The sequence below is a fragment of the Primulina tabacum genome, chromosome 6, assembly GCF_025594145.1.
Source record: "Primulina tabacum isolate GXHZ01 chromosome 6, ASM2559414v2, whole genome shotgun sequence".
NCBI classification, from domain to species: Eukaryota; Viridiplantae; Streptophyta; class Magnoliopsida; order Lamiales; family Gesneriaceae; genus Primulina; species Primulina tabacum.
In genome coordinates, this window is record NC_134555.1 from 42,259,795 (window position 1) to 42,318,314 (window position 58,520).

The 58,520-nt window shown below is 32.7% G+C and overlaps 7 protein-coding genes across 12 annotated transcripts; 5 read left to right on the top strand and 2 right to left on the bottom strand.

The window, feature by feature from the left end:
• Positions 1-3,941: 3,941 nt before the first annotated feature.
• LOC142549686 (pentatricopeptide repeat-containing protein At2g01860) lies at positions 3,942-6,645 on the top strand. Its single transcript, XM_075658763.1, is given in 3 exon segments — positions 3,942-4,038; positions 4,818-5,647; positions 5,649-6,645. Coding segments are annotated over 2 exon segments (1,488 nt in total). The 5' UTR covers positions 3,942-4,038; positions 4,818-5,056; the 3' UTR covers positions 6,546-6,645.
• A 1,950-nt stretch (positions 6,646-8,595) lies between these two features.
• On the bottom strand, positions 8,596-10,481 carry LOC142549687 (cyclin-D3-2-like). The gene is made up of 4 exons (XM_075658765.1): positions 9,785-10,481; positions 9,481-9,682; positions 9,188-9,318; positions 8,596-9,082 (listed from the first exon to the last, which is right to left on the bottom strand). Exons 1-4 carry the CDS (start codon positions 10,283-10,285, stop codon positions 8,819-8,821), a joined length of 1,098 nt encoding a protein of 365 aa, XP_075514880.1. The 5' UTR covers positions 10,286-10,481; the 3' UTR covers positions 8,596-8,818.
• Positions 10,482-19,584: 9,103 nt separating this feature from the next.
• LOC142549688 (F-box protein SKIP2-like) lies at positions 19,585-21,886 on the top strand. Of its 2 annotated transcripts, XR_012821240.1 has the most exons (2): positions 19,585-21,479; positions 21,810-21,886. XR_012821240.1 is itself a non-coding variant. In XM_075658766.1 (1 exon), exon 1 carries the CDS (start codon positions 19,717-19,719, stop codon positions 21,337-21,339), a length of 1,623 nt encoding a protein of 540 aa, XP_075514881.1. In that variant the 5' UTR covers positions 19,585-19,716; the 3' UTR covers positions 21,340-21,547. The 2 variants fall into 2 exon arrangements, 1 of the variants encoding a protein (XP_075514881.1); XM_075658766.1 differs by lacking the exon at positions 21,810-21,886 and having other exon boundaries at positions 19,585-21,547.
• A 6,170-nt stretch (positions 21,887-28,056) lies between these two features.
• Positions 28,057-30,149, top strand: LOC142549689 (uncharacterized protein At4g06744-like). The gene has a single exon (XM_075658767.1). It carries the CDS (start codon positions 28,204-28,206, stop codon positions 30,046-30,048), a length of 1,845 nt encoding a protein of 614 aa, XP_075514882.1. The 5' UTR covers positions 28,057-28,203; the 3' UTR covers positions 30,049-30,149.
• A 10,251-nt stretch (positions 30,150-40,400) lies between these two features.
• Positions 40,401-43,470, top strand: LOC142549690 (SUMO-conjugating enzyme SCE1-like). Of its 3 annotated transcripts, none has more exons than XM_075658768.1 (5): positions 40,401-40,615; positions 40,730-40,813; positions 42,433-42,585; positions 42,694-42,807; positions 43,022-43,470. In XM_075658768.1, exons 1-5 carry the CDS (start codon positions 40,448-40,450, stop codon positions 43,184-43,186), a joined length of 684 nt encoding a protein of 227 aa, XP_075514883.1. In that variant the 5' UTR covers positions 40,401-40,447; the 3' UTR covers positions 43,187-43,470. The 3 variants fall into 3 exon arrangements, with proteins under 3 accessions (XP_075514883.1, XP_075514884.1, XP_075514885.1); XM_075658769.1 differs by having other exon boundaries at positions 43,049-43,466; XM_075658770.1 differs by having other exon boundaries at positions 42,694-42,788; positions 43,049-43,176.
• Positions 43,471-48,473: 5,003 nt separating this feature from the next.
• Positions 48,474-49,491, top strand: LOC142548264 (ethylene-responsive transcription factor ERF011-like). The gene has a single exon (XM_075656585.1). The coding sequence runs from the start codon at positions 48,800-48,802 to the stop codon at positions 49,259-49,261; it is 462 nt and encodes a 153-aa protein (XP_075512700.1). The 5' UTR covers positions 48,474-48,799; the 3' UTR covers positions 49,262-49,491.
• A 2,753-nt stretch (positions 49,492-52,244) lies between these two features.
• On the bottom strand, positions 52,245-55,717 carry LOC142549691 (CBS domain-containing protein CBSX1, chloroplastic-like). 3 transcript variants are annotated; one of them, XM_075658771.1, is made up of 9 exons: positions 55,450-55,717; positions 55,263-55,350; positions 55,064-55,128; positions 54,272-54,320; positions 53,891-53,943; positions 53,426-53,541; positions 53,252-53,309; positions 53,025-53,131; positions 52,245-52,565 (listed from the first exon to the last, which is right to left on the bottom strand). In XM_075658771.1, the coding sequence occupies exons 1-8, from the start codon at positions 55,660-55,662 to the stop codon at positions 53,060-53,062; spliced, it is 714 nt and encodes a 237-aa protein (XP_075514886.1). In that variant the 5' UTR covers positions 55,663-55,717; the 3' UTR covers positions 52,245-52,565; positions 53,025-53,059. The 3 variants fall into 3 exon arrangements, with proteins under 3 accessions (XP_075514886.1, XP_075514887.1, XP_075514889.1); XM_075658772.1 differs by having other exon boundaries at positions 52,245-52,570; XM_075658774.1 differs by having other exon boundaries at positions 55,453-55,716.
• Positions 55,718-58,520: the final 2,803 nt, after the last annotated feature.

Genomic DNA, 58,520 nt, shown 5'->3' on the forward strand with positions numbered 1-58,520 from the left:
AGTCGAGGGATCCCGGTTTCCAGAAGTTGGCATTCCCATATCGACCAACAGTAATAGAAAAGACTCCAGTTCTATCCACGTCGATAGGGTATCGATCACCAGTAATAGAAGAAGCTCTGATTCTATCCACATCGATATAGTATCGATTACCAGTAATAGAAGAAACTCCGATTCTATCCACATCGATATGATATCGATCATCAGTAATAGAAGAGTTACGATTCTATCCACATCGATACAGTACCGACCACCAGTAATAGAAGAAGCCACATTTCTATCCACATCGATAGCCAATCATCCGGTGACAGACTTTGGCACTATCGCCAATGCACTATCTTGTGACATCGTGCAATGTGCCCGTGGCGATCCCACCACTATCAGGCACTTCTGTCACAAGATTACTCGTCTAATACCTGCTGTCTATAAATCAAGAGAACAAGTACATCAATCAAATCAATACAATAAGGTAAAGTATGTGATTTAGGGAAACTCGAGCCAAACCTCACTCGAGTTGTGCAATCTCAACTCAACATTAATTTATACCTTTGTCTTCTCGATCTGACGAAGTTGAAGTCTCGAAGTCAAATCTGTCCATATCAATCTGAAATACAATATCGCATAGACACAATCTCAATATGCAACTCAATTCAAAATCTATTCTGATCAATACTCAAATCACACATAATCTGATTGATATCGAATCAAGATACAATCTAATACATATCGACGATATCACGATATGATCGAAGTCACTACTAAATCTGATCAATATCAATCTACTGAGGTTTCGACGACATAACAATACAGTCTCGATAACCCCGTAAATCCCAACATCTCAGAAATAATACCAGAACTCATAATCAATACCGGTATAACTCATAATTTCAATGATAATACAAATCTGATATCGAATCTCAGTCAAATCGATTCCGAAAATCATAACAATTACAGAAATAGTATGTTCTTTAATCCGACTTCAATTATACGATTTCTACTGTATCAGAAACATCATATATGATTCATATTCAATTCTGACAACATCATAATTTCAAATCGTATCTAAACGTAACAAAACTTACGTCCTGTAAGAGCCTGCGTCGATAGGAACACAGTACTGAAGTCGGATTCAAAATCAGACGGACGGATCGCAATATAAAGGCGTAGGGATTTTCGTAGGATTTTCTCGAGCTTCCTCTTTCTTCGTTTCTGCCAAATTCTGAAGGATATATGTATATATATATCCTAATGCATGTCTAAGCTACGTGTCTTCTTTTCACATATTTCAGGCGGCGCTCGGGCGGTCCAGAATTACCGCACGGGCGCGGGATGTTCTGCCCAAATATTTCCGGATTGCGCATTGGCGCTCGGGCGGTCACAAACTACCGCCCGGGCGCCGCACCTTCTGCCCGAGCACTTAACTTGTTATGCACTGGCGCTCGGGCGCCAGACTCTCTGTCCAAAATCCATTCTTGTGATGCATTGGCGCTCGGGCGGCCCTTTTCTACCGCTCGGGCGCCAACAGTTCTGTACAAAATATGCACCCTTCATATGCTTTGGCCAATCTGGTCTCAGAATAGCCTGTCTATAATCATATCAGTTCATAATCAATAATCTCAGATTAACAGAATCAAAATCTCGGACATTACAATTAGTATTAATATGAATAATAAAATATATAATTTTCATGTAAGATCGATTTTATTTAAGTAAAATACATCAATTTATATTAAACAAATTTAAGTTATGAATACATCTATTATTTATTAATCATCAACTAAAAAATACTTCTTGTTAATGTTATTTTAAAAAGCGCAAAAAGTTTGTTATTTCATAAAAAAATATTATTTATTATGTTAAACATATTGTTCTTCGTTATAATTATAGGTCGAGTTAACTTGTTATGAATACTAACGATGTCCCAGAAAGAGCCCAGGTTATCCTCTGACTCAAGCATAGTAAGAGATCGGGAGCCTAGGGCTACCGACGAGAGAACCAGCCCAGATAAATAAAGTATTTTTATATAAACCATCATTGGGTATGCAATAACTAAGAAAGCTGATTAGACCAGCACATACTCATACAAGCCGGGGCTTCTATCCTAGCCTGAGCTATTTAAGAAGACTAAGATAATAGATCAGGGACCATGTTTGTGCCCTCACATAATGACAACTACTTGAGCATCTCGGGACAAGTATCTAATCTACGCCCACAAGTAAGGATCGTCATGCCTCGTAATCATTAGTATATGAATCAATGCACGTGAAAGCGATGTGACAAAACTAAAAGTAATATGAGTTATCAGTCATAACAGTGTCAAAAAACAGTGTGTGGACAACTATCTGATCATGAAGAGTAGCCGAACACTTAAAACAAGGTCATCATTACTTTTTCTCATACAAATACGCAGGTTTGCTTGATGATTGCACATATTCACTTAACATTTTCACAAGCATCCACTGTATATTCTCTATATAACACTTTTTTTTGCAATGATACTCGACTGACTTAAGCGTTTGAGTGGCTACGCCGAAAACCTTTTCCACGCCCACTAACGTTCTTTGCTCTTCAAGTATATATATTACTAGCCCAAATGAACATAACTCGACCCGGTAAATTGCCCACCAAGTTCATCCAATTTATTCGGGCATCATCATTGGCATCGTTTGTGGGAAGTCATATCTATAGACATAGACATGAATTCCACTCAAAAATCAGTTCAGATATTTGATTTTAGAAAGGACAGCAAAATTTTGTTACCAATCCATGGCAGCTGACCCAGTGGATAACAGCAGATGTCCAAAAAACTACAGGAGAGAAGTTGTTTCCTAGTAGCAGCCACATGCACCGAGGGGAAGAATTTGAGGATGGATATTATGCTTGGGACAAGAACAAATTATGCTTCCTTTTATAATATGTTTCATGATTAGTATTAATTGTTATTGATCTTTTTCTCGATTCCGAACATGTACATAAACAGCAAATCGATGCAAAGATGCTCCTTTCTCCGCAAGAAAAAATTGCTCGTATGAAGTGTTATACGTTGCAGGCAATCGTCCCTAAGATACAATGACTTCAAATCGAGAGATTGCAACACTACAAACTCTCGAAAACAGCGAACAAAATTACGCAGCAATTTTCTAAAAACGAAGTGAAGTATTATGCTGCAAGATGGCAAGAAGAAGTGCAACGAAATTGGCAAGAAGTGCAGCGAAAATGGATGAGAGATTATTTGTAAATGATCATCGGATGCGCAGAAGAGACACAACTTTTCGGACCGAATGTGTAGAAGAGTCACGACTCTCTGCGAGTAGTGAAGGGACACATTGTTTGGTGCAAATAGTAGGCTGGAGTAGACACAACCTTCGAGGAGGGACGCACACATTGTTCCGTGTGCAAAAGAACAGTGTGAGGCGCGCTGGGGCGGTACGCGCCTTGTTATGTTTTTTAGCTCTAAACCAGCAGGAGGCGCGCTGGGGCAACACTCCTTGCGCGCACCAGCGCGCCTGGTTCTGTGCATGTTCTCCGAAAGGCAGCAGGCGCGCTGGGGCGCACATATTGTCGCGCACCAGCGCGAGAGCTTCTGTCCGGATGCATAAGTGTGCACTGTAGCGCGTTTTGGCGTGCACCAGCTTGAGTGCTTCTGTTAAAAAATTTATTTTGTCTAATTTTCTAATGTGAGACAACTCTCACTCCCTTTTTCATTCACCACTCTTCATTCTTCATTTAATTCTTCATTTATCCAACATTAATATAAATAAGAAAATATATAATTTTCAAGTAAGATCGATTTAATTCAAGTAAAATACATCAATTTTATATTAAAAATCTTAATTTATAATTAAATTTTTTATTTATTAATCATCATCGAAAAACATGAATATTTGCAACCTCCTTGTTACAGGCACCAAATCAAGATATCTTTATTTATTAATTGAGGATAACTTGCCGTCGATTTGGAGTGGGCTTTCTCCCACCCACGCTAGCTGCGACGCTGTTGAATACTTTCTTGCTCACAAAGTGTTTGAAGAAAGTCCCCAGGTACACCTGCTATCTCTATAAGTTGCACCTCTCTTTTGTTCTTCCCACCGTTGATACGCGAACCTCTCTCGTTTTTCCCTTTTTTCCATTGTTTAGATCTCCACAATTTTCCTTCCCTCTTTCAATCACAAAACCACTTGGAGAGACCAATGTCGTATTCTCCGTGAGTGTTTCATTTTGTTGATCTGGGCAGTTCTTTTTTGGATTCTCTGTTTTTTTAGCTTGATGTGGGAACGATGTTCTGCTAGGATATCAAGCTTCTGATTTGTGTGTGTTTTTTCCTGTCTAGTTTCATCACCATGTGTGTGTGTTCTGGTAAATATTTCGATTAAGATTGTGTTAGATGACCGGGGAATGAAATTTTTCGCTCTTTGTTTGCCTGGCATGGTTGTTTATCATGACTTCAAGATGCTATTTTTGTTAGATTTGGTAATGTGTATGATTTGTTGCTGAAATAACTTCGTATATGCAAGCAGTTCTGAGTAGTTTCTCAACTTTGTTAAGTTCCTTTAAAGATTTACGTTTTTGGTCCTTTATTTGATACTTTTATCAACGAATTGGCCTAGGTGGAAATCGTCTATTTTATGTTATCATTTATGTTTACAATGCTTATATGCAGTATCATAAATCTTCTACTTTCCTTCTCAAATCTGACTATTAGTTTCCTCGTGTGATGTGTGCTGTCGGTTTTTGTTTGTGACCGAATTTGTGAGTAGTTGATCTGTAATAATATATTTTCTCTTCAATTTTACTGACTTTCTGTCCGAATGATGATGAAGCGCACATGGATAAGTGAGGGAAGAGACGCTGTTACGAATGGTCACGTAAATCTTTCCAAAACTGTTGATTGTTAACCGTCTAATGTTTCATTTTCGAAGATATCATTGTTTGAAGCGGGAGGCTGTTTATCATTTGAGGTTATGAATGTGCTTGGAGGAGTGCTGTTTGACAAAATGTCTATTACAAGCTGCATGTTGATTCGACACAATCCTTGACTATTCGCACATTGCTGATTTGGATGGATATTGTGCTCAGTTGTCGATGTGCATATCCAGTTTCGAACGGTAATTTTATAATATTTTTGAGCAGAAAAGTTTTAGCTGCACATAGTCATAGAAGAAAACATGAGAGTAGAAAGTTAGAACTTCCCAAGAATCTTCGTAACCCACGACGGACAAAGCTTCCGCCTGACTTCTATCCCCTGGTGCTGCATAGTGAAGAACCGGGTCTGAGCAGCGCGCCGTTGACGGATACCACGAGCATAGCCCCTATTGTTGAGAAATATCGTGATGAAACTGATGACATCAACAATGCGGATGAAAATTTAGCGTGGGGATCGGATGAAATCGAAGCCATTTCATCTCTTTTTCAGGGAAGGGTTCCTCAGAAGCCTGGGAATTTAAATAGGAAAAGACCTCTGCCCCTACCTATTCCTCACAAGATTAGACCTTTGGGATTTCCCGCCCCCAAGAAACTTACCAAGAACCATCTTGCTGTTTCTGTGAGACAGCCAATATCTAATCAAATTTACAAGAATCCAACTTTCTTGATTGGATTAGCGAGGGAAATTAGAATCCTTCCTGCTGAGACCAATGTGTCCACTGTTCTTCAGCCAATGGGCTCGGTTTTTGAGGAAAGGGTCTTTGTCATTGACGGTCAGGGAGTTGGGCCATATGGGTCTTCCAGATCGAGCTCTAAATGTTTTTTGTTGGGTTCAAAATCAGCCCCATTTATTCCCAGATGATCGCATCCTTGCTTCCACGGTAGAAGTATTGGCAAGGGCAAATGAGTTACAAATGCCTTTTGACTTGGACAAGTTCGCCGGTTTGGCTAGCCGGAGCGTATACGAGGCTATGGTAAAAGGTTTCATAAAAGGTGGAAACTTGAGAATTGCTTGGAAGCTTCTTTATGCCGCTAAAGAAGGTAAAAGAATGCTAGACTCCTGTATATATGCTAAGCTAATACTAGAACTTGGAAAAAATCCTGATAAAAGGGTGCTCACATTGCCTTTGTTGGAGGAGCTAGCAGCAAGAGATGACCTGAAGTTGACTCAACAGGACTGCACATCTATCATGAAAGTTTGCATAAAGCTGGGGAAATTCGACATCGTAGAGTCACTTTATGATTGGTTCAAAAATTCTGGTGCCACTCCTAGTGTAGTAATGAACACCACTTTGATCCATAGTCGGTATTCTGAGAACAAATATAGAGAGGCAATGGCTGTGGTGTGGGAAATGGAGGCTTCAAATACACTCTTTGATCTCCCAGCCTATCGTACCTTGATAAAGCTTTTCATCGCCTTGAATGATTTTCCGAGGACTTCAAGATATTTCTCCAAACTCAAGGAATCTGGTTTGGCTCCGGCTTTTGATATATACCGTAAGCTAATTAGTTTTTATTTAGCTTCTGGGAGATTAGCCAAATGTAAAGAAATGTGCCAGGAGGCTGAGATGGCTGGATTCGAGGTGGACGATCGAATCAGATCACAGGTGCATCTGCGAAGATAAATCAAGTACATTTTTTAGTTCAAAATTTTTGTGTTGTATGTGTTAGAAATGAGAGCTATTTGGAGCATTATATTTTTTAAAAGCTTTATCATGTGATTCAGTTATCCTTCCATATGAATCAAACAATTGAAATTGTATTGGTATATATTTTAAATGATATTTAAATACCGACCTGTCTTTTATGTAATATTGAAAGATGCAACATGCAAAGCTAGTTAATGCACGCCACTCCGGAAATCTTGTTTGAGATGACCTAACCAAAACTCGATTTTCATTCCACTCTAACTCGAGTCTCCAAATTTTCATTCATCACAACTTGTGGTGTACGAGATTCTAAAGAAGTAGATCGTGTACATATTGAGTACTGAAAAATATAAACGTTCGAACCAGTTACGGGGCAAAACCCTCGATGATCAAGTCGAGAACGGAGGAATGAATGAGATATCGAGTATTGAAAAATATAGCAAACATGGTGTTATTCAACAAACAAACAATGTTAGAGCAGTAAATGACAAACATAGATACAATATTTTTTTTATGTCCTTTATTTATTATTCTTCAAGAAAAAATGAGGATTTTTGCAATAAAAATAATAAAAAATTTCGACATGGAAGCAATAGATCAGATGTAAGTACATTATCGTTTCATAAAATGATTGAATATATCAAATAAAGACAGGCGGGTTTCATCATTTAGAATGCATATGAATCTGGCATGCTGTTAAATAGCAGCAAAAAACTAATTTTTAATAAATGATTAATATAGAGATTAGTTGACTTCAAAAAAATATACAAATCTTTTAACTTTAAATTCTTCATCTTTGAAGTTAATATTTTAATCCCCTCTTTAAATTCTTCATCTTTGACTAATGAAAACACAATAGGTCTCTCTCTCTTAAAAAAAAAAAAAAAAAACACACACACACATGTTTTTGAAATAACGCAAAAACTACTGTGAGACCGTATCACGGGTTGTATTTTGTTGAACGGGTCTCTTATTTGGGTCATCCATGAAAAATATTACTTTTTATGCTAAGAGTATTTCTTTTTATTGTGAATATCGGTAGCGTTTATCCGTCTCACAGATAAATATTCGTAGGACCGTCTAACAAAAAACCTACTCTTGAAATAAATGAACTCTTGGAATAAACATTGTTGTCTTAAAATTTGATCCCATGATATGTTTTTCAGGTGAAAAAAATTAACCTTCATAATTCTATATGATATTTAACATTAAAAAAAACGCTATCATGGAATTAACCCAAGATTTTTCAGCATTGTCTAAATTTTATAAATTGTAGATCCGTTGATTTTTGTACATCGCAACTCGCAACTGTTAAATCGATGTTATGATCATCTAACCAAAAAAAAATCGAATCTGCAGCATCGTTCGTGCCAATAGAAGGTCCAACCACTGAGATCATATCATGTGCGGGATCTCTATTAAGCTACATATATACATACAGAATCTAGTCATCTAAACTACAATCCAAATGGAGTAAAACAAGGCTGATTGTGGGAAAATGTAGCATTTCGTATTAGATTATTCTATTTTTGTCACTTGGCTCAAAACCAAGCAAGAAAATGTCACCTCCATTTTAGATTGTTACTTAAGATTGAATGTTTTTGTTACTTAGCTCATGATCAAGCAAGAAAAAATGTTTGTTATTCTAGATTCTGACTGCCTAAGCAACACCAACTGAATGAATGTTCAACACATATGTTATCTGTATGAAACACATAGCAAGAATCAAGTTTATAGAACACAACACAAAGTGAGACAATAAACATAATAGAAGATTAAGAACGAAATTTTCCGTGTATTCAAAAACTTGGCTCCACGTGCTATAACAAAGATAGTTGTCAAGAACAAAAAAAGTCCATTGCCAACCTGACCAACATTGAAAAACATTCTTTAATTCAAGAATTTCCTCCTTTGAGAAAACAACCAAAGACTTGGGACGCCCATCCCTATCTCTGATTCTTGAACAAAGAGGTACACTATTGTAATGAATTTGATAGTCTAATGATAATATTGCTCAACGGACAAATCTCAAAATTACTCTCCATCCCCAAATCAAAGAGATGACGAGAGACGATTGTTAAATTAATAATTCGATCCATCACTTGGGGTTGGCAAGAATTACAATAACAAATAGTTGAAATGTCGCATAATTGGACAGACTTATGACAGAAAACATAGCAAAATAGTGATTGTGAAGTACCATTGCAACTATCAGATGAGTGAAAAATGAGAGTTCAATGAGACGATGGTTAGCCACGCCAACAGGGACTGCTTAGTGAAGCCAAGCTCATGTGCTGATCTTGAGCTCTGCTTCTCTTTAACATAGGCTTTGGCGATGAGGAAGCAAATGATGCAACGGCCCACGAATCGTTAGAGCTATCAGAGCTAAAATAGGCGTCAACTACACAACTTGGACTGCTTGGTATGGACTCATGCTTGCGTTTGTGGCAAAGCTTATGGACATAACCATCCAATACCTCCTTTACAAGTTTATGGCATTCGTCCAACTTTTCCTGTTTATAAGATTCACAATCAATAGTGTTAATCTTGTTAAATTGGGGTATGGTCTGAGGCGTGATCTCAATAATTAAACACAGAAGCAAATTAATTCAGCAAACCTTGTTCATTTTGAACAAACTCATGAACTGATTTTGGAATTCCAAATCTTTACAAGGATCAATCTCTTTAATAACATTTAGCATTGTCGCAGAAGCAATAACCGAAGGAAGATAGCACATGAACCTACAATCTGCATTTGTGTATATAATTGCATTAGAAGTCAAGTCACTTGAACCATGAAAAGATCACTATAAGATCGACATTATTACAGATCAATGCGCATCAGATCTTAGATAAAAATCTATCCTAATTGCGAAGTAAAATCTTTACTCCAAAACAACAGATATCATACCAGTTACAATAGAGAGAATGAGATTCTGGCACCTCCCCAAAAACTGCCAATGCAGGTTTCCAATCAAACCCAATCTTCTAACAATGTGGTCAATGTATGAGATTGGAGTCACGGGATTCATCTTCCATTTGAGTGTGGAAAGAACCAAAAGTTCCATTCTCTGAATAGTCTGCGCCTCAAATAGATATTCAGACTCTTCCACCTGAGATACACAAAAACAAAAGCCCAAATCAGCTAGATGAATTTACACAAGCACATACATTGCAAACGAACAAATGGTATAAATGGTGACGAAGAAACATACCTGAAAGTTAACAAGAAGAGGCACTTGCGTCTCTTCGACCTTTGCCGCGATGGAAAGACAGGCAACAGCAAGCAACTGACTCATCCATGGCTTATCTTTTTTGAAGAAAACGCTTGCGATGAATCTATCAAAGTAGTTCACAGCTAAAACAGCAGTCATGGCAGTGAATCCAAAGCACGCAGTGCCCTTCAACATCCATTTAACGGCCTCATTTCTCACCATTTTCAGACACCCATCTGAGTTTATCGCATCGCAACTCAAATGAGCTTGTTCTTTCTCCTTGGACAACAGGCTCAGAAGCTCGTCATCCTCCCAGAAAAGGTCGCGGCCACCAAGAAAATCATAGGGCTTTCCACTAATCTCATTAAAATCATCGATTTCCGACACCCTCAAGCCAGACCCACCACTCAAATCGTCCTCAAAACGCTCTTCCTGGCAGTAAAGGTCATCAAAGATCGAATTTTGGAGAAGGGATTCTTGTTCTTGGAAATGAGAAACCATCTTCTTCTGAAAAGAAGATACAGGAGCCTTTGCTCATTATCTAAAAGGTGAGAGGGGAAAGCTCGAAAGATTGAATCTTGAGCTCTTTATCATATCTTCTTGTGCTCGTTTCAGCCCTTTTTTCCTCCCTAGGACACTGGAAAGAGAGGATGGGGAGAGGAGGGCTAGGTAAAGTTTCAGGGAGCGAGGGTTTTAAATCTGTCCGACTCTCCACGCCTGTCCATTTTCCCCTTCTTCTTCTTTTTTTTTTTTTGCTATTTCATTTCATTTTTAAAAAATTGAATAAAAAATTAATACTTCATATAAAATAAACTTTCTACAATAATTTTTACAATACAAAAATTTTATTTATCAAAATCTCATGATAAATATAATATAAACTCTGGTTATAAACTAATAAAATCTCATGATATAGTTATTGTAAATATCATTGTACGATACATTGTTCTTGAAACATACATAGTATCTATTTGTTGTAAAATTCCACTGCCAATTATAAAAAAGTGTGTGTGTCTATATATATATATATACTAATTTAGTTTATTGTATTAGTTATCAAATCAATTTTAATTTGACAACCAAAGCTATCTTATGTTGTCTAAGCATTGACATAGAGCCAAATCTATTACTTGGAATCAATTACCATGTCTCATGATTAATTGTGGTTATTAAAATGCAACCAAGTTAGCTCTGCTAATTTCAACTTTGGAAAAATAACAGAGCTTTATTATTTTATAATTACAGTAAATTAATTCAAAATCTCAAGGATTTATCCGTACATGCACTCCTATAAACTTTAAAACTCGTTTACAGTTAATATAAAAAAATTAAAAAAAAATTCTCCCGATTTTTACTATTTCCTAATATTTTATATTTTTTTAAATTCAATGTAAGTTGTGCACATTAGTAGAAATTTTTAATACTTGAACAAACGAGGCAAAATTAAAATACTAATAGGAGATCCACTCTTTAAGTAAAGAAGCGTGCTTAATGCCATGAACAGTCAAACTGCTCTCGAATTTGACCGTAATATATTAATCCATTTATTTTTTAGAAATCATTATAATAAAAATAAAAATAAATAAGGAATTGAATCCCATGTTGAACTAAAAGACGTAACGTATGTTCCACCGGGGGAGGATTTATGCTCTCGATTATTGCAATGTCTTTAAATGGTGACAACTCACAAAAAATGTTTCCTTGAATTTCTCTTGGAGTTAGTTTGTATTTCATGAAAGAGTAGGTATATTGTGAGACGGTCTCACGAATCTTTATCTGTGAGACGAATCAATCCTATCGATATTCCAATAAAAAGTAATACTTTTAGCATAAAAAGTAATATTTTTTCATAGATGACCCAAATAAGATATTTGTCTTATAAAATACTACCCATGAGACCGTCTCACAAAAATTTTTGTCTTTATGAAATTAAATACTCAAGAGGGTTGCTAAAATATTTAATGAATGTGAAAGATTCAAGGTGAATAGTTGTATTTTTTGACGGGTAAAATCTATAAATAATTTGAATAATAAAAATGAGATTTGTTGATTTCGAATTAAAAACCAATTTTTTTACCCTTAAAGTCTCCATCTAACACTCTTTAAATTCTATATGTACAATAATGAACTCAACACTCGAGGCCATTGTCGCTATTAAAAATCTCTAGAATCAAGGGATTCAGTTCACCTAAAAATATTGCTAATTTAACACAAACATGTCTGGCTGATTCGCGGACTCATTATCGTGTAGAAAATTACAAATAAAATTTATTATTCAAGTTGGTTTCTAGATGAATAAAGTTCATAAATGAAAATCTTTTTTTTATTTGAGACACTAATATTTTGGTGTTATAACTTGCACATTTTTCGTTTTTGGTCATATTATCAGTCAATTCACGACTTTAGAACATTGACTTGCATTTTTTTGTTTCTCATTTTTAGTCATTTTCATCGGAATACTTTACGTGGCGCTGGAAAATAATTATTTGACATCAAAATATGTTAATGTCTCCAATGTCACATCAGTATTCCGGAAAAAAACGACTAGATGAACTAAAATCGTGGATTAACCAATAACATAACTAAAAAAAAAATATGTATGAATCACATAAGCAAAAAAATTGTTTTCCCTTAGGTTTTTGAATAAAAAATTTAAATAACGTTTTGAAATGTTAGGATTTCTCGATGATCTAATTTCTTTCTTCACTAAATAAAGACAAAAACTTGTGTAAGACGGTCTCACGAGTCGTATTTGTGAGACGGATATCTTATTTGGGTCATCCATAAAAAAATATTACTTTTTATGCTAAGAGTATAATTTTTTATTGTGAATATCGGTAGGGTTGATCCGTCTCACAGACAAAGATTCGTGAGACCGTCTTACAAGAGATATACCTCCAAATAAAACGATGAAAAATAAGTGCAAATTATTGTGCATAGGCCAGCCCCTTTCAAATTAATAAAAATTATCATTAAGTTTTGCACGAAGGGTTACTTGATTGTTGTTGCGTATTTTTTGGCTGCATAATATGCGCAAAAAAAAAAAAATAGCTGTCCAAGAATATTGTATATGATGAAAAATTTAATGTGCGCACAAAAAAAAAAAAAAAAACCATACGTTGGACTAATTATCACAATATAGGAATTTATTGTTTTAGTTCAATGTCTGGGGTCTATTGAAATTAGTTTGGGTATATACATTTTATGTGCTAATTATTATAAATAATAGAACCTCATCGAGTAATATTTTCGATAATTCAGCAAACTAAGTAAAAAAAACTTTTAAAAAATCATTGCATTATTATTTAATATTACTATATACCAAAGAAACAAGTTTTTTTGGGCTAAGCTATGGTTTGACATTTTAGTATTTTGGAATGTTGCTATTCCACATGGCTACATGCCAACTTGTTTTAGCCGTGCTTTGAAACGACGGACTTTATTGTATTTACCAATGTGAAATCGTTGTTTGTATTTTGATTATGTCATCGAATGCATAAAATCAAACATAAATTTGAATTTATTAGTTATATGTTTCGATTGATCGAGTAGATGCTTAGAGATCACATAGAGCTGTGACTGGCACGACGGCGTGTATGTATTGTTGTGTATTTAAATTAACACAAGAATTCTTATGAGAACGTCTCCATAATGAGATTTTGTCATGATCACTTCATACAAGTAACAATTGGTAATAAAAGTAAACTACTAAAACTATATAATATCACAAATTATAATATATGTGTGTATATATATATATACATATATACACAGACACAGAAACAACACTATCCTTCAGCCTACAGCTACTTTTATTTATGTCTTCAACACCCATTTTTAGTGGCTCGTTCTACGAGATATATGGAGTACTTAGGGGACCACGGCGAGGTGCAGGTTGAATTTCATTTATTTTCCCAGATATTTTTAAAATTTATGTGAACTACCAATTTTATTTTAATATTATTTTAAATAATCGGGACCATTTGTGGGTAAGACATCAATCACAGCTAGCGATCTAGTGTAAAAAAAAAATTGTTCTAAAAAACAATTGAATAATAATAATATAATAATAAATGTAAACAAACAAGTTTTTGTTTTGGATTTGATAGGAACAAATACAAATGCGACTTTAGTTAGCAGTACTCAAAAGTTGCTATTCTGTAGCCCCAGTAGTCTGATGCTTCGTCTGATAGGCTTTCGTCTTTAGAGGATTACATGTCCTTTTCAGTTCAGACATGTTTGCTTCTCTCAATCAATGCTCTCAATGCCCAAACACTGTGAAAAAAAAGAAAGAAAGAGAGAAAGAGAGAAGGCTTGTAAATTCAATTTCAACCATTCAAATTCACTGCATCTATTATAAATTAAGGTCAAAATCTGTGCCCAATTACTTTTTACTCACAATTACGACTTTGCAGATGCGACTAAAATCGGGACAACGTTTGTTATTCCCCGGTTAGGTGAAGTTCATGCCTCCACGGTGATGGATGGAAATAATTGTCCCCTTTCATCTCTACGTCTATTTTATAGATTAGGTCTCTTATGAGACGGTCTCACGAATCTTTATCTGTGAGACCGGTCAATCCTACCGATATTCGCAATAAAAAAATAATATTCTTAGCAAAAAAATAATATTTTTTTCATGGATGACCCAAATAAGAGATATATCTCACAAAATACGATACATGAAACCGTCTCACACAAGTTTTTGTCATAATTTACTACTACACGTGTCTAGTATTTTTTATTTAATTAAAAATTATAACTGGTGGTGACCAACTCAAATCTTTTAAGCTGTATAACAATTTAAACGTCACGCTTCGATTGTCTTTTTTAACAAAGACAATTATTGCATTATTATAATTTTATTCGAATATGTCACGTTGAATCTATATCAGTTTCATGATCATTCTATATTAGTTTTGAAAAAAGGTCAAATGCATAGCATTGCACATTTTTAAAAATGTGAAAATACTACATTTTAAAAAAAAATCAAAGAACATAAAATTGACCGGATCATTTGTAACCAATCCGATAAATTAGAGATTGGTATAAATAAAAAAGAAGGAAGTCCACAAACCAGCAGAAATAGTCTCTAATTAAAATAAATAATTGAACATGATCAATAAAATTAAACATAATCTTTCAACTTCTCATACGTGAATTCTTCAGTATCTTGATTACATTCATTTCTCCTAGTTTTTAGGTACCAAACGGCAAACAACTCGAATGATCCTCCATTTCCTGCCTTATTAACCATGATGAGAATCATATCGCTATGCATCTGTTGAGACATACTCCCACGACGATTTCGCTCACTCCCCGGGTTTCTTTATTTGCCGACGATCGGCACTGAAAGCCGCAATCGCTATCTTTCTTATAACTTTGTTTAAATATTCAAAGATAAAACTAATTACATGTTGCAATGAAAAAGAATTATTTTATAATTTGTGACATATCTTATGTTATATAATTGTAATCGATTAAAAAAAAAGTTTATCTTGGATGTTTGGCAGGGCCAATTTGAAGGCTAGTAGATCCCGACTCGGAACCTATATTTGTTTTTAGAAGTTGGGCCAGATAATCCTTCGTATCAGTTTTGTGAGACGGTTTCCTAATTCGATCCAGATTATTAAAAAATATTGTTTATGTTAAAATATTTATTTTTCATTACAATTATAGATCAAGTCGACTCATCTGTTTATTACATATTCGAGCCAACTTGCTTTTTATTCCTTTGACTCAATTTGGGGATCACTTTGATAAAAAGAGAACCGAAATCTGATGCTATGATTGCCTTTTTGTGTTGCAAATTGCTTTTACTACAGAGAAACCAAAAAAGGTTTACTAGCAAAATTCAATGCATAAAAAACTAAATAATAAGTCCATCGTCGTCTTTTAAAGCCGTTAAAATCGACCCAATACTTTTGCCAATTTTAGCCCGTTAAATGACCTCACATGGGCCCCGGGCCCATAGTCTAGTCATGCACCTCCACGTCCAATTCTATGTCAAACGTGCGTTTTTGTATATTTCGTTTTTTTGTGAATAATATTTTTGGAGTTTATTTAATTTCTATATAAAACTTCAAACATCGATTAAATTGAGAATATCTTTTATTATTATGTTTTGTACGTCGTAAATTATAAACTCGCGAACATGGATTTTTAATATATTTTTAATTAAAAACAAAAAAAAATAATTTTCTAAGTTGGTAGATGCATTTTTAAGAATTTCAATCAGTGTCACAAAATCGAACTAACTAAAAGTCTCATTCTTAAGACTAGTGCACTAGTCAATCGTGCACGTATTGCATGCTGTTAGGATCAATGGAATCCGGATATCTCCACACTGGTATGATATTGTCCACTTTGGGTTTAAACACTCATGGTTTTGCTTTTGGAACCACCCAAAAGGCCTCGTACCAATAGAGATATCATTCCATATTTATTAACCCATGATCTTTCTCTAGATCTTCCAATGTGGGACTTTGGTTGCAACCCAACAATCCTCCCCTCAAACGAAGTTCCACTATTATTCTCATGGTCCGAGCCTCCCCTCAAGCCTTATTCGTCCTCCAATCGAGGTTACTCCACTTCACTGCGTTGGAGCGCACGCCTTACATGAATACTGGAGCATAAACCACCCCGAGAGTTTAATCAAGGATTTTTACCGAGAGCCCTCACCTCTTTCGTTTAGGTATTGAGGATTCTACCCACACGGCTCGATCTAAATCATGGCTCTGATACCACTTGTTAGGACCAATGGAATCCGGATATCCCCACACTGGTATGATATTGTCCACTTTGGGTTTTAACCCTCATGGTTTTGCTTTTGGAACTACCCAAAAGACCTCATACCAATTGAGATATCATTCAATCTTTATTAACCCATGATATTTCTCTAGATCTTCCAATGTGGGACTTTGGTTGCAAACCAACACATGCTTATACAATTTTTTTGATAATTATTTCGAGAGTCTAGTCAACTTTTTTATATAAAGCTACGAACAATAAAATAATCACAAATATTCTGCATACTACATGTTCATAAATTTATATAAAAATTAACTAATTTTTAAAAAAAAATAATTACCCAAAATAACAAAAGATGCAACATATCCACAAAGTGGTACACGAATACAAGATAATGTTTAGAAGTTGTGATTTGAAAAAAAAAGGAAAATATGGGCTTTGCTGTCTATTTGGGATAATTAGTGTTCATAGTCAGAAGTCATTCAATAGGACAGACTGCTCATAAATCAAATCACTATCATATGAAAATGTTTTGTCCAATTAAACATATACATACAAAAAATATTGACTTTGAATTTATGGTTTCAAATTAATTATTTAAATATAGTTTAAGAGGATTTAATATTCCACTCTATTAGTTTAGGCAGATATATATGTTAATAATAATTAGAGTAAATTTTAAATACATCAGGAATGGGTTTTATTCAAATTGTGATTTGAAATCTAATATCATGTCGAATTAAATCAATCTATTCAAACGTAACGAAAATTTAAACTTCTCGACTAGGACAAATAATAATCCACTAGTTCGAGTAAACTCGCCGTGATTTAAGTATAAGAATTTTCCTTTAAAACAAAAGACTTTAACTTTTCTTTTAAAAAGAAAGGCCTCATTCTCGTTGCCTTTTAATTTTTTGTCAGCAAAGACTCAAAACCAATGATAGAGAGAGGGGGGAAAAACAAGTACCGCCTAATTAGATCTTAACAACTATTAAAGTCAATAAATCAGAATTAATGAACTTTTGAAAAGTGTTTGAATCGAGAGATTTAGATTTTAATTTCTTCACACAAATCTGCTTAAAAACACTTGGATAATTCTCGAATATATAATCGACTTTCTTTCGCGATTTAATCCGTCTTATTTAGTGATACAAGACGAGCTTTTTTCCTTCAAGTTTAGTTAAATCTATGGTAACTTGACAAAATTTCTTGGTGCCAATTAAAGTCTACATTTATTAATTATTAAAATTAGCTTTTTGGGCACTTCGATAATCGCATGTTTACATGCTTAAGGGAATGGAATGCCTTAGCGGAAAGCTGAGTCATTATTTTTAATTACACCCTACGCCTACATGTTTCCACGCATTTTTTTATAATTTATTTTTTAAAAAATAGTAATAAAAATTATGGTGACAAAATCCAAATCATGGGTTTTAATCATGCATGAAAAAACATAAAAAATTATAAGATATAATGTAAATGAATTGCTCACCATTTAATCATTTTATATTAATTAATATATCATCTCATCGTTACCAATAAAGAGTAATACGTTTCGATTGCTCTGCAATAAAATATCATCTCACCATTGCATATTATAAATCAAATACTGCCGTTTAAATAAAAACTATAGACATTGGTAATATTCAAATTAAATATTTTTAATCGAAAAACTATGTAAGTAATACGTTTCGACAGCTCTCCAAACGAAGACAATAGTTATTACTTCCCTGCATATTTCACCGAATAAATACCATGATTTTTGTTTCTTGGTTTATTTTAAAATTTGACGATATTACAAAACTTCATATCCTTTTCATCACATCTCGTGCCCACATATTGTTATAGAAATAAAAGCTAACACAATTTTTCGTATTTTGTTAGCACACTGGTTTTCTCTATTTAATTACTTACAACTTATGTTTTAAACTATTGTTATAAATCAAATCTTATACATATCAACAATAATAATATTTTTACATATAAATTTTTGAAAAAGAAAATATATAATCATTTGGCGGTAGCGTTACAACGCCCTATCATAATTATGAAAATTTTCTCTATGGTTCAGGATCTTGCGATAGAAACGTCGAACAGATACGTGATCTCAGATTTGATTGGATTCGGAGATTTATTTTTAATTCCTGAAATAGTTGGGGATATGTATGAAGATATTATTTCCATTTTGGAACTCGTCACGAAAATAATATGAATATTAATAATACTAATATTATTATTATTATCTTATTATTTTTTAAAATATTAATAATACAACCAAACCGTTTGTACACATTCAACTTGCATATTTTAAATGTTTTATAAAATGCTTTCAATTTTGTAGATGGATTATTTAAAGTTCTTTCCGCTTTGTTGCAAAACTAAACTAGTATTTAATATTTCTAAATCAAATTATTGTAGCTCAAATTTCTAAAGTTTTTTAACTCGATCATAACGACGATGGCGACAACAACAATAATAGATTAACAATAACAACAACAGTCATACATAACATACGAACGGTTCAAAATTGTCATATAAGCCAATCATTTGGGTAAAAAAAAAAAAAAGATTAGAAGTTTTATTTAGAAAATCAATTTACTTGGTCTACTGATTACTTTATTTATTAAACGAAACCAAATTGAATAAAAAGAACCAATTTTTAATTTTGTAAAACTTATTAATATATAATATAAATTATATTTAATTCTAATTTGTTAATATTATTTTAGTATTTTTATTAATTTGGATAATATATCTTATTTAATATTTATAATATTATAAATATTTATTTATTTCACAATATTAATTTTTATTCGTAATATCATTATTATTATTAGTTTATTATTTGTTAATAATCATAATATAATTGATTTATTTGCTATGTATATAAATTAATAATAGTTTTTTTAAAAAAAATTAAAGTTTCACATATTTTTTGTTAATTTTAAAAAATATAATGATTTTAAATAAATGAAAAATTGATAATAAAAAATGATATTTGGTAATATTTGTATTATCTGATTAAAAACCTTTAAAACCACACTTTTGATAGGTCAAATTTTCTTTAACACCACACATTTATATTTCTCCTCATCTCCCGAATCTGAATTCAATCCCAACACCAAATTCCGCTTCACCCTGGCGGCGCGTGTTTTCCTCTCGCCATCGTGAAGCAACCTGAAATGGGTCAAACCGCCTCCATGCAAGGCTATTCGCCTGGGAGTTCGAATCATATCCTTCACCCCAACTTTACCCAAGAGTCCCGCTCCGATGACTCGAATCCACGGCCCGCGGTGGGCGTCTCTGTAGATCCACAACACGATCACACGTTCGAGATTCCCGATGATTGCTTAGCTATAATCTTCCAGTCTTTGAGCTCCGGCGACAGGAAGCGTTGCTCCATGGTCTGCCGCCGCTGGCTCGTCGTTGAAGGACAGAGCCGTAGCCGCCTTTCCCTTAACGCCGGAAACGAGGTTTCTACCCACCTCCCCGTGATGTTCACCCGGTTTGATTCGGTCACTAAGCTTGCCCTCCGCTGCGACCGCAAGTCCGTGAGCATAAACGACGATGCGTTGACGTTGATTTCCCTCCGATGCCGCAAACTCACCCGCCTCAAGCTGCGCGGCTGCCGTGAGATCTCTGATCAGGGAATGTTGGCTTTGGCTCAAAATTGTAAGTATTTGCGTAAATTTTCTTGCGGATCGTGTATGTTTGGAGCCAAAGGCATGAACGCTCTGTTGGATAATTCATATTCGCTCGAGGAACTTTCCGTTAAACGTTTGCGGGGAATTAATGATGGATTTACTGCTGAGGTGATTGGACCAGGGGTTGCAGCATTGTCGCTGAAGTCAATTACTCTCAAGGAGCTTTACAACGGTCACTGTTTTGGGCCATTGATTATCGGATCAAAAAATTTGAAAACATTGAAGATTTTGAGGTGTTTGGGTGATTGGGATACGTTACTGGAAACTATTACTAAGAGGAAGAATTGTTTGACTGAGATACATTTGGAGAGGCTGCAAGTGAGTGATCTGGGGCTAATTGCTATTTCGAAGTGCCCGGATTTGGAGATCTTGCACCTTGTCAAGGCTCCTGACTGCTCGAACGATGGGATTTCGGCAATCGCGGAGACTTGTAAGCTTTTGAGGAAGCTACATATAGATGGGTGGAGGACGAACAGGATAGGCGATGAGGGTCTGATTTCGATTGCCAAGAATTGTGTGAATCTTGTGGAACTGGTTCTTATTGGGGTGAACCCGAGTTCCGTGAGTTTGATGGCTATGGCTTCAAATTGTCAAAAGTTGGAAAGATTGGCGCTTTGTGGAAGTGAAACGATAGGTGATCCCGAGATATCCTGTATTGCAGCTAAATGTATGGCATTGAAGAAGCTTTGCATAAAGGGTTGTCGTGTGACAGATACAGGGATCGAGGCCTTCGCTTTTGGGTGTCCCAATTTGGTGAAGATCAAAGTGAAGAAATGTAAGGGAGTAACGAGCGAAGTTGCAGACTGGCTGAGAGCCAGAAGGGTATCTCTGGCTGTGAATTTGGATGCAGATGAGATCGAACCTGAGGCCATGGAGGTGAGTGCTAGTGATGGAGGATCACATGGTGTAGTGTCCTCGTCGATAATCAATGTAACAGTAACTAGCGTTGGTGCAAATGTTGCTGCAGCAGATATTGATACCCCATCAACAAGCTACGGAGGTAGATCGTCCAGTAGGTCTAGGTTTAGCCTCCTAGCCGGAAGGACTCTCGTTGCTAGTGCTTTTCAAAGGTTATCAATCGGTAATAGTACAAATTTATAGCTTATGAATGAACTGGAGGAGAATTAAAAGATAAATTCTTGTTCAGTGTGTGCTGTTGTTTCATGTACGTAAACATAGTTTGGCTTGAACTTCTACTGTTGGATACTTCGGTATCATTGTGTAATTTGCCACTCAAATTTGTCGAATTTAGACCCCTCTTCCCGTTGAATAATTGGATTTTATAACATGGTATATACTTTCTCGTGTTCTTCTGTTGTTTAGTTATTAGAACCAATATTATTATGTTCGTTTTTAGTTTATTCCACTTCCTCAAACTTGATATATAGATTTGGACACTAAATGGAATGAACGTAAATGTCAAATTTTTTGTTCTCTTTTATGCATGATCGACTATACTGATCATTAGTAGTAGAAGCATACAATAGGGAGAATAATCAAATGCACGATATCCAGTTTCAGTCAAATTATAATCACTATCATGTTTCATCTTAAACTCAAATGAAATCGAGTTCGTTTGTTATGTTCTCTTCCATGTTACTCCTATTTTTATCCTCAGTCTACACCATATGAACTTATTCGGCCTTTTCATTGGAATTGGTTCTTTTTTATACCATCTCATTTTACATTCTATCGAATTTGTACTTTTTAGCTGATGTTCACTTTCTCATCGATATTGGAACTATAAATGTATAGTTTCTCCTATGATGTTCATTAACTGGTCAGAATATTAAGCAGATTTTTCTCAATGAACGGTTGGGATACTCTGAAATGGAAAGCAACCATTCTTGATCAGTTTTTCTGCGTATGGGCCGTATCGTTGAAACTACGATAAATTTGAAATGTTGAAACATTTTGGGGGGGAATTGTATCATGCTGTGCTCTTGCAAGCTCCTAGTCCTTCGCCATGGGGTTCACACTGCGGACAAGTATTGGCGAGTTTAATGACTTGTTTGTATCACTTTCATGTACATATTACGTTTGAATCTTACAATTGCTCGCATGTTGTACATCCTTTGACTCCTGATCTCCCGTATAGGGTTTGTTGATGATGTCGATCGTCTGAGTTTGAATGTGAGCAAGAGTCGTAAAATACGAGTTTTTTGGCCGTATACATCAGGTTAGACCAATATATTTTTGTGGTGAAATTTGCAAAGATTAACTATTTATTCAAGAAAATGACATCTTCAAATGTATTTGTTATTTTTTTTAAATAAATCATTGACCAAAATTAAAAAACAAAATGTCCAAGATCTTCTCTAGTTGAAAGATAAGCACAGATAAATTAATAAATATAAATGTTACTATGTATTTGATTGTTTGAGAAATAAATTTCTCAATGGAAGTCATAGATATTTTTCAATTATTCTACGAACCAAATTAAGTATAAAGCCAACGACTATTTGGGTATTTGTAATTATTCAATGTCTAAAATACGTAAGATTCATTTTGACCCAATTTTTTATATTGCAACTGTGGTCATTAAATTATTTTTGAGAGACCGCTTTCGAGTTTGGTTGAGCTCGATAATAATTTACACCAACTTTCCCTAATCCGATACGATTAAAATAAACAATCACTTGATTTTATAATTTATTAAGTAAAATTAAAACGATACTCAATGTTTAAAATAAGAGGAAAAAACTTGTTGTTTTCTCTATTTTTACTTAAATAGATTTTATTGTATTATATTCTCATCATACGAACAACGTAGAAGAATATCAATATCAAATACATAACGATAAAAATCAAAATTTGACAAGTTATTAGACTAAAATCTAAAGTTACAAATTTAAAATCAAAATATGTCAATTTAAGAGATTTACTTTTGACAAGTTTTCTGAAAAATGAATTTAAATGTGATGTCCAATAACGCAACATAATTTTTGACAAATATTATTATATTAAACAATATTTGAGTAAATGACAACCAAAATGAGATCTTTAAATTATACTTTTGAAAATAATGAGTACTCGACCGCTGCAATATCATATGCAATAAAACTATTCTTGGGGATTCAATGGCACTAAAGACAAGTATAATGACTTTGGTCTTATTTTGGGAATTGATAAATAGCAATTAGAAACCGAACACTTTTTTTTTAATTAAAACTCTCGTAATCTCGATCATACGCTGTGTAAATGGTCTTCTCATAAGATCCAACAACGGAAGACGTGACAGCTGTCGATAACATGAGAAGTATCGAGGTTGAAATCCTCCGGTTTCGAACCGGTTTTACGACTTCGGCTTAAAACTTCATAGGTGTTGTAAATATCATATAAATTTCCGCCATTTTCGATTTGCGAATCGGTATGCTTAGGACTCATATATCATCGATCCTTTCTCGAAATTCATTGCCAATGATCACTACAAAAAAAAAAATGATTTTCCGCAGCACATCGTCAACAGCGAGCATTAAAAGCACACTGCGAATAGTACTTTTAGCGACGTGCATCAATATGTGCACTGTTCATATTGTTGCACATGACAGAAATAACGCTGCGGAAAGTAATATTCGCAGCGTGTATTTATGTGTGCTGTAAATATTATATAATTTCCACAGCGTGCTTTTAATGCGCATCGTTAATAACATATACATTAACGGCGCGCATTAAAAGCACACTGCGGAAAGTAATATTATATACTATCCGCAGCGTGCAATAATGTGCGCTGTTAATACCATATGCATTCACGGCTTGCATTAAAAGCACGCTGCGGAAAATTGGTGCGAATTTTTAAATTAGCGACGGTTTTGGTCAAACCGTGGCTAATTAAAACTTTGAAACCGTCGCTATCTTTAAAGACGGTATACGATAAACCGTCGTCGATTTAGAATCGACGACGGTTTAATAAAAACCCGTCGCTTTTAGCGATGGTTGTTATTAAACCGTCGCTAATAGCCGTAAATCATCGACAATTATATATAAACCGTCGCTAATAGCAACGGTTTGGTAGAAAACCATCGCTAATAGTCGCAAATTGTTTATAAATATCCGATTTTCGTTCCACTTTCCTCCACACCACTTTACAACACTTAAAATTTTTCTCTCTTATACGATTGTAATTTCGATTTAGGTACATTTTTTGTTTCAATTTTTGGTTAATTTTTTAAGTGATAGTTAAGATCATCAGTCAATTTATCATAGTTGTATTGTAGTTTTTTTTTAAAATTTATTAAATTATAAAAGTAATTTTTTTTGAATTTTTACGCAAACTTTAGCGACGGTTTTTAAACTGTCGCAAAATGTAGCGACGGTTTTTTAACCGTCGCTAAATTTAAATACCGTCGTTAATTTTGCGACGGACTATAAACCGTCACTACTTTAGCGACGGTTTCTTTGGTTCTTAACCGTCGCTAATATTTAGATGTTTTTTGAATGTTTACGGCGTACATTGCACGCTGCGGATAGTTGTATTAATGGCGTACATATGCACGCAGTTGATAATAGTATTAACAGCGTGCACATGTACGCTGCGGATAATCTTGAACTTTCAACAGATTGCAACTTCGCAGCGTGCAATGTACGTCGCGAAAAGAGAATTTGCGCGCTGCGAAAAGTCATTTTTGTTGCAGTGAATATTTTAAATCTCTTCAGTGATCGATGTAGAGGTTGAGATGTCTAGGTAGAGTTGGGATCACTTACATGTGCTCGACACCCATTTAATGCTCACCACTACTCCATGTGCTTTTGGGGTGTGGCCATGCTAACCGAAAACTTCAAAGACCTACTGGTATTAAAAGTGACATAAATGCTTAGACCCACATTTATCTTACACAGTGTCAGTGAAAAGTTTACCCAGACCTTTTTTTTTTGTTCGAAATAAACCACTTTCATCGGAAGAACTCCAATGTTTTTGGTTGCAATTTCAGACAACCGTCTAAAAAAAATGGTCATGGGTTGATTTTTGTTTACTCACATTGTTGAAGATTGATCTTTTTTAACTACTGATCTTGTTTCTGCCTATATGGTGTGGTAATGTCAAGACATCATGACAATTATATCGAATATTAAATCATCAATGTTCTACGTGATGTCAGCATAACGAAGCGTGAAAAGAAAAGATATCAAGTAATTAGTTTAATATCAAAATTTGATGAGATTATTGCTAGATGAATTTAGAAATTTTAAAAAAAATATATCATGATTAGGAACTTTTGGATTGCGAGAGGTAACAAAGGTAATCGATCTTATATAGGTTTCATTGTCCTTGCCCTGAGTGGGATATGAAATTGGGCCAATTATTTGAAAGGATAGAATATTATTTGAATTTTTCCTCTCTTTCTCTCTTTTTTTTTTTTTTGAAAAAAAATAAACATCATTTACATTTAATGAGGGAGATCGCAAGGCTTGCTATTTCTTACAATTGGGAAGAGGTGATGAGGAGCAATTTTAATTTCACATGTTAAGGAAAGCAATGGCATTGTACCCTTTTGCCAAGCCGACAATGGAGTCCTATTTTGTCGGTATATATAATAATTGAAATATCTTATTTTCATTATTATGAATATATGGTTAATGTTTGATCGAGACATTTAAAATCATTTAATTCAAATTTACTAAACAAATTCCTTAAGTAATTGAAAGACAATAAACGTCATAAATTTTACTCGAGTCGTGCCTCTTGGACTTGTAAATATGGAATAGCCTTTGTTTTTTCTTGGGAGTTCATAGTTTATCTCGTGGAAGAGATTTTATAAGATTCCTTGGGATTCATGTTCAGATTTTTTTTTTTTGTTTTTTGGGATTCAATGTCTAGAATTTTACTCTAAACATATATTATATAAACAAAAACTTTTGTGCGACGGTGTCAAGGGACAATTTTCAAATCAAATTCTCCATCGTATCAATTTTAATGCTAAAAATACTACTTATTATTGTAAATATGAGTAGAGTTAAATCGTCTCACGGATAAAGATCCGTGAGACAGTTTCACAAGAGACATACTACGTGGGGTGTATTCAATTTAGAGTTTTGATGACTTTTAATGACTTTTTTAACTGATAGACTTTTATGGATTTGATAGATTTTTATTGACTTTTACAGAATCTTACAGATTTATTCGGATTCATGTAGAATTTTTTGCAAGATTTTTATAGACTTTTGTGAATTTTTTTATATATAATTTTATAAATTTTATACTTAATTATAACATATTATTTTTTATTAATTTCTTTGAACCAATAATTAATCGATATACATATACATAATATATTCAGTTTGAAATAATTTTTCAATATTTATATTAATAAATAAATTTATTTATTTAAAAATTAAATCATTTAATTCTTACATGTGTATATATGTGGGTTTGTAAGCATGTTTGTAAATTTTTAAAATATGTCAATTAATTAATCTGTAACCTTGTTTTTGAATTAATAATATACATGTAAAAAGAATATTATTTAGCATTGTGTGGAAATAATTTTATATAAAAATATCATATCTTACATATTAATTGAAAATGATTAAAAAGAATTAAGAAATCACGGTTGTTGCAAGCCTATTCAATTATTAAGAATTAAACGATATTTTTTTGGATCATCTTTTATTATTATTGAATATTACATTAATTTGTATAAGTAATAAATAAAAAAATCACAAAATCAATTTTTTCATTCAAAATTTTCTATGATATTAAAATAAAAAATTATTAAATGAACAATCAGTTAAAAATGAATAATTTGAAAAGAAGATGAAAATATATACAGAAATATACTTCAAAAATTTGAGAGAGTGATAGAGATAGATGAGAGGAGAAAATATAAGAAAAGAGGTGATGTGAAGCGACAGAAAGAGAAATAAATAGTTTGTGTATGAGTTAGAAGTTTTAAAAATCCATTCAAATCTTTGGATTAAACCAAATACAATTTTTGACAATTTATGGTTGTACCTTAGACTTTAATGTTTGTATGTTAATGAATTGCATGAAGTTATTAAAATTCTATTGAAAATTTGAATATCTAGACTTTTATAGAGTTTTTAAAAGTCAATGTTGAATATCATTTGACTTCTTAAAACTATATGAAATACTATTTTGAATATCACTAGACTTTTATAGAGTATGTAAAAGTTTTAATTGAATACATGAATACTTTTAAAATCTACAAAAGTTATTAAAATTTAATAAATTTCCTACATTGAATACATCATCTACGAATTTTTATGCAGAAAAATATTGCATATTATTTTTAATATAAACAAAGTTGTAACGTGTCACAGATAAATATTTGAAATTTAAGGTTGAGTAGGCATTCCCATTTTCATTCTCATGGGAGTACCAATAACAAAAAATGACACCAAACATGTTTTAAGTAAACTCTCCATAATTAGGGCAATGTGTGTGTGTGTTTTTTTTTTAATCTGAATAGATAGTCAAAAAGCTAATTAATGATAGATATTATATGAGATATTGAAAAAATAGCGTATAGACATTATTCATAACCATATGACATATCTCCAAGGTATTCATTATACTACGGTCTGGTAATCACTATTCACGAGTTTGTAAATAAACTAGGTTACAATTTACAAACTAATTGAAAAGACGTGTGTGTGTGTGTGTGTGTGTGTGTGTGTGTGTGTGTGTGTGTGTGTGAGAGAGACATTTATAGGAAGAGGCTGCTATGTGATCTGCAAAACGAATTCAGATAGGGGCCTCATGTATTTAATGTGATGGAATGGTGCATCAACTCTACACCAAAACAATAAATAGCACTATTCTTCTACCTTACCAACAATCCTGCAGCTCCAATTACCAAATCTTGAAGTATATATATATATATATATATATATATATAGCAATTCCGTTTATTGTATTCATATTCTTCACAAAACCCAACTTTAGTTGGAATACATGTGTGTGTATATATATAGTTTTGTTCGAGAGGAAAGAGTAAATAAATAATGGAGATAAGTGAAGGATCTACTTTGTATCTATTTCTTGTTATAAATTTGGTCTTACGATTTGGATTTCAGCATGTTAATGCCACGATTCCGGGCAGCATACACGCACAAAATGCGGTGCTAAGCGGAGAAACTTTCCTGTTTTATGGTGGCTGCCCTGGTTGCCCTCAGCCACCGGAACCACCCCCTACTGTGTGCCCCGAACCCATTCCTCCCCCTCCGCCGCCAGCCGCTGTGTGCCCTGAACCTAGTCCTCCTCCTCCACCACCACCACCACCTTCTCCACCGCCACTCCCTGTGTGCCCTGAACCAATTCCTCCTCCTCCACTACCACTATCACCTCCTCTACCTCCTCCTTCTCCCCCACCACCTCCGCCACCATCTCCGACAACGCCTAGTCCTCCTCCCTCACCGAAGCTGCCACCGACATCACCGCCACCATCTCCGGCACCAAAGTCTCCTCCTCCTCCACTACCACAATCACCTCCTGCACCTCCTCCTTGTCCCCCACCGCCACCGCCACCATCTCCGACGACGCCTCTTACTCCTCCCTCACCGAAGCTGCCACCGACACCGCCGCCACCATCTCCGGCACCAAAGCCGCCTCCTCCTCCATCCAAGCACTCTCCACCCCCACCATCTCCGCCACCAAGGCCTCCTACTCCATCCAAGCACTCTCCACCCCCACCATCACCGTCAACTATACCAGGACCACCAACTTACACTCCTCCCATTGAGCTCCAAAGAGCCTTAGATGTCATACAAAGATTCAAAGCAACGATAACGTACGACCCACTTGGAATTACTGATACGTGGACGGGCAACAGAATCTGTATAGACAGCTCCACCTACAAGGGCTTCATATGCGACACCACCATTAGCGACAACAAGATTAGAGTCGCTCTCGTAAACTTCAACGGTTTCAATTTCGACGGAAATCCACTGGAGCTCACAAATTTTCTCGACGGGTTGACAGATTTGATCGTCTTCCATGCAAACTCCAACAACTTCACCGGCCATGTACCCTCCGGGATCTCCAAGATCTCGCCTCTATTCGAACTCGATTTGAGTAACAACGAGCTCAAGGGAGAATTCCCAAAAGCAGTCCTAACCGCCACAAATCTTACATTCTTGGACCTTAGATTCAACAAACTCACAGGAGAACTCCCACCGCAGGTATTCACATTAGACCTCGATGTTCTCTTCCTAAACAACAACCAATTCGTCGGAAACATTCCACAGAACCTCGGCCAAACTCCTGTACTATATCTTACCTTAGCGAACAATAATTTCCAAGGCCCGATACCGAGAAGCATTGGCCAAACTTCGAACACATTGCTCGAAGCCTTGTTGCTAAACAACAAGCTTTCCGGTTGTCTTCCTTATGAGATTGGATTGCTGCAAAAAACCATTCTTTTCGACGTGAGCCAGAACCATCTCACAGGCCCGATTCCCCAGTCCTTCGGATGCCTGGAAGATATGCAGTATCTGAATTTATCTTACAATAAATTCTACGGTGCAGTTCCTGAATCTTTGTGCAAGCTTAGCGACCTCTTCGAGCTGACTTTGAAATTCAACTACTTCACACAAGTCGGACCCGAATGCAGGAAACTCATCAAGAACAAAGTGCTTGATATCAAAATGAATTGCGTTTTGGATCTCCCAGAGCAGAGAAGCGCTGAAGAATGCGAAGCTTTCTTCTTGAAGCGCAACAAATGCGCAGATCAGAATTCCCTGAATAAAGTTCCATGCAAGATCAACTATTCCGCATTGCCGGAAAAATCGAGGCCGCACCGAAGATTGATGGCTCAACCCCGAACTTATACTGCTCTTCAGAGGTATTGAAAACGCTAGACTTTATTGTAATTGAACAAGAAAATTATTCATGTCGATAAGAGGTTGTCTTGCTATTATTATGTACTATATCTCAGTGTAAAATATTTTTTAAGACAGTAGAAATTGGCTGCACTGGTAATACTCTGCCATTCTTATGAATCAGATAAATTAGATTGAATAAATTGTGTACAATATTTTTGTGCAAAAAAAATCTTGAATTTCTGATCATTAGTAAAGCTGTCACCGAACTCAACTCACCACAGAAATTTGTTCTCACGGATCGTATTTTGTGAGACGGATATCTTATTTGAATCATCTATTAAAAATTATTATTTTCTATGGTAAGAGTATTATTTTTTATTGTGAATATCGGTATGGTTGACATGTCTCATATATAAAGATACAGTGAGATTGATTCACAAAAAACATGTTAGTGAACTCACACTCAGTGTTCAATATTCTGCCCGTTTCATCAAGTGTAAGATGTTGTAGACTGTAGATTGTACCATGAATTTATGATTAAGAATATAGTTCAAACATGTAATTAATGGAAACACGCATCGCATGAAACGACGGACAAAAGGATCCAAAATTAATGTTTTAGCAATGCAAATTGCAAAAAGAAGCCTGCCTATGAAGAAGGGAGGAATTTTCTTTTCTTGAAACGTGGATTTGAGATAATTTGTATCAAATTGGAAGTCATCACTGTCTAAAATTTGACAAAAACCTGTGTGAGACAGTTGCACGGATCATATTTTGTGAGACAGATCTCTTATTTGGGTCATTCATGAAAAAGTATTATTTTTTATGCTAAGAGTATTACTTTTTATTGTGAATATCGGTAGGATTGACATATCTCACAGATAAAGATTCGTGAGACTATCTTACCAGAGACTTACTCTTAAATTTTTTAATAAAAAACGTAAAAAATATTTGTTTACGTGAAAATCGCAAAATGTCAAAATTGTATAACAAAATTACTTCTCGCTCCCATGATCAGGTTTCGAAAATATACTTTTTTTTTTTTTTGAAAAACTGAAAACTAATTTATGAATCTATTATTCATTTTATGTGTGAGACCCCGAAAATAAAATAGTATTGATGGCATTTTTGTAAATAAGTTGAAAAATATTCAATTTATTTTGATGGCATTTTGGTAAATAAGTTGAAAAATAATGAATTAATTTTTAAAAATAAAATATGACATATCTTGGTCATATGGAGTCCAAATGATTTGAGATTTGGATATAACGTAGAAAACTCAAAGATATAGAAGTTTCATGTTTTGAGTTTTGGAAAATTTGATCGTTTGACTGGTCTGAATGGATATACCGATGTTAAAATGATGAAAAGTATATATTATATTATATTATATTAATATAATATTAAAAAATTAAAAAAATAAAAAAAATTAAAAAATATATAAATAAATTTGAATCGGTGGATTTCTTGAATTCCACCAACTCACGTATGATCCAGAGCGAGAGAGGAGAGGTGAGAGACTATGGTTTTGAGGGATTTTTTTTCGATCGTGCGACTTATCGATTTATTCAATCGACGAACCGACTTCAGATCTAGGATCGTTGACACGAGGTCTTCGATTTGAGGTATAAATTTCATAGTTTTGGTGACGTTTGAAACTCGTCGATTTTTTGAATAAATCCGATAAATTGTTAAATCATACTAGAATTGAAAATTGTTGAATAGTGTATGATTTTAACGAAGAAGATATGATTATATTGATGTTATTTTGAATTATTCTCAATTTATTATAATTTGAGAATTTTAATCATTTGATTGAGATTGAAGAATTATTTGTCGGTTATATATGCGGTAGAATAACTGACAAGAAACTAAGTTTTGAAGTTGGAATTGAATTATGTTATGATTTTGATTTGATATGAATTTTTAAAGTTTCAAATGATATTTGAAACTTATATTATTGATTTTGGATCATGTTATTGATTGAAATGAGTATGTTATCGATGTAGATAAATTATTATACTGATATCTTCAAGCTACATCGACTGAAACGAATAATTGATGTATGTTGTGACCGGGTAACATACGACATGTATCTGTATTATATGATATATGTCGGATTGATTTGATTGATTAGAATGAGAATAATGTCTATATGCCTTATTTGTTGATTGATGTGGCATACATGACATTGAGATTGATATATCGATGTATAAAATAAATGTTTTGTTAACACACATCGTTTGATGCATACATCGATACATGACATGCACGTTGGGCTATGATCCTCGGATACCCTGATATGATTTGATTGGATTCTGGGGTTTGTGAACACAATTGATATGTTGGTATTATATGACCCGTAAAACATAGACAATTGTGGCCCAGATGATTGGATATGAGATTTGGGATTTGATGGCGCTTTGTCGACGCTATCATACGAGTATCCCTTATTGAGGCCGGTGTGCCAGCTCGAGCATTGATTTGATAGCGATTCGTTTGATTCTGACATGTGCTCAGTGGATGGGCATTTGACCTGATACCTCCACGACATACATGCATTGCATACCATATATCATTGTTTAGATACTTGTAGTATATATGATGGTTGTTCCATACGGAGCTTTGCTCACCCCAAGTGGGGCTGTTGTTGTCTTTGTGTGTGGACAATGGCAGGTACTCCAGGATATCAGGAGGCCGGAGAGGGTACTTCTGGAGGGAGTCACAGTTTGGGCTGAGGTTTTATGTTTTGTTCCCAGTATATATATATATATATATATATATATATATATATATATATATATATATATATATATATGTATCTATATACCGGGGCATGTCCCGAGGATTTGAGGTGTTTGTATATGATTGGTTTTGATTATGTGTGGACGAGTTTTATGATATGAGATAAAATACTATTTTTAGTATTCAAATTATAGAAGAAATATTTTGGGCTCATTGTAAAGAAAATTTAAACTCGTTTTCCGCTGTAATTAATTAACCCTAATTAGATGGTGTTGTAATAACGATTAGGAGCTAAGGGCCCCACATTATGCTACTAGATTTTCATTTTGAAAAATTCTTTGATATAATATTTTGTCGTAAAATTACATTTGATCATTTAATGTAGCAATAATTGGAATATAATTTAAATTTAACGAAAAGAAATATTTTAAATTGAAGTTTAATTTATGTATCATTATAAATATTTATTTCAAACTTAGAATTTTCATAATATAGTAATTTATCCCGATTATTTAAAATTGATTATTGGAATTTTTAACTAAAAACTATTTGGCGTGCTTTTTCTGAGGGTAATTTCACTGTTTACTGCCATATATTAAATTAATTATTAAATTAAGATAAATTTTAAAAAATCACAATTTAACGTACGACGTGATACTTTAATCAAGTCGCGCCCGTTGTAAAATAAATAAATTGTAATAGTAATTTTTTGTATATTATTTATATAAAAAACAACAATAAATCTTATTTTTATTTTATAAGTTAATAATAATAAAATAATAATTTTTATAATTATAAGTTTATACTACGTATGCAAATAGACTAATAAAAATACTAATTTTTTATATACTATTTACATATAATAATAAATCGATTTTGAAATAACAAAAGAACTCCAGTGATTATGATAATAGATTGAAAAATAATTAATTATTTTAATCATAAATTCACTATGTAAAATAATGATAAAGTTATAATTTATATTCAAAGTACTAAATTCAATTAATTTATATTAATATTTATTTAAAATATAAAATAAAAATCAAAATTTTATCTGCAAAAATATAATCACAAATAAATTAATTATTAGTTTCAATCAATCTTAAAAGACAAACTTAAATTAATTAAAACATAAATGTCTCGTGACTATAGAAACTAATAATTAATTTGACCTGCTCTAATAATTAAATAAATTTTAGTTTCTCGAAAACCGAAAGAATCTATTTGCTTGCTTGTTTGCCAACTGCTATTACAAATTTTTTTTTGTTCTACACTTAAAAATTCATATCAAATCAATGGATGAATGATAAAATTAAATACTGCAAATGATGTGCTTGAAAGTTTATATGAAGACGTTCATCAATTTATAGAATATGTTTCTTGTGAGACGGTCTTACGAATCTTTATCTGTGAGACGGGTCAACTCTACCGATATTCACAATTAAAAGTAATACATTTGACTCAAATAAGAGATCTGTCTCACAAAATACGATCTGTAAAATCGTTTCACACAAATTTTTGCCCAATTATATTGCATATTTTCAATATTCGATCACACACATATAATTTATTTGGGTGTGACTTGACTGATATAAGAGGTCAAAGACACGCCATTTCACATCAATGATAAAAACTTGTGTGAGACGATCTCACGAGTCGTATTTTGTGAGACAGATCTCTTATTTGAGCCATCCATGAAAAATATTACTTTTTATGTTAAGAATATTACTTTTTATTGTGAATATCGATAGGGTTGACCCATCTCACAGATAAAGATTCGTGAGATCGTCTCACAAGAGACCTAATTCACATCAATCTGTCACGTCAATTTTTCATTATTTTTTATATTTTATTTAAAAAATAATTAACTCACCATATATGGTAGATTGTTTAATTGGTTCAAACTACCTTGACTTATTAATTATTTTATAATTATATGGTAAATTGTTAAATTACCCTTGTTCTGAAGCATTGCCTACCTGCTTTCTGGGGTTTTTTTAAAAAATAATATATTTTTAAAACTTATTTATGAAAATATAACAGATTATAAAACATTATGAAAATATGACAATCCGGAGTTTGAAGTTCCGGATTCACTGTCCCAGTCAGAATCCGGGACAGACTGACACGGATTCTAAGAATCCGATTTTAATTTTTTTTTTAAAAGGGCAATCGGCGACGGTTTAACCAAAACCGTCGCTACGGCACGGATTTTCTGCCACAACGCATCTCATATTCATTTGAATCCGTGACACAATTTCATGCCTATAAATTGCAACGAATATTTGGCGAATTCATCCCATCCTTCAGCTCAACTTTTCGGTTTCGGCATTCTTCTTGTGCAGTTTTTTTTTTCTTCGGTCCGTGTCTTTTTTTTTATATATAAAAATTCGGTGATTCTATTTCCCTTATAAATTGCGTCGATCGTGTGCTTAACGGAATTCTTAATTTGATTTGATAGTTTTCTGTCGCATAACATAATTTGTGAGAATTGCACCGAGTCTCAGTAATTCGAAATTTGATTTTTGAGAATTGTGTTGAGTATCAGAATTTGAGAGAATTGCGTCGAGTCTAATTCAAATCTCTGTTTTTTCTTTCTATATTGAATTATTTTTTGTATATTATTTCTGATAATGTTTGTAATATGAATAACTACAAATATTTTGATTATACTAATACTCCAAATATTAATCTTAATATAAACGATTAGTTAAATAATTAATATCATAATATATTTATATTCTATGTTGAATTAAAAATTTGTTTAAACATGGATGCAAAAATTAGTACACAATTAATACTATTATTATCTAAATATAATTACTATAAATAAATATATTTAAATTACTGTCATTAGTATAAATAATGTAATTGTTTAAATTTACCGTAACTTAACAATGAAATGTTTAAAAAATGTTTAAAAAATTGTAAATTTTTTTCTAGCTATAAATAATTGTTTTCATATTTTAACAGGAACATGAAAATCTTAGTTTGTTTAATTCCAACAATGTTAAAAAAAGTTACCGCAACTTCTAAATCCCAAAACAAGTAAGATTCCCAAACAATAATAAATTCTTTGATTCAATAGTATGAAATATTGTTTGGGAAATAACGTTATTTTATTATTGTTTAGGAAAGAACATTTCTTATTTTTTTTAAATTTTGGGAATTAACGACGGTTTTTGGTTAAACCGTCGCAAATAGCGACGTTTAAAAAAAGTTACCGCAACTTCTAAATCCCAAAACAATTAAGTCCCAAACAATAATAAATTTTTTGATTCAATAGTATGAAATATTGTTTGAGAAATAAAGTTATTTTATTATTGTTTAGGAAAGAACATTTTTTAATTTTTTTTTTAAATTTTGGGAATTAACGACGGTTTTTGGTGAAACCGTCGTTATTAATGCAGTTTGCGATGGTTTGATAAACCGTCGTGGATAGCGACGGTTTTTGTTAAACCGTCGCCGATTTCTTTTTTTTTAAAAAAAATTAAAATCGGATTCTTAGAATCCGTGTCAGTCTGTCCCGGATTCTGACCGGGACAGTGAATCCGGAACTTCAAACTCCGGATTGTCATATTTTCACAATGTTTTAGAATCTGTTATATTTTAATAAATAAGTTTTAAAAATATATTATTTTTAAAAAAAACCCTGCTTTCTGCTTGCAGACGTGGAAATTTTGTAGACCCAAGCTGACCTCGGTGTGGTAAAAAGGCGTGAAGATATGAAACTGAAGCCTCAATTTTCGTTGCTATTTCAATTTCGAGAAATTTGTAAATTAGGTCGACCTCAAATCTTGATTGCAATTTTTGTGAGTCTAACCTAAACACTCCTTATAAAATATCCATATTCCTTAATTTTTAGAATTTGTATTATTAAACAACTAAATTTTCCGTCCTTCCTCTTTCATACATCAGGTATGTATCTTCTTGGATCTAAAACCTAAGAAAAATTAAAATTCATTCGATTCGGATTTTAATCGAAAATATAAAGAAATCAGTAGTAGCCACAGCCACAACAGCATCAAAACGTTGGATTTATCCAAAGACGTTTTGATGCTGTTGTTGCTGTCGCCACTTTCTGCTTTCTTCTTTGTATATATGTGTGCAAGATTGATCAAGAAACGTTGGTAAGTTTTCATAGTTTGATTACGATTTTAGATATATATATATCTTGAGTTTCATTCATGTTTTTTCAAGATTGTTTCTTGCAAGATATGTAGTCCGAGTTCAATTCATCGATCAGGAGAATATATATTATTGCTTGATTTTAATTTTACCTGGTAAATTCTCTCTACATTTGGCGGAATTGATTGCGGTTAGTGAAGGTATACGGGCAGTTATTTAATTACCATGGCAAAGATGGAGATGAGAAACGGATGCTGTTAATGTGGTTAAAGACATTGACAAGAATTATAATTTTGTACATTTGTACCGATCGATCGATCGATCGAGACTTTACTGTAAACGGCAAACCAACACCATGGCTAATGTGTTGGCCAAGAAGGCAATTCAAGACTCGGGTTCCTTTGAGTATTCGGATTTTGTTCCTCTCATTATTTGGCCCTTTTGTAAAACTTGATTTCGTCAATCATTAATTTTTTTTTTTTTTTAAAAAAGGTGGATTGACGTACATACACAGATTTTTTTTTAAAAAAATAAATCAACGTATATTTAAATAAATAAAAGATTTTGTTTTTAAAAATTTTGTGTACTAAAATTCAAAAATTTCATATTTCAACTATTATTATTATTTTATTAATCTTCTTACTAGTAATAATAAAATAAAAGATATGTGTTTGGATATGTTGTTGGGTTGAGGACACAAACAATTTTGATTTTGATGACAACAAAATTTGCTATTGTGTTTTTAATATGTTTAATCAAATGTGAAGTTGCTAACTCAATGTGGAAGTTGAAACTCGAATTTAGCAAAATTGAAAATATGGAAAGCTTCAGTCTTTCAGTGATATCTAACAGCTCATTGGTGCAAATGATAAGCCATCAACGCGACTGAATAGAAAACTCAAATTAGGACAACTCGTATTTCACGTCAGTTTAGCTAAATTGGATGTTATCCAAGCAAACTGATAGTTGCAAGACCAAACTGATTACAATAAAACGACAATCAGTTGAGTATGAGCAGTTATCGAATTTTGGTTAGTCCGATCAGTTTGGTTATCCAAACGAAACGATTCAATATGAGCTACGAAGCTAAGATGATGATCTACAAATCATTTTCATAGGTCAAAGTTGAATCGGAGTGTAAGATGCTAATAAATGATAATGAAGAGACGAGTTATGAGCAGATTGAAATCAGTAAAGTTGATTTCAACAGACCACATCAGTTTGGTTCAGTTGAGCAGTTGACCAAGTTCTGTTGAGCAGATGAGTAAAATTAACCAGTTTAGCAAATGAGCAAAACTGAACCAGTTGACAGACCAAAACTGAACCAGTTGATCAAGAGCAAAACTGGATGACCAGTTTAAGCTCGGAAAAATGTCCAACAAAGCAAAAATGACCATTTAAATAAATATCAGAAATAGTACAGAAACTTTTCAAACAGTCATATTTTTGTATCTATTATATATATCATCTCGGAGCCTATAAATACAACAATTTGAAGATCAAATACAAGCTTTGAAAGGGGATTTAAAACATGGACAACCCAGATGTGAACTAGAATGGCAGCAAGTTGAAGTGTGATGATATATTTGAGAGATACACACACTGTAATAGATTAAATCCCCACACGCGATCACTCAGACATATACATAAGAGTTGAGTTTCAAAGTTTAGTTGAGTGAGTTTTCACACGAAGATATGAAAAATTGTGTTTTTAGTCTTGAGATAAGAGACATTAAATATTATGCGGATTGTGTGGTTGCGACCTACAATCAAGAATGTGCTATAAATTTCAATAAGCTAAAAGATAAGTCCTAATTTGAAATGGATTTGTACAAAAAAATATATAAATCAAAGTCTTCTAGTGAATTATTTTTAAAGAGAAGAAAATGTGATATATGAGTTGCTAATCTCCGAACATCCATAAAAAAATTCATATATATTTATTTATCGCATTTAGTTATCATTTCTATTGTTTTAAAAATACATTATTGAAGCATTTTATGTGTTTTTCAAATACCAAAATATTGTTTACCAAATGTTTAACCAAAAATATTTTTATCCATTCAACTTGTAAATCTTTTAAATACATTACAAAATATTTAATCGATTTCTACGAAAAATTATCTTTAATATCTTTTATATGGTTTGAAAATCAAACTCAATTTAATCACGTAGTGTTGTAATAATAGCACTACTTACGGTATCCACATCCATAGTCATTAATCTATGTTATTAACTTTCTATCTCTTCAAAAAGTATGGGATCCACAAGCCAAATCGTTATATTAATATTTTTCCATTATTAATACACATTCACATTCATTTAATATCAACCTTCATTATTTATTGGTTTCACTGTCCATTTATTCATTTTTTTATTTATTTTACAATAAATATTATTGAAAATAAATAGTATTATTATTTTAAAAATAACTTAATATCAATATTGATTAAAATATTATTAAAAAAATGAAAAACTGTTGGGACTCTTTGATATCATTCTTTTAACTTATAAATTATAATTATTAAAAACATAATATTATTGGATTTATAATTATATATATATATATATATATATATATATATATATATATATATATATATATATAGTCAAAAGAGCCGTTTAGCCTTTTTGTTTTTGTTTTTTAAAAAAAGTAATGTGAATTAACGATATTAATTCTGATGAATTTTTTTGCTGACATGACAGCCAATATTAATAATCTACATACCACATTGATGCATGAATATTAATTGATGTTAATAATTATACATTAATGCACCAATGTGGGTGCTCTTACAGTGTGTTTGGCAACCAGGATTTGGGATGATTTCATGGGATTTGGAATTGGATTTGGAAATTCAAGTATTTGAAATTCCATTTGGTGTTTGATTTAAAATTTAAAAATAGTATTTACAAATCCATTTCTTGTTTGGAGAAAAAAGATTCGAATTTGGAATTTTAAAATTTTATTAATCTACCCTTAGAAATCATATTAACATAAATAACCCAAAGAAGTTTAGAAATTAATAATTCTTCTTTATTATTTGTGTTTGGAAATTCAAAAATTAATTATTATTTATTAATCATAATGCACATAAAATAATAATCAAAAAATCATCAAACAACTTAAAACTTTAACATGAAATTAATTATTAAACGTAAAAAACGAATTTGGTAATTACTATAATTTTTATTATATTAATTAGTTATATTAATTAATAAATAACTAACCAAACTTATAAAATTTAAACGAAATCTTTCAATTTCTAAAAATCAGTTAAAAAGAAAAAAAATCTAACCATTTAGAAATTTTTGGTGGAGAAATTTGACTCATGAGAATGATGTGTTGGATAAAAAAGTAATTGTTGATTTTTTAAAATTCAAATTCCATCAAATCTTATCAAATTTGATGGGATTTGGATATATTCATTGAAATCCCATAAAATTCTAAACAAATCCGAATATTTTTTTGAATTATTTTGCCAAATAATAAAAATAATATTTTAAAATCCAAATCTCAGCCGTCGGTTCTGACAAATGCCTTTTTCTCTATATGATCCCCCGTCCCGAAGCTCAAATCCAGCGCAAAAATCTGCTCGTGTCTTTTCTTTCTAGTCTGAAGAAATTTTGTGGATATTATTGTGTAATATCGTGTTTCGGAGAAATCGCGCTCGGACGGCTCGCTGAAGAACGAAAAGCCTGGCGCAAAAATCATCCTCATGTTCGATTGTGAATCTTTCGTATCTTATTGTTTGTTTTGATTTTTTTTTATTTATGTTCGTTGATTTGTTGTTTAATTCAGAAAATTTTATGTGAAATGCCTTCAATTTCTCAGGGTTTTGTGGCTAAACCGGAGATGCCGCCTGATGGTACAGTGAATTTGATGGTGTGGCAATGCGTAATCCCTGGTAAGGCCGGGGTAAGTATTTTACAGTATCTTCTGATGTGATTTTGATCAGTTTAAGGATTCCTAATGCATTTATTTAACGTTAGATATGTTTTCAGCATCCTTGGAGTTATAGGTTTATATGTCTAAATAGATATCTTTATATATGTACATGAAATGAATGATTATATACGGGGCTGGCTCTTGCTTACTGTTGATTATCATTTTCTTAAAACAGTGATACAAAAGTCCCAAGTTTATTATGTTGAAATTTGGCCCAATGTTATTTGGAGTTTCTTTGAATCTTTGATAGTTGTGGTGATACTGATAAGAAAATTGCAAAATTTGTTCCGTAAGTTGTCGTCTTTTCACTTTCGATCTTTAACTTGTCAAAGTTGGCATTAACCCCGTAACTTTCCTTTTTTTTTGTCCTATTCCACCAGGCGCTGGCGAAGCTATAAAAATGCCGACATAGCACTGAAAATGCTGATAGAAAATTGCTAATGTGTCACACTGCTCTCCGGTGAAATAGAATTAAAAATCAAAGTTACGTGACTTAGACCCTATTTTGACAAGTTAGAAGACGAGCTCATGAAAAACATGACAACTTGGAGAACTAATTTTCCCATATTGATATTCTGGTGGCAGATTGTTTCACTTTATTCTTCTTAACTCCTGTGACTTTTGTTCTGCTTTTTTCTTTGGTCATTATGTGTTTCATTGTGCTTTTTGGTTGCAAACCATCTTTATGTGATGGCTTGGGGATTTTTTCTGTTCTTTTTTTGCGCACATCGTATGATGGGGATGCAAGACATTGATCTTTGTATGTCCTCAGTTAGCTTAATTGTTTACTGGAACGAGGTTATGTTGTTTATGAAACGTAACTTGAATACAGTGTAAGCATAAAATAAAATTTGAAATTAATAATGAAGAGCAACTTAACAGTCATGCAGCGCGCTCGCATATCTTGATAATGATTGAAGATGAACAGAGAGTGCAATGCCCTGTTGCCCTGTAATAGTAATACTTGGTTTGATTAACATTGTTGAACTGTTGAAAATATTAGCATGGTTGCCTTACAATGCTATGACTTGGTTGGATATGTTTCTCCCAGTTATATGCGAAGTATAGCCAATCATAGATTAACAAGCCAGATATCTAGTTCCCTTTTTAGCATCCAAAAATTGGATGATAGCATATCGAATGCGAAGTTACACACACACACACACACACACACACACACATCCGTGTTTGAGGAATGTGAAGTTCAATATTTATTTGATCAAAACTGACAAATCATAACATTTTGTTGTCCCTATGTGATTATGAGAAGTTCCATTAATCTTGAAGAATGCTTCAAGAGCTGAAATTTTTTAGGTTCAGATTTTACCTGAGTTTGACCAAGCAAAACCTTATCATTAAAATCGTTATGTGATCAATTTAGCAGGAGAATTGAGGATATTCGATTTCTTGTGCCACTGTTTAGGTTGAGAACTTGAGATTGTTGAGTTCTAAGTGAAATTTGCCAGTTTTGATGGAGTGATGTTCATAATTTCTTAGTTGATGGCTACTAGCAGTCATCATCTTGTAGTTAATTTACTTGTCCCTAGCAGGATTGTTTCTTCTGTGTTTAATTATCAAAACTCTTGCAGTTTGATTGGGAAGGAGGTTTTTACCCTTTTACAGTGCACTTCAGTGAAGATTATCCAAGCAAGCCACCAAAATGTAAATTTCCCCAAGGGTTTTTTCGTCCTAATATATACCCATCTGGAACCGTTAGCCTGTCAATCCTAAAGGAGGATAGTGTAAGTACATTTTGTTGCTTTTAGCCACATGACAATTATTCGCACACTGCTCACTTCTTCATGAACTGCAACTCAGAACTTTACTTGTTTGTAATTTCTAATCAATAGGGGTGGCGACCAGCCATCATAGTGAAGCAATTTTTGGTCGGCATCCGGGATTTGTTGGATCAACCAAATCCATCTGATCCAGCACAAACTGATGGGTACCAACTGTTTATCCAGGTCCTATAGCTTTTCTATCATATTACCTATCTTACACATGTTCATGTTGCGTGCTTTCAATCATAATACTTAGTTTGCATATTTTTCAAAGTCCATTTGGAGCATACAAATATACAATAATCATAATTAGTTCAGAGGGTAGGCTAACACCGGGAATGCTATTAGCTACGTATGATCTTCAAGTAGATGGAGTTTCAAATTTGGTGTTGGCTAGGTTTATTCACTCACTGCAAACATGAAGGATGCCGTTGACTACAAGAAGAGGGTTCGGCAGCAGGCCAAACAGTACCCACCTCTTATTTTAAATGAGTACATATTTGTTTCCCTTTTTTTATTGTCGTTGAAGTTTTTAGAAAGTTTTTCTCACAAGGGTTCTTGAATATACCGTCCCACCATGGATTGTGAAGGAACTGCGTAGCAATGCTAGTCGGTTTGAACTGGGTTCGATACTGAAATATGGTGCTTCTGATGTTGTGTGCTGGTTTGATACTTGCTGGTTTGATACTGTGTTTTAGGTGCAAATTGAAATTTGTGCGCCATTTAATTTAGCAGAAACCCTTTTCGCAATTTAATTTATACCGAATAATGTTCTTTATGTACCTCAAATATTTCATTAGTACCATTAAAAATGTATATTATTTAAAAACAGACATATAAAAACCATACAAGAGCAACATAGCTTCAAAATTATACTAAAAGCGCGTAATTTGATCTGCCAAAAAAAAATTGTTGAAGAGAATTATCATATTTTCCAAACATGAAAAAAATTAAACTTTAAAACAAATTTCTTTTACATGAGCAAGGAATCTTATCCTTGGATTTTATTTAGTAAGAGAAGCCTAAACCACCTTTTAAACTTTCGTAACTTCAAAGATTAGGTGACTCAGTTATATTTACTTTCAACTCATTTATATAATAATTAATAATTTAACAATGTATAAAATAATCATATCACAAGATACGTGTAGGCTCTTAAATAATTATACCAATTTTTTTTCTTTTTCACCTCTATTTAATATAATGCACTGTATTTGTCTTACTTAAAGAAAGGCTTATGAAATTATTGTATGACCTTTTATTTCTTTACCAACTATTGACTTTATCTGCATCGTTATTGTATGTGAGCAGCCAACATGTATCATTCTCAAACTGTCTACTTCTCCCCGAAGGTTAGGGTATGAGCAAGAAAATTTATTTATTTTTTATTTATTTTAAATATTGTATATTGCGATTGTAATAAAAAAAAAATTGTAATAGGATTGTTAATTCATGTCCTTTTAATTCGTGTTCAAAAGTTGGAACTGAATCATTGAATTGGATCTTAGTTAGAAAAGATTTGTTGATTCCCTGTACTCTGTTTTGCAACAGATACTGTGGACTAGTACATATATCAGCCACTGTTGTCCAAGATTCCCGGATTTACAATCTTATTATATCACTTGAATTTGTAATTAAACAAAACCTGATTGAATTAATTTCTTTGTAACCACGTGTATTTCATGGGGTTTTACTGTGATACTTCCGATAGAGTAATGCTTTTTTGTAAAACCATAAACAAAAAACATAAATAATTAGTAGTGTTTTTTTTTTCCATATTGTAAAATTCAACCTATACTATTACTTTTCTTTAATGGGAAGATTTGTTAATTTTAAATTAATCCGATTAAAACCAACATGTACGTGTACGTATTGAATCTATATATTTCGACCGCTCTCCGGTTTCTAAGTTTTTAATGAGAAGCAAAAAAACATGAAATTCTTACAATTATAGCATATCCAGTAGTAAGTCAAATATTGCTAACATGGTTGATATTGTTGGTTGTCTCGTATTGGTTGGATAAAATTCTTGAGAGTTGCATTTATGGACTTAGACAATATTCTCTCATTGAGCTGACTTTTGATATTAAGTTAGATCCAAGTTCCAATCTTATATTGGTATCAAAGCTCAAGATCCACCTCTATGTGTTGGACTGTGATAAGCCCAAATCTTATAGAGATTTAGGGATTTTATTTGTGTTTATCTAGTCTTTTTATCCGTAATTATATGCTTATTTGAATTAATAATTATATATTTGAATAAAAGAGAAAAATGCTTAAATTGAGAGATAAAATAAATTTACAAGACTTCAAAGGAAAAAATACCAAAAGAAAGGAAATAAAATATTTATATTTTATTCCTTGAGAATATTGAAGTTTTGGAAAAAAATATATCTAGATCTTGATAAAGATAAAGCCTCATCTTTGAAAATAAAATCTACAATGTTATCTACAAGGTTTAAGTTGGAGATGTGCATAAAAGAAATTGGAGAAGGATGCCCATTTAGGAGGATAAAAGGGAGGCAGAAGCGTACAGAGAGGAAGAGAGCCATAACAGCATAGGAAAGGAGAGGAAGTGCAGAACGGAAGGCTACAATGAAGAGCAACAGCGCGGAAGAAGAATTGAAAGAGGAAGATTGAAGGCAAAAGTAGGAGGAATTCCTCAACACGTGTCAAATAACTGAGAATTCATTTCATTCTTTATCAACTATGTTTTCTTCATTAAATTTAAACATGGATTTGTACTTTTGTTTTGAATTTATGGAGTAGACTTTTATAGACTAAAGCCACGATACGATCGAGACAAATTATTTTTGATGTTTTGAGTTTGATTCAATTATATTATTTATTTTTATTCATTGATTGATGTCGTTTATCACGTGTTCTTGTAATCTGGCCAATTAAATTGAATATTCGTTGGTTAATCTAAAACCGAAATGCGATAGATTAATATTTGCTTCATACATCAATCAACACATGGTTAAACCGACAAGAAATAGTATCCGATTTCAGTGTGAGATTTTAGGTTGAAAAACCGGAATTTTACAACGACTTAATGCAGTTGAATCTAATTAAATTCAGTTAGGAATAATTGAACTGTTAGATTTATTAATTCGAGAAATTATTTAATAGATAATTTTGGGAATTTCGTCGTAAATAAAATAATTAAATTATTGAGTTTAAATTTGACACGTGAATTATAAGTTTGTCTCGGTATTGTTGTGCGCATTAGTCGTTTTTAAATAATTTGAATTTTCGTCTAAATTAATAGTTTGAATTATTTTTGATTTAGTTAATTTATTTAAATAGTTTAATTTAATTTCGATTAATTTATCTCATCTCACTTGAATTTGATTAGCCTAAATTAGGAAAAATAATTCATATTTAGTATTTAAACATCGATATCTGTGGGTACGATACCTGGACTCATCATTCAATTACTATTACTTGACCTAGTCCGCTTGCTATATTTATTTTCAACCGAAATCATCGATCAGGCTGCTCATAGTTGAGCCATCCATTCTGCTCATAGGTGGGTCATTTGTAAACTACATGTTCCAAATGTTCATTTTTGGGCATCGGTTTGAAAAAAATCCATGGGAGTTACATATATGGACTTGGACAATCCTCCTCCTTGAACTAACTTTAGGGGTTTAGTTAAATTAAAGTTCCAATCTTAAATGGTTGATATTATGTCAAAAGTACCCTATAAAGAAAATGACTAAATTGTAAAAGAAAAAATTTATCGGACTCAAATATAAATTTGACAAGTTAGAAGACTAAGATCACAATTAAAAATATGGATCAAATTGCAATTTTTACCAAAAATTATAGAAAATATTAACTATGCTAACTTAAATATTTTAAATCATACAAAAATCTAAACATCACCATGATGTTTCAATCACTTTCCTAACAAATTATTACATCTCAAGTTATAATTTAGTATATTAACATAAAAAACAATTGAGCGTATATTCCAAACCATTCTTCTATTATTTCACAAATTCATTACCTTTTTTTTGGACAATATAATATAAAATTATATAATAAGTACGAATATTTTTTTTACAATTGTAAGTTCCATAAAAATAAATAACAAATGGAACATAATATTTTAACATTGACTTTGCAATCATCTGATGCAAAAAATATATATATATATATATAATTACAAAATTACAATATATATATATATATATATATATATATATATATATATATATAATTACAAAATTGTTCTGAAAATCACAATTTAATTAAAAAAATCAAATTATTGTTCAAGGATAATAGTTGTAACAATTTATTATTCGACATGTTTAATCTTATTAATTGATTCGTAATTTAATTCTATATGTTGACTTTAACACCTTCATTAGTTGCTCTTTCAAGCATATTAAATGAAATGCGTCAGATATTTCTTTGAAGCCATAAACTATTCAGCAATAATCAGGAGCCTCAAAAAATTAAATCCACCACATAATATCCGAGATTCAAATATTCAATGATTATTAAAAATAAAATATTGCAAAAATTAAATGGATAATTCCATACAATTTAATTTGAACCATTCGTCAATTAGTTCCACTGAGCCGGCAGACTAAGTTGGACGACTTACCTCTGAACTTTGAATATGCCAACAGAAATTTGAAAAAAATACGTGACTGTCACTTGAAAGTGACTTAATTTTTTATTTTCAGATTATTAGTCATACATATAGGTAAAATATACAAATCTCTTACAAGTCAACACTTAATTGGTATATTAATGTTATAATTAAATCTAAATTTGAACATATATCCTATGTATGTCGTAAATTATAATTAATTAATTAATGAACGTATAGACATGTAGAGTTGCTACTTATAAATTAACTACTAGTCGTGCATTAAATTGGGAGAAGATCGAATTTATATATATATATATATATATATATATATATATTGTTGATACCAAACAAACAAAATACAAGTGAAGTCAAGTCAAGCCACAAGGGTATCTTTCAACTTGCCGACCACCGACCTAACCACCTCTAAATTCTTAAACATAAAATTTATAAAAATGCGTATGTAATTATAAAAATTATCACTTTCATCGTCTAAATATATTTGACTCTTCCTTCTTATATGAATTTTGATGTACATAAGACTAAGTTTGCAATCCATTGCTAACTCAAAGACAGATGGATTATTTATATTTTCGATAAAATCTCGTGTAAAATGTGAATTCATCCACACAATATTAGTGACAATATCTACTGTTATGTGTTGGATTGTCCAATGAAAACCCGATAATGTAATTTCACGTTCCAATTGTTCATTTTTGGTGTGAGAGGATGTGTTAGATGTGTTACATCGACTGAATTAAGTTTTTGGTTGTTGTATATCTAGATTTAGATAAATTTTGTTTTGAATTAGCTTGGGAGGTAGATCATAAACTCAAGTTAATCATTTAACTTTATGATTACAAAATTGAACATAGTAAAAATTATTTTCCGAAAATTTCTCATTGTTCAATCCTTTTTGGTCTCGTTTACTTTTCTTTCTTCGACCAAACATTACTAGTACACCTAGGTTTTGTGTTAAACATGTGTCTTCGCTATATCACAAGTAAACCTATCATTGGAAATTTCTTTAATGGAAAAAATTTAAACTTTATGCATTATTTTAACGTAAATACGAAAATTTACACCGGCTTAAAAATTAATTCGCCTATTTCACCAAATTCTGAATTCTCATAAAATATAATGGATGAATATTAAGAAGGGCTGACGTTGTAAAGACACACACACCGATACACATATATGCCCCAAACAGTCTACTGTATATATATATATATATATATATAAGTATCCTAGAGAGAGGGGAGCAACTAGCTAACGTAACGATGGAGAGAGAAGAAGATTTGTGGTGGTGTCGGTGCATTTTGTAAGCTAGTTTTCGCTCATTAAACTTGCTTTTAAGGATAACTAACGTGTCTGTACGCCCAGATGACAAGAACCTTAATCCGCAAGCCGCAGCCTGCCAAACCAACGCCAGATTTCACAGCTCCTCGCATGTCTCACGTTGCTATTTCTGTCTTTTCTTGAGGTCTTTCCTCCTATTTAACCGGGACCCTGTACTGCCTAGAAATCACCTAAAAGAAGAGGGTTTTCTTGGGCTTGCAGCAGGCAGACATGGAGGATAGCGGCGTTTCTGAGCCTGGCGGCGCGAGCAGGGCGGTGAGCCGGAGGAGGATCGACAAGCCATACAAGGGCATACGGATGCGGAAGTGGGGGAAGTGGGTGGCAGAGATAAGGGAGCCCAACAAGCGATCAAGGATTTGGCTAGGGTCTTACTGCTCCCCAGTGGCGGCGGCGCGGGCCTACGACACGGCTGTGTACTACCTCCGCGGGCCAACGGCAAAGATGAATTTCCCGGATGAGCTGTCCGCCGTCGGGCTGCAGGACCTCTCCGCCGACTCCATAAGGAGGGTGGCGGCGGAGGTCGGTGCTAGGGTGGACGCGCTGCAGAGCGGCGGAAAGAGTGAACATGCAACGAATCATCAGCCGCCGATGCCTTCTTGGTTCCATGATGAGATTGATCTGAACAAGGAGCCCGAGACCGAGACCGATGACCCATCTGTTGAATATAGGTGAAGATCTGGAAAAATTCAAGAAAATAACTACATACATAAATATATATATTATATGGATTATGAAAGTATATGTATTTTGTTTAATTATTATTGTTGTTGTTCTTAAATAATTGTATTAAGCTTTTGATGTTAATTTAGTAGTTCATGAGTTCATCAGAGGTCGTGTGATAGTACAATTAAACAGGCACCTCGTAGCTGTTTTTAAATTTCGATACAACAGTTTTCTTAGTTCGTTCGCACTAATTAATGTTTGTAAATTAATGAGTGATTATAATTATTAGTTTCTTGGTTAATGTAAGAATTAATGTTTCGATAGAAAAATATTATATTGCATGCGATGGCAGGTGTCGATGATAATTGGGGGGAGTGGGATCCGAGTGATGAAGGGGGGGCGATGAGGAACAGCCATGGCCCTACGTACCGATGCTCTATTTGGCTGCAAGTGGATATTCGGGAGGTTAAATTTGTTTCATCTTACTTGAAACATCTTACTTAGTAAGAAATTTACCAAAACTATTATACAAATCCAACTGTGTTTTGTTCATTTGAGTATAGTCGAAAATTTTTATTTTTCAATTTTATTTCATCGTAACGTTAACATGACATCAGATGCTTAAATAAGATTTGAGGTCGTATATGTCTGCAATATTTGGTGTCACGTTGACAATAATTGTCGGTGCATACTCCAGAAAAAGAACAGATGATATGAAAAAAAAAAAAAATTGATTACTTAGGATAAAAAAAAAGACTAGTTTGTATATTGGGATGGATTTAGTTGTTTTCCTAATTTTTATTTTTCGTGAAGTCGTGGATCCTTTTTCCAAAAAATATATGTATATTGAACTTTATTGTTAATAGATATTTTATTGCAGAAGAGATCATGACTTGGGATTATATTTTATCTTACATGATACTTTTTATTATGGTAATTGGTACGTGTTGATTGAAAATTTATAATGTGCTATAAAAAATTCACACCAACTTCTTAGATTGTCAGTATTTTTAACACATGTTTTGTTAGACGATCTCACATATTTATATTCGTGAGATAAGTCGATCTGAACTATATTCATCATGAAAAATATTTTTTCACGAGTTAAGTTAATTGGATCGGATGTCCGTTTCGCAAAAGTTGTTGTGATTTTTATTTGTGTATTAAAATTTAATAAAAATAGAGAATTTGTTTTGGTATGATTAGCTAGATCCCAATCTTTTGGCGTATTTACATGAATCTTATATTTTCATCTTTTGTGTAAGTTTATATTATTAAATGGTAACTTTCAGTGTCAAGCTTCCGATAAAAAGTAAGTCTGATTGAGGGAGGCACACAATAGGCTTGGCCACATTATCATAAAGTATTGATATTTAGATGTTTGCATAGATTTTATTTTCAATATTGACAAAAGCTTGTATGAGAGGATTCTACATGTCGTATTTTGTGATACAAGTCTCTTATTTGGATCATCCATGAAAAAGTATTACTTTTTATTGTGAATATCGGTATAGTTGACACGTCTCACAGATAAAGATTCGTGAGACCGTCTCACAAGAGACCTACTCTTCAATATTAGATACACGTATTTATATACGTATGTAAGTATATACATATAATACATAGAAAACACACGTGTGTATATATACTTTTTTAGTCCATATATATATACATATATATTACTATATATTATATTTATTATACGATCTATAGTATCTTAATTTCATGCTATCTTTATTTTATTAAGGAAGAACTCTTTATTATTTTTTTTTGGAAAAAAAATTAGGAAGAGTTCTTGAAATTACGAAAATGTGTGGGAAAAATTTTTAAACAAAAAAATCGCGAAAGAAATCTATAATAATATATTATTATAATTTATTGTTATCTATCAATTATCACACATTCCATTACAAGTTATTTCGTTTCTAACAACTTAATATAATTTATAATTTACCATACTGTATTACTAAATATTAAATTTTGTGATAATTATTAAAACAATACTTTATATATGGAAATATATACGCACAATGCAAAAGTTAATTAACTTAGTTTTCCTTAAGAGTGTGCGTTCCTCCATTATATATATATGTGTGTGTACTGAGTAAACTGAATGAGTCTTTCACACACACACACAAATACACACAAAAGATAAAGAGTATGTCTCTTGTGAGACGGTTTCACAAATATTTATCTGTGAGACGGGTCAAACATACTAATATTCACAATAAAAATAATACTCTAGCATAAAAAGTAATATTTTTTCATGGATAACCAAAATAAGATATTCATCTCACAAAATACAACCTGTGAGACCGTCTCACACAAGTTTTTTGCTAAAGATAAATGTCGCCTATCACCAATTATTATTACTATTATTATTATTATAGTCCAGAGATGTATGATAAATGGCATTTTTTTGTGTTAATTATCATATTGATATATAAACTATTGAAAATAACTTATCAATTCATAAAATTAAAAGAAATGAAATTTCATTTGACAAGTCACTTGCCAATCTCGGCTTGAAAAATATCATCGGGAACATAAATTAATGACCAATTCTAAATTTTTATGTGAACGATTGAAAATAAGAAAACATTTATCTTAGAATTGATTAGGTGTCAATTAATAATGAAAAAAATATATATAATTAATATTAAAAAAATCAATATATGATAAAAATAAGTAACACTCCTGTCAAAATCATTTAACTGTATTAAGATAATTCAAATACATGAAACTCAAATTCTCAACCTAAATTCATTGTATAAGTTAAAATGATAGGCAAGGTATTTGAATTTTTAAATTCTCTATATTGAAATAATTTGAAATGATCCTAATAATATATCATTTCAAATAAATAATTTTTCAAATACTTTATGCAAATACGACTTTATAAAATCCCATAACAAATTAGACAGCAAAATTTACATTATGAAAACACAAACCTGAGCAATTGCAAAAATCAAAGCAAATTCTGATGAAGGAATTTGCCTCAACATCAAATCATTCACATTATATGTATAGATAGATCAGTCACATTGGAAGAAATACAAGTCTCCAACCAATATCATTAATATTGATTCAATACTAAGTAAAGCCAGAAAGATAAGGCTAAACCTATACGGATGGCAAGCACATACAATCCTTGACGATGAAAAAATTTCCAAGAAACACAATATGAATATCCCTTTACAAGAATGCGCAACTTTTGCCATCCATGAAGAAAATGGATAACTTACATTTTGCTTCGTGTAAAGTTCGTCCAAACTTGCGAAATCTCTTTCGAGCATGAGTTGTGTGCCTGATCCTACTCGACAGTAGGTTTTTGGGAGAAGGATTTAGCAAGGATATCGAAAAGAAAATATATTTACGAATGTAAAACATCATTTTGAATTCAAATTCAAACATTTTTGAACATGATGGGAGTTTTTGGATATATTTCATTCAAACTATATATATATATATATATATATATATATATATATATATATTACGAAATAATTTTGCAATTTCAACCGCCGGCTAAATCATGGGAAATATACAAAAAATAACGACGGTCTATCAGAAGTAGATGCACAAGACTCAACAATAAAAAAAGTATGTTATTATAATAAGGGTCCACTAATCAAATAAGCTCAACGTTAATAGTTAGTTACAACTATTATTGGAGTGATTTTTTGTTGTTGGTTTAACTTGGGGCTTATCTTGCTCCCTCAAGTTCTGTAGATGCAGCTCCTTAACACTTGATAAATGGGGAAAGAATTACCTCAAGTTTTTTTGCATATGTACAATTTTAGAAGCTCATGCCTTTTCTTCATCTTGTTTAACTTGCAGAGCAGCTCTCACAACATTACCTCGAGTAATGATGCCGACCTTCAAAGCAGCGAAAGTTAGTCAATCAGGGAGGAGAAAAATGAACTTTTCCTAAATAATAGAATAAACATAAATATATATATAAACGCGCAAAGGGAAAAATGTCGTTTTGGTGATTACCAGCTTGCCATCCCCATCGACGACGGGAAGGCGGCGGTATTTTGTCTTGAGTAGCAACCTGATTATAAATGCAAGTTACATTTGTGACACTCTGGCGTCTAGCCTATAAAAACACGGGAAAAGGGACAAAAACTTAAATGATACTATTAAATAAATTATATGCAAAGCGACAACCTTGCAGCATCATCGAGATTGGTGGCTTCACGAACCACCAGCGGAGCTGGTGTCATCAAATCACCGACCACTTTTCCGTTGGTTTTGCTAAGCAACTTTTGTATTTCATTGAATATCTGGCGCGGATTTTCATCGTTAGAGACACGAGAATTTAATGGGAAACATTCTAAAAATAAATTTCTTACGGCAGCATCCCATGTGAGCATGTACATACGGAGTAAGGGGATAATCAACAGCCAATTAGTATCAGAAACACGAGAACTTGATTGGATGCCTTAAAAAGATTTCTCACCAATTGAAAAACTCTTTGTTAGACATACAATCATGGAATTAAAATAAAGTTTTTTCGCTTCTTCTTAACCTATTTATTCCCATGGATAGCATTGATTTATAACTTTTTGCAAACTGCTCTGCACCAGTATATAAAACAAGAGATATAAACTCAAGAATCAAATTTATATATACTTTCCAAGTGCTGTCAACTTCAGGGAACATGTCTGTATCCGATCTTCCAGTACCTGATAGTAACGTGGGAAAATTCTTTATTGTTAAGAACTGAATGCATCTGTACACAAGCAGTTTTCTAAAGTCTAAGGCACACATCAAGGTATATATACATAAAATAAAAGGAGAACAAATTAAATCAGAAAAAAACCTAAATTTTATAAAGTTCCATACATTTGCTCTTTCCATCGAAGAACCTAACAAATTCTTTCAAGTCGCAGTGCAAGAAGTCAATAAAAATGAGTTGGATAAGATGCATGCAGGAAAATATTTAAGGAGAATGAAAAACTGAAGCCATCTAATTAGAGAGAATGAAAGTGATAAACGAAGTAAATCATTTACCTGAGACAGAGTCCAGCGCTAACAAATCATAGTCCGACACAAGACCAACCTGGATAAAAAACGAGATCAGTCATGCCTAATTATCATATGACATTTTAAAAATTATATATTTGGACTTTTTCAAAGTTACACATGGCATAAAGATCACAAACATGTAGAAAGAATGAAATGTGGGGCAAAGAAATGGGAGTGTTTCTCAATAGAAGCCAATATTACACAATGAAGTTTTGCAGCTTTCCAGCATAGAGCAAAGGGTTAATGAGCTCTTTTACAGGCAGATATGTCACAACATCAGTAAACTGAGATCTTCTAACTAGATTATATCTCCCTGTGCCACCATGAAAATGGTCCATCTATTCTCATCAACATGGTTTTGAAACACACAAGTTCACGAGATTCATATTCTTAGTTTGTGTCAGTCAACCCTTTATTCTAATTAAGTCTATCGAGTTCGAAGCAAATTTTTCCAGTCTGCCTTCTCAATATAATTGTTCAATGATGAAACCAGCTTTCCTCTCTAAAACATCGGGAAAAAAAATTAGAGTATGTGTACGGAGCAGAAGAAAACGTAGTCCAGTGTTATAACAACCAATATCATTATAACCTTATTCCAATATTTTATTCAACTTATGAAGCAATAATTCAGTACTTGCCTAAACATATTTCAATCCAAAGTAATAGATCAAAAAAATTATTACCATCAAAGAATTTTCTACCAACAGGGAAAAAATAATCAAAACAGTTGAAGTTGAGAACTTTCTTAAAGATAAGAACCAAAAAATAAAAACTTACCAACTTCCACTCATCATCAATCACTGGAAAACCAGTCACCCTGTTTTCAACAAGAATTTCCAAAGCTGTTCTAACAAAAAATAAATTTTAGAAACAAAAAAAAGTAGCAAATTAAGCATTCTTAAATCTTTATTACTATCAAATAATCTTCAAGATAACGATGAAGCAAGCAACTATGTGAAAAAGTAAAGACAAAAACCTTGATTGACAGTAGTGGTGGGCTTCACAACATGCAAATGTTCTTTCTTTGTCATGAAATCACCCACAGTGTACACCCCATTTGTTGGCTGTACAAATTTAGTAAGAAAAATGTGACACAAAATCAAACTAACATTCGAAAAGATTAAACAAATGGAAATAAGGGAATAAGGTAGCAAAATGGGAACAACTTTGGCAGTCAAATTGGAGTCACCGGCAGCCACAACGAGCCCGTGTGAGCTGGAAATTTTGACGGATACTGAAAGAAGATTTGTGGGTGGCGACAGTTTCCGTTCAAGCGGGTATAAGAAGATGCAGGGAAGCTGGAGGTGGCACGCGGCGGAGGTGGGACGGAGGGAAGATAGGAGGAGAGATTCCGGCAGCGAAGCTGACATCATCATGGTAATTCGTGAAGGCGGTGGCCTCCAGCGGCGGGATTTAGAAACGGCAACAAATAAAATATCTTCTCTGGTCGGAAATATTTTGGCCTCAATGAAGGCCCAACTTGAAAGGGGTCAACGGGAAAGTTGGGTTTGGACCTATAATTTATTGAAAGAGGCCCATTCTTTTTTCTTATCATGCAGGCCCAGACCACTTTTTATGAACCCTGATTTTTTAAAAATTATAATAATTGGAGTTGCGATTTTCTTTTACTTGTTTCCGTTGTTAAAAAAGCCTATAAGATAATTTCCCCCCAAAAAAAGAATTATCACTTATTTAAAACTAAAATGATGTGGTGAGATATACAAAATAATAATAGAGGTTGGTTAGTATTGTCATTAGCTTTCATCGAAAAAAATAAAATATTACCGATAATCAAATACTTGATAATTTAAGATCGCACGGTGACAGATTTGAAGAATATATTTGAAATGATAATAATCTTGAGTCTATTTCAAATTCATCGTAATTATCAATACAGGTTAGCAAATGTGATTGATTTTAAATTAACCATCCCAAATTTCTAAACTCTTACTTCTAAGAATTGAAGAAAGAAAGGGGACCATTAAAGAAAAGATCATGCTATATCCTCCTACGAAACAAGTTTGAAATACTCATGCACTAAAGCCGATTCGTTAGATTTGATTCATTTGAATACTTCAGATTTATTTTCATTCTACTTGTTTAGTGTAATTTTCAAATATGTACATTTTGTTAGTTGTTCTACCTCGGTCTGATAAAATACTTGAGAGTTGTATATATGATTTTGGACAATCCTTCCCCTTGAGTTAGCTTTTGGGGTTGAATTAGGTCCAAGTTCCAATCTTAACATGACATCAGAGCTAGTTTTTTGGTTAAGTTAGGTGTAAGTTTCAATCTTAACATTGTATCAGAACTCAGTTTCCACCGTTATGTATTAGACTGTCCATAGTTAGGTCACCCGTTCTGCCCATAATTGGATCATTTGTAAACTTCACGCTCCAAATGTTCATTCTTGGGCGTGAGGAGGTGTGTTAGTTGTCCCATATCGATTGGATAAAATACACGAGATTTGTATATATGGTCTTGAACAATCTTCATCCCCTAGTTAATTTTTGAAGTTGACTTAAGTTCAAATTCCAATCTTAACAAATTTCAAATCCCTCGAAAAAAAATATCAAAGAAGGAATGCACGAAATCCAATAAACATTGGTCATGTTGGATTCTATATATCGTGGTCCATTCATTCTTTTCTTCTTTCATTTTTGATAACTTCAAAAATAGAAGAGGAAAAAGAAATCTTGTTTTTATTGCAAATAAGATCGTGAAGTCGAGTAGTTTTCCTTTTTGTGACATATATCTTGGAAAAATATTTCTGAATCTTTAATTTACTTATCAAAGTACGATATCTACTGAGAAAGAAAAAGCCCAAACACGTGTGAAAATGGAGGTGTTGGGATTCAAAAATAGCAAGTTATACATTCGAGGTTTTTGGGACAATGTACTATTTAAATGGACCACAATATGCATGTCCAACATCTGTGTATGTATTGGCTGTCGGATACACCAATTTCAATATTTATGTAAATATTTATATATACATATAACTAAAACTATTAAAAGTATTTTGACGATTGGGAAACTTGCGGGGTTTTGCCTTTTACATATGTCGTGTCGAATTTCAGTTTCTAAATCGTCGAATTTCAATTTTATTCATTTATTTTTTTTCTACTTTACTCGTTTTTTCGCGCGACATTAATGTGTCTATTGTCACGTGAACATGTTCCACTAAAAAATCCATTTTTGGAACATAGGGGATTAAAATCACAATAATATTTGGTACAAGTTGAGGTGTTTATAGATTTATGATCATGAATGAACATTATGCATATTACACAGTGGGATAATATGTGTGTAACATATGCTCTACAATCTGTAACTATAAAGCTAAAAAAATCAAGAATTTTTAAATCAACAATCTTTATTCGTGAAATACATAATAAATATTTTTATCTAGAGTAACTATGTCACTTGAGTTGGAGGGTTCAACGATTGGAGAATAACATGACCGTGAATGGAAATAATATGTAAAAATCATAACATAAAACCCCTAAAATTCATTAAATCATGAGAAAATTATATGTACAAGTTCAATCATATCCGAATATATAATAAATTACATTTCTTTCGATTTGTACAACTACTTTTTCCATATCATCAATTTTCAAAGAGTACGTCTCTTGTGAGACGGTCTCACGAATCTTTATCTGTGAGACAGGTAACCCTGCCAATATTCACAATAAAATAATAGTAGACGAGGGTTTTTCGTCTTGTGCAAAAACTTGTGTGAGACAGTCTCATGGATCGTATTTTGTGAGACAGATGTTTTATTTGGGTCATCCATGAAAAATATTACTTTTTATGCTAAGAGTATTACTTTTTATTGTGAATATCGGTATGGTTGACCCGTCTCACAGATAAAAATTCGTGAGACCGTCTCACTAGAGATCTACTCTTCGTCCTGAATAAAAAACAGTATATTAGCTTTGAAAATTGCTTATTCACTCGATGCACGTTTTGATTAGTTTGTAGGATAATTTGAGAGAATTTTGCCAACAACTATAATGAAATACTCGAGCAAAATTCATTTCTCCAAATAATTATATGGCATTCGACAAGTTGTGATTTATTTCAGCTTGAATTGCTATACGTTTAGAAAAAAAACATCAATTTATATCCAGGTTCGAAATCACATCAAAATATTTCAAGCAAGGAATTTGTCCGTGGAAAAAAATAGAAAGATTCAAAGAAAACGTACTACGAGTTATTTCGTACAATA

Bases quoted from the DNA above. Each gene is read 5' to 3' on its own strand.
- LOC142549691 (XM_075658771.1), bottom strand. From the start codon at position 55,662: ATGATGATGTCAGCTTCGCTGCCGGAATCTCTCCTCCTATCTTCCCTC. The intron at 53,944-54,271 runs GTAAATGATTTA...CGTTACTATCAG, and splicing joins AGCGCTGGACTCTGTCTCAG to GTACTGGAAGATCGGATACA. The intron at 53,310-53,425 runs GTTGTCGCTTTG...ATTTATAATCAG, and splicing joins AATCTCGATGATGCTGCAAG to GTTGCTACTCAAGACAAAAT.
- LOC142549690 (XM_075658768.1), top strand. From the start codon at position 40,448: ATGATCCCCCGTCCCGAAGCTCAAATCCAGCGCAAAAATCTGCTCGTG. The intron at 40,616-40,729 runs GTTCGATTGTGA...TCAATTTCTCAG, and splicing joins GGCGCAAAAATCATCCTCAT to GGTTTTGTGGCTAAACCGGA. The intron at 40,814-42,432 runs GTAAGTATTTTA...AAACTCTTGCAG, and splicing joins TAATCCCTGGTAAGGCCGGG to TTTGATTGGGAAGGAGGTTT.
- LOC142549687 (XM_075658765.1), bottom strand. From the start codon at position 10,285: ATGGTTTCTCATTTCCAAGAACAAGAATCCCTTCTCCAAAATTCGATC. The intron at 9,319-9,480 runs GTATGATATCTG...ACACAAATGCAG, and splicing joins CATTCTCTCTATTGTAACTG to ATTGTAGGTTCATGTGCTAT. The intron at 9,083-9,187 runs GTTTGCTGAATT...TCTTATAAACAG, and splicing joins GTTTGTTCAAAATGAACAAG to GAAAAGTTGGACGAATGCCA.
- LOC142549688 (XM_075658766.1), top strand. From the start codon at position 19,717: ATGGGTCAAACCGCCTCCATGCAAGGCTATTCGCCTGGGAGTTCGAAT.
- LOC142549689 (XM_075658767.1), top strand. From the start codon at position 28,204: ATGGAGATAAGTGAAGGATCTACTTTGTATCTATTTCTTGTTATAAAT.
- LOC142548264 (XM_075656585.1), top strand. From the start codon at position 48,800: ATGGAGGATAGCGGCGTTTCTGAGCCTGGCGGCGCGAGCAGGGCGGTG.